Here is a 72,089-nt window from a genome sequence, read left to right on the forward strand (position 1 = left end):
ATATTTCATGGATTCATGTGAAAACATTATAAAACCACTGTTATAACATTTAAAATCTCATTGAGTCAAAGTTTGTCAGCCATACATCCAGGTTGGCCGAGACCACCCCAAAGGTCTTAAAGTGCTTGAACCCCGGTAATTGCTGCTTGCAGCTATATTTATATTTATATTTATATTATGATATTATTTTTATTTGTAAATTATATTACTTTTATATTAATTAAATTCATTTTTACCTATTTTGAACGAGGGACTCATTGGTCAGTGGCGTGCTGTGAAGTATGATGGAGATATTTATCCTGGCATCACACAGGATACTGATGTCTACAGTGGTGCTCTGGTTAAAACCATGAGCCGTGTTGGACTCAATCATTTTTTTTTTTTTGGCCTCTAAAGGATAACATATCTGGTACATGATCTGGTACCAAACCAAAAATATCATAAACCTTATCCATGAGCTTGTAGCAGTGACCAAACGTAACAAGGAAATTATTGTGTTTCTTTGGAAAGAAATCTGGGAAAAACTTAATTAGATTTGGCCTTGAATCACATCACACACACACACACACACACACACACACACACACACACACACACATACACACACACGGGCAAACGCTCTCTCTCTCACACACATGCAAAAATACATACACTCACACATTCAAGGTGCTCAGAATTTTCCACATTGCACATCTCTGTTTAAATGATACAGTTTCAGGTGTTCTTTACAGTTACTCTTTACAAAAGATGAGTGTTCATTTAAGAGACCAATGAGAACATTTCGGTATCAAACTCTCAAAATTATATAGCCTCATAATTATCTCCCAATGTTGAAATTTTGATGCATCATTTATTGCTTATATTTTTGCCTTGCCATCAGTTGTGTCAGTTATTTACAGTATGCACTGTAACCATTCTGTGAGACAAATCAGTTTTATACATCAAGCTCAGCACTACACTAAAAACAAGTGTGGTTATGTTTAATGACTTTGTGAATTGAGTTTAATGAGTGTGATGAGTTTAAGAATTTTTCTAATAAATATCTCTTTCTCTCTACATTCATGTTAATTCATTGTCATTTCCACCTCCACCCTGTCATTTCCATCACCACACACATTTTAAAAAAAATGTTTTAAAAGTTCTCATCACATATTAAAAATGTATCCACAATTTATGAGATCATGCTCAATATAAAAAAATCTAGTTATTTATTTTCTAAAAAGCTCTTACCCAAACCAATTTTCAGAGTGTGACAGATAGCAAGGTGACATTGGTTCAATGTTGAAATTCCATCAGAATCATCATTTTGGTTGAGGTTGAAAATTCAATGAAAAATAACATTGGATCAATGATGATAATTCAACGCCTTCAATGTTGAAAAGACAGATATTGAATCAATGTTGATTTTTGGTTTGTATTTCCCCCATGGTGGAAATTTCAATCCTTCACCCAAAACCAAAACTCAAATGCAAATAAAAATAAATCATTTACATCTATATCAAAATAAATAAACAAATAAAAATTTGCCTGCTGAGTGTGTGAAAAAAAAAAAAAATGTGAACCAGTGAGATGAACCAGCTGGATATTATTATTATTAGTAGTAATAGTGGTGGTGGTAGTAGTAGTAACAGTAGTAGCAGTAATGTTTTTAGTAATTAATGGTTTCATTAACTGTTTTCGGCTTGCTAGAGGAGCACATTCAGACAGAGACTCCACTGAATGTCACAGAATCCTTCTAATTCTTGTGGTCATCCAGTTATATCATTAACTTAAAATAAACATTTTTAAATTGTTTTATATATATATATATATATATATATATATATATATATATATATATATATATATATATAATACATGTTCATACACTTCATAGCGAGAATTCCAATCTCGAAAATTCAGGTTGCGCCTCAGTCCAGTCCATTAGGTGTACAGTAATGTACAAGCTGGCTGCCAACCGCCAATTAAATCAAAGCCGTAATAGATTTCAAATGAATGCAACAGACAAAGACGAGGCCTAAGGGCAGCGACGAAGTGGTTTTTAGAGGCCAGTAATAAAAGATTACTATAAAAAAGCGGAATAAAATATAACGCCTAGAAATAATAATAGTAATATAAAAATCTGTGTAACGTTACTTTCTTCACAGAGAGTTTCCTTTATTTGATGAGTTGACAGAAGCTAATTATTTTCGAGCCGAAGAACATTACGGATTCAGAGAAAAGAAGCACATCGATTGTATTTCATTTCACATGTATTTCATTATTCATTTTTCTTACAACTTGTGTTTTTCTGGACAAATCCGAGTGATCTGCCAAGCTAAGAGTCACATGAACGCGCGCTGCACAGACCAACGGCCAAGGTAAGGACTTTCCTTAAATATATTAAATTTCGGTTTGTTTTTCCTCCAAACCCTAACAGATATGATCGTGAGAGTGTAATGTTTGTATCTGAACACTGCGTGTGACAGCATGAGCATGCTGATCAGGATTTTGACTTTTTTTTTTCCTGAAAAAAAAAACATTGAAAATATTAATATGTAATAAATATTTGTACAAAAGTTATTTTTCGTGTTCCTACTTTGAGTTTGATAATAAAGGAAAACCTAGCATTGTTTGATTTTATGTAATTTTTATGTTATGTGTGACCAGTTTTATAGATTTGTTTTGTTTTACTTTATACTTTTGACACACACACACACACATATATATATATATATATATATATATATATATATATATATTTAACCAATGGCTATGTTTTTCACCCTTCATTTTTGCCTTTTCGTAGGCCCATCAGAGGGATATTTCGACAGGTGTTGCATACTCTTCATTTTTACTTTGTTTTTTAAAACTAGGTCAGAGGGTGGGTTTCACTTTCAAGACATTGTTTATTGTAAAATGACTGTAATACCGGCTGAACAAGTGTCCAAAGTGAAAGAACTCTGTCTGGAGATCTGGGGTTTCATACTCATTGCCTTTCACTCCCTCTAAAGGATTTGCCCGAGTTAGAAGAACCAAAGTGGATTCTTCACTTCGAAGATGCCAGACGTGTTATGTTCATTTAAATTTTAGGAGTTATTTATTTTTTTGTAATTTATTTATTTATTTTTGACATTTATTTGTAACCTATTCATGTTTTGTGCAAATATGTCCCTGACACTCTTTTAGGTCGGCCGTTTTGCTGTTGTGGGAGGAGCATCAGTTGAGGCACGTAGGATGCTGTCTAACCAATGAGCCGGCCTCTCAGATGAATTGGGCAGCAGGAGACTGAAAGATGAGGTTGAACAAAAAAAAAAACCTCAATTTAGAGGCACCAGGTGTGCATGTTTGGTAAGTCAGAGTCCACTTGGGTCCTTTGATCCTAAATTCAGTTTTATCAAATTTAAGTCCATAAAAAGTCATCTGTATCTTAAATAGAATGAGAAAAGCCTTAATTATCTATTCAAGAAGTCTTAAACTTTGGGGGTGGAAAAATAAAATGCAAAATGGCTTAATATGATTATTAAAGGGATAGTTCACCCAGAAATTAAAATGGTAATTTACTCACCTTATTCCAAATCTGTATTAGTTTCTTTCTTGTGTTGAACACAAAAGAAGATTTGTTAAAGAATGTTAGTAACCCAGCAGCTGACGGTAACCACTGACTTCTATAGTAGGAAAAAAAGAAATACTGTGGAAGTCATTGCTACTGTCAGCTGTCTGGTTACCAACATTCTTTAACATATCTTCTTTTGTGTTCAACAGAAGAAAGAAACTCATACAGATTTGGAACATTTGTATATTGAGCATATAGTCCATATCAAGTTTGTATATGTTGATATATAACTTATAAACAATATAGAATGAGCCATTTAAATCATTATACAGTAGTTTGATATTACAAGCACATCTGAAAAATAGAGGACACAGAGTGAGTGTTGGTGAGTTTCCATTTGCATTTACTTCTATTTCACAGATGCAGTTTGTGTTTGTTATATATCGTCAGTTTTACCAGATCTTCTCCTGGCATTTGCTTAAATTCAGAATTAATTATTCCATGTAATTAAGTCACTTTGTCATCCATTTTATCATATTATGTGCCTATGTTGTATTTTAAGTTCCGTCTCCTGGTTTCACAGACAAGGCTTAAGCCTAGTCCTTAAGCCTAGTTTCTTTTGTCTCAAGATGCACACAAGTAATGTGTTTTTCCTAAGGCATTTTTATAAAAAACTTTAAATATCCCAATTTTACTAAGGCCTCATCCTTTATTAAAAGCTAATCCCTGTCTGTGAATCAGGGCCTATATGTATTGAGGCTGGGCACCACAAAGTTTGTTTGTGTTTGTTTTTGTTTTGTTTTAAATAAAAGAATCACTTGTCTTACTTAAATGCATTGCTATTTTCCTGTTCAAATAGTTTGTTTAAATCGTGTGGGGGCAAAAATAAATATTTGCATGTAAACTGAAGGATGTAGTTTACATTGAGTGACCTTTTGATTCAAAACCATATTAATTTGCAGTCCTGAATGTTCTCTTATTGAAAGGAGTAAAAATCAAGATTGGTTTGATCATATTTCTATGTAGATTCAATGTTAAATAAGTGGTTTAGTTTAAGTTGAAGAAATGTTGATTTTTATATCTTGATCTATTTTTCATCTTCGAAATAACATTATTTGAGGATGAAAAAAATCAGTGTTAAACTTCAACATTGATTCAGTGATAATTTGGTTGATGCATTAACATACCGCGTAATTTTAGAATAGGTACCCTTTAGGTACAAAAAACTTACAGTATAAATACTTTATAATTTTTTTTTTAGGTTATTACCCCCTTATAGCCCAAACGTTGCATATTGTTCCCTTATAGCAACGAGTACAGTAGGTACTGTGGAGGTACTCCTTAGTTACAAATAGGTACTGTAAATTTTGTTTAATTACACGGTACATTGCAGGCTGTAATCTAAAGCGTTACCAAAAAATTTAATGTGGTTTATTGTTGTCAGTTTTCCCTGAGATCTTTAACAAACAGTTAGATTAGGTACCTAATCTACATTGGGTACACTTATAATAGGCAGATATGGCAAAATGTTGAATACGTCCTAAATAAATTGTCATTTAAAATGGTAATATTGCCCTCTAGCGGATGAACCCTGTAAATGCGACTCACAATAAAGAAGCCCATCACAGCAAAGCCATCTTGAACTTTTGCTGCGGTGCTGTCATTAAGATCACTTCGCTGGCTGACAATGTGCATCTCCATAGGAAAATATGACACCTTAGTCAAAATGCAAGCGACATTTTCAATGTCTGTCACAACTTGATCTTGCAGGCCTCATCTGTGTCCGTTCAGAGAGTACTCAGATCCCGGATGGTTCACCAGGTCCTTTCCACCCCAAGGTGCATTTGTGCTTCAGACCTCCTCCTCTAAGTCCCACTGCTCCTTCCTTCAGCTCACACTTAACTGCAGGGATAGCATGCAGGAGAACACCGATAATACGTGCAGGTGTGTTTACTTATGTGCATACTGTAGGCTGTATTCCTGATTCCACACCTGTGTGTCCGTTATTCTTCAGCATCTTCATGGTGTGAGGAAGACCGAAGTTAATCAGGTCAACAGATCCCAGCTCTTGGTTTTTAACGACTTTCTGGGAGTCAATGTTGATTGGAGACTGTTTACGCCCATTACATTTGGGATAGTGTTTGCCCCAATGTGGGAGCGAGTTTTCTTTAAATAAATAAATAAATAAAAATAAAAAGTATTTAGTCAGGAGAAGACAATTTATTTAGATTTCAAATTAACTATATAAACCTATAAAAAATAATAATGAAAATGATACAACAATTTGACCATAATCTTACTAAAATTAAAATTAAAACATCTATAAAAATGAAAACTAATCCTAAATATTAATAAAAACTATAATAGTATCTCAATAATATTAAAATATGGCAATATGACAGTTATATTACTTTTCTTGTATGTATTAAATACGAGTATTTAAATGTTTTTCTATGGAAGTATTATTTTATATACTATATTACAATAGACATATATTGTCTCTTCATTTTAACTGGACCATATGCAGTCATGCCTGACAACTTGACAGATGTTTTCTGAATTTTGGATTTATAAATATGAAGGTCGAGATCACAGATTTCTTTGGAAAGTGATAAGACTTAGGTTGTTTTAGCCTTTATTAAACTATAATACATTTTATGCATAGTTAATCAACAACAATTTACACAGTTTTTTTTTTTTTTTTTTTTTTTTTTGGCCTTTTTCAGTTTTTTTGAGATGTTAACAGATATATACCTGTTGCACATTGCTTAAAACAGTAATAGCTGTCATAAAAAAAAAAATGTTACAAAGGGGAAACTGGTCATTTTTGCGCTTTTTGGGACCATTTCGTTCATCCAGTTTAAAAAGTTACGTTCAAGGCATGTGTCATAAACCCGAGTCATTTGAGTGCTCATTGGCTGCTTGGCTGCACATTACGCATTTACGTCATTGGGTTGAGCTCCCATTATTCATGAGCAATGTAGCATTATACATGAAAAGGACTCATCTAATCCAATAACTGCACTGTGATTTGCATGAGCTATCCCAGTATATATGCTTTGGAAAGTAGCACTTGTGTCACTCATTGTTGTTTAGAATCATGGCTCGTGTTTGTGCCTTTGTGCAGTTCAACAACACAAAAGTGTTCACTTTTCGTTCAGACAAATCACAGTATCTATAATGAGAGGTGGGTTATTGAGTATGTATTATGTATTTTTTGATTTACTTACTACTGTTACTGTCAGGGTTCTCTGGGATAAAGGTCTCAAGTGCAGAAAGGCGACTCAAACTGATTTATTCAGTATCATCAGAAGATCAGAATCCTGGCCGAAATCAAGGTCCAGACAGGCAAACACACCACACAAAGCAGCTTGCACAAACAGGAACATACAGGTGTAGAAATCCAGACTAAAAATCGATTCTCACAAAGGACATTCCTCCAGAGCAGACACGATAAAGTTTCAGGTCAACAGTCTCTCCACACAGAGCTGACTCACCTGGTATGGAGTTTCTCACCTGGAGTTTACCAAATGCCTCCATGAACCACTTGTTGGAGATCAAGCAAGGCAGTGGCTAAGACCAAGTAAGAATATACAGGCTCAACAGATATACAGATATGTTTTTGCTTTGTGTATGCATAGCATTATGGTTTTAGTTAGATCAAATTTTAATGATTACATTTCAATTCTACTATTGTACATTTCTTGACCTGAAGCATCATTTGTTGACTGTTGACGCAAGTTGACTATTATTTTTTCACTAGGTACTGCTGCATGTGAGAAGCCCTGAGACATAATCCTGGCTCCAAGACTGCTTAGGGACCTAGAAAATCTAAGTGGCGACCACCAGACTTCCTCACTTGAGTCATTCCACAGTCTGCTCATTTGGTTTGTGCCAAAGAGTGTGGTATTTTCTTTTGTCAGGATGTTGTGCAGGTATGTTTTCATTTGCAAGTGAATTAATGCGTTACAATTGCATACAATTTCACCTTAGATCACAACTGGCAGCTATGCACTACAACGAAAACACTGCAAGAGAACAAGCTACAACTGCTACTGGACAGCTAAGATGGCACATGCAGTATCCTCGTCACAAAAAGGGAGAATGCACTGTGAGGCCACTAAAGACAAGGCCTACATATGGTATGCAATTTATTAGCATTGACTATATGTAATTACAACATAGTATTTGTTCTTAATAGCTTGTTCTTTTCATTCTGCAGGGTATGTAGATCAATTACTGGAGCTTCTTTTTGACAGTGTGTTAGAGGAGCTGAAGCAGTTCCAGGATGAGCTCAAGAAACTGCACATTCCAGAACACTTGTGTACCCAGTTCACACGACCTGAAAAATTTGAGACTGTAGCAATGCACGCTTCAAATCCTTGACAATGGAGTAGAAGAGCCACTTAGCCTATGCACTTAGCCTTTACGTAAACACATATTATGTGAAATAATAATAAAAATTTTAAGATTCTGCAAGATGTATGTAAACGTTTGATCTCAACTGTATATTTATATCTGCATATATCTTTTGTAAATAATACTTTTAATAAACATGTTTAATGACAAGAACATTGATGAATTTCTTGTTAGTGTGTTGAATTTTTCAACATTGCTTAAATACTTTTTACAATGTGACCATTAGAACATTGGTATTCTGGTTTTCTGAGAGCTATTCTCACATGATTCCCAAAGTCTCGGTGCTGGCAGGAGTTGTAGGTGGGAGGGAGTGAATGAACAGCGCTCTCTTCCACCCTCAATACCCATGGCTGAAGTGCCCTTGAGCAAGGCACTGAACCCCCAGTTGCTCCCCGGGCGCTGGATATATAGCTGCCCACTGCTCCAGGTGTGTGTTCACTTCTCACTGCTGTGTGTGTGCACTTGGATGGGTTAAATGCAAAGCACCAATTTCAAGTATGGGTTACCATACTTGACAAATGTCACGACTTTCACAAGTATAGGTACAAGTTTAGGAAGCAGAGAAACTACCATTTTGTAGCATATACATATTTTTATTTGTTGATTTGCTGGCAGGAGTTGTAGGTGGATACACAGTTGTAATACTGAACAGTGTATCAATATAGTGTTCACATTAAAGTCAGTACGTCAAATAATCTTTTTTTGATATAATTAAAAAAAACAGACCTGTTGAGGGAAGGGTTTCGAGTATCTCCAAACAACTGTCGATACGTGCCATAGACTGCTTGCAGAACATATGGGTTTAGAGCCACAGGCTCAAAACCTGGATGATCCGTTATACAGGCATCACCATTCACCTGTTCGCATCTGTGCATAACCCATTTGCAAGAAAATTGACTTCAGTACTTGCTGGTATTGGCTAGAAGTTTAGGCGATATTGCTTCAGAAACCATTCAGTGCATTAGTAGTATTACCTGTGTTTTGTCTTTGCAACATACATTCTCCCGGGGACCAAGTCTGGAGCAATTACCACACAAACACCTATTATAAGATTACAACGTGATGCACATGTATTACATTACTTTAATACGGGACATATAGTTACACATGTCTGCAAAACAAAAATTGTCTAGTTTACTTTTGCAGCATTCATATACAACATAAACTTCGAATTGTTAATTTACTAATATAAAACCGCTACCAGAATAAAACTTCTATCGGCGCTTCATCTGGTTCGTCTACACGTTCTAGTGTATTCACGTGAGGGTCCAAACTGATAAGGCAGTGGACCCGTCATCATTCTGATCAAAGTGTGGGGATTCTGGTGGGGAGAAGTCCTCCACTTCCACAGTGCTCTCAGAACCACTGTAGCTGCTGCTCTCGGCGTCGCTGTCCATCTTGTCAACGTGTGTGTGTTTGCTTTATCAGTGTGTAAATTAGCAGTATTTATTCACTTATTGTAACTCCCCTTTTATGCAATCTCCGCCTTTTCTCCACACTCTAGCCCCACACCGTACCCCCAGTAAACAACGCTCCTTTTCAGAAAGTTTTTCAAATCGGAGGTGTGAAAAAGCACCTCTGAAACAGGGGGGTTCCATGACCCTTTAATGTTAAAAAGACTTGTTTTTTCATATAAAGTAAAGAACTAATATAGGCCTAAGACCGTAGGCGAAAAAATTACCTGTTTACAGGGCTACAGTATATACAGGTGCATCTCAAATTAGAATGTTGTGGAAAAAGTTCAATTATTTTAGTAATTCAACTCAAATTGTGAAACTTGTGTATTAAGAGCCTTTAGTGCCTTCTTTAACAGAATCATGCAAAATAAAACTACAGTCACTGAATATGTAAACTAAATTAAGTTCAACTTCAGTTATACTAACCCACTGAAGCATCCGCACTGTTGACGGTCGGACACAGAAGAGCAGCAAAAATGACCAGCAAGACAATCATCTACATTAAGCCAAATAAATGAATAAAATAAATCATTAAAACCAGAAAACAATACTGTTAACAGAATTTTAATCATACAAGTAGGCATAATTAACTTAATTTGACATGAGAAATGCAATCACATAATGTAGACTCTGGTCTCACCTCTTGACTTGATTCACCTGTCTGCAAGCAGGAATATGATGAGTTATTGGCTTCATTCTTGCCTTTAGTACTCTTCATGTCACAACTGGTCAAGGAGGCAAACAGGCAGATTCAAGCTAGCAGGTAAATTTATTAAGACAACTGAGGAGAATCTTCCAACATAGGAGAATCAAACTGAGGTGATCAATGGAAGCAGAGAAAACGTAGTCTTATCTGAACCGAAACTTCTAGTCCTTCAACAGATAGCAGAGGATTCTAGGATCAACAGGCTGACAGGTAGAGCTGAGAAGCTTGTAACCTTGAGGCCAGCCTACGAGTGATTGAGGTGAGTGTGTTTTTGAATGGTGTTGTAAAAGGATGCAGGTGTCCATGATTAATATTTAGGTGATTGTGAAGGGGTGTAGGAGGCTTGTGAGGCTGGTGAGGCAGGTGATTCCGTGACACTTCACTGCTCACCTGTAATGGGTGTGTCACTTTCATCAGCTCATCTACTGACAAAAAAAGGACATTCCTATCGAACGCTCACATGTCACATTACTGCGTTGTTTATCTTTGGAGATTTCTTATGACTTCATAGCAGTCACTTTGATTTAATCTTATCGCGTTTTTACCTCTCAGCATCACATATCGGTCAGGCTCTCTAAAACTCTCGTGATGGAGGGTGAAGATGAAGTTCACTACACCACGCTTTCCCTTACTAGCCTTTAAAACGAGTCAAAATAACTTTATTGGCCGCTGACCTTCAAATATTTCCAAAATTAATTAAATAAACAGCACCAGTTTACGTTAATTTCTGGATGCTTTTAAAAACAAAGATCCATTAGTAGTGGAACAACCCAAAAATAACCAACCATTTAGTGATTTAGTAATTAGATTTAATTAGATATAGGCTAAATCTAAATTTAATTTCCAGTATCGTTCTAAAAACTTTATGATCTTTTGATGATGTCATTCCAGACACAATCGTTCTTCCGTAGCAAGCCGGAATAATATCTAAACAGAAACCATTAGCCTGTATTGTTACCGTCAACCATCCTCATTCTTCTTTAGAGTTTATTTTAAAGGGCATTAACAATATCAGACATGTTCAGATGGCATCAGTTGATTTATAGACTATCCTACTTGATTTTGTATCGTTTACTTACTTCTTACATTAAAAAAGTTCATTTTTATATTTTTTTATTTTAACTTATTGCAGTTGTTTTTGGCCCACCAAAAAAGTCACTATCCAACCCGATCGCATGAGAAAAAGGTCATTATTTAAGGAGGTGGAATGCGCTTTTTAGGGGGAAAATAAAATAAAAATACATAAGCATGAAGGCCCACTGAAATGTTAGTGGGACGCCAATAGATCGTACAAATTGATAAAAATCAGCTACCAATCCGTACAAAGATAGGCTACCTGAGAAGTAGACAGACATAGAGGGAGACTGATGGTATGTCAAAGCTATTTTAATTAAGTAAGGCTAATCAGTGTACTTTGGGTAGCTATACATTTGCATAAACTACATTAAGTAGTTACCACCTATGGCTTTTGTATGAGCTATGAGATATACAAAAACCTTCAACATAACATACGTAAGTAGACTATACAAAAAGAGGTTTCATTTCTCAGGGAAATAATATTAGCTGCTGTGTATACAATCCTTAACAGTCACTCATTTTAAGGATAGGCACACAATTCCACAACATAAACATTCCCCACCTCAGCCAGATTAGATACATGTTAATATAATTTCAATTCAATTCATGTTCAGGCTCATACTGGGATGTTCCTTGAAACTAACCTTCTGGAATGAATGATAACGCCATAAATAACAATCTCAGGCTCACCCATGGCATCCTGCCTCTGCAATTACTTAAAACACCATCTGATTCTAAAGAGCAATTAACACCCATTCAAAAGCTGTGTAGGCTGATGTGATGTGTTTTATTTTGTTTGTTTGTTTGTTTTTTTCATTCAATATATAAACCACAAGGACATCATTAAATTCTAGTAAACATTTATCATTGCCTGCCTGTCTCCTTTTAGAAGGCTCTTAAAATTGAAATTACATTATATGCTTAAACCAAATTTGAATGCATTTCTTTAAAATGCAAGGATGAAGAGGAGATAAAAGTTTCTTTATACAGGTGTAACACGTAAGTTCAGCTCTGAGTCACTCTATCTATATCAGTTTATCTGTTTTAGTATCTGGCTTATCGACTACAGATTCGTCTGGCGGCTGAAAACTATTTCAAAACTTACATAATACCTTTGTAAGCTGCCTGTCTGCTGCACTACCTCCACTTACCTGACTTTTAGGCTACCTGTACTTTATTTTTACCTCTCAGGTTTTTCTGGTTAGCATTATCCCATTAGCCCTTCTGGCAGATGCTGTGACTACCACCATCTGATTCTCTCTCTCTTTTTTTCTAAATCCCAGATATTTCATAATGTTATACAGATATTTTGAATGTGAAATGTACTTATATTTTCCTTGTCTGTTGCCTTTCACATCACAAAATAGTCTCTAGGGTTTGGTTCTGTTTGATTATTATTTTTTTTTCAAGGTCCATGTGCAAAGATGGCATTTTTTTTTTTTTTGCATATAAATGGATCTTGTGCCCATTGAGCAATTGCTACAATATGTTTATGCATGAACAATGCCTCCACACATTCACATCAAGCTCAAGGGAGACACAACTGATGCTTCCCTTTCAAACATTATCCAGTGGTGTTACTGTAAGTGTAAAGATTCATCAACATGGCTGGGATCCATTTGCAGTTTTATTGGAAACTTAATCAGACAAGCAGAGGTCAAGACACAGATCAGGCAGTAACTTAGGGCAGGCAGAATGGAGAACATAGACAGACCTGAGTTTAGATATCAATCAGCAACTGAGACAGGCTTAGGTCTGGGCAGGCAGTAATCCAATATCAATAGTCTAGTAAACAGAGCAAAAATCAGAGGGGCAGGCGGCGATTCAATAAGAGAGAGAGAGAGGGAGACAGGCAAGGTAATAACAAAAGGCAGTCAAATCAAACAGGAATAATGCTAAGAAATGTTCACCAAGGCAAAACAAGACTTCGCAAAGAGTCTTCTTCTTCTTCTTTAGCTGCTTAACGGCGAATGCGGACTAACTTAGCGCACTACCGCCACCCTCCATATAAATTGTGCCTGATCATCACTATGGCTTAAATCTTTGGAAATAATGTAGCCTGCAAGCTACCAAAAAATAAATAAATAAATAAATAAATAAATAAAAACCCACCCCTATATTCTATCAATGAGTCCGGTGTGCTTTAAAAATTCAAACATATATTTTATTACTCTATGATCAGAAGCCTTAGACAAAATATCTCTAAAGATAAAACTTTCCCCACTGTCCCCTATTTTCCTTTTAAATAAAACCCTTTCTCTATTAAATTGCCTACACATCATAAAGACATGTTCCACTGTTTCTGGCACATTACAAATCTCACAGTTTCCTGAATTATGTTTTCCTATCAGCTGTAATGTTTTTCACAAAGAGTCTGGGTGGAAGAGCTCCTTAAATAGTCAATTATCAGTGCCTGGTACGGGGCTGATGGGAAATGTAGTGCGAGGAAAAACTACGAGGAAAAACTAGTACTAGAGGGAAAACTAGTACTCTGGTGATGGAGCCCTCTGGTGGCCCGGAGAGGGAATCAGAGAAGCGCACTCTGTGACAAAGCCCCCTCCCTGCAAGCGGCTCCGGAAGCAAGGAGGTGGTAGACGCCGGAGTCTTTCACATGGTCTGGGGGCCAGTCTTTCCGGGTAGTTACTGTGGAACTCCTCCACAAGACTGGGATCTAGAATGTCATCCGCATTCACCCAGGACCTCTCCTCCAGGCCGTAACCCTCCCAGTTGACCAGATATTGGAGAGCTCTCCCCCAGCGTCTGGAGTCAAGCAGTTCTCGAACCTGATAGTTCTCCTCACCTTCCACCGTTATGGGAAGTGTACCCTGGTCTTCGAGCACCTCCTCTCCTCTCTCACTGGGCCAGCAGCAGGCTTCAACAAGGAGACATGAAATGTAGGAGAAACAAGGAAGTGATTAGGCAAAGCGGTGATGCCGATCCGCCTGAATCCATTGACGTCTTACAGCATGCTGTAAATGATGATGAGCCTGATTCCAAGTCTCCTCACTTCTCTGAATCCAGTCATTCACTGTAGGAACATTAGATGGTTCTCCTGACCATGGAAACAGGTGTGGTTGATATCCCAGAATACACTGAAATGGAGTTAATCCAGTAGAAGGTTTGCGGAGAGAGTTTTGAGCATATTTGGCCCACATGATGTAACGACTCCAGTCCTGTTAATTCTGATTACAATATGAACAAAGGAACAGGTCAGTTCCTGGTTGAGTCTCTTTACTTGACCATTGGATTGGGGATTGTAGCCAGAGATGAGGCTTACATTGATCTCCAGTGCCTTGAAGAAAGCTGACCATAGATGGGAGGTAAACTGAGGACCCCAGTCGGAAACGATGTCCTCCAGTAAACCATAGAAGCGGAAGACTAGATTACATAGTTGTTCCGCGGTCTTCAGGACGGTAGGTAACTTAGGCAGGGTAATGAGATGACAGGCCTTAGAGAAGCGGTCAATAGCCATAAGGATAGTGGTATGGCCATTAGAACTAGGTAGATCGGTGATGAAATCTATGGCGATATGTGACCAGGGACGTTGTGGGATGGGTAGCAGCTGAAGAAGTCCTGCTGGTAGTCAAGTCAAGTCAAGTCTGCTTTATTGTCAATTCTTCCACATGTACAGTACATACATACAGAGAATTGAAATTGCGTTACTCTCAGACCCATGGTGCATACAGATAACACTAACAATAGAGCCTAAAAATACAGATAGATGCAGATAAAATATAAAATATAAAATACAACTATACAAATAAGGGCATGTAAAAAAATTATAAAAATACAAATAAAGTTAAATAAAGATGCACATGGCAGATAGAGTGCAAACCAGTGAGGTGAACAAACATTGCAGATAAAATATTGTGGTGCAAAAAAAAGCTTATTCAGTCTGATTAAAGTGACAAAGGGCTCAGAGAGCAGTTCTTTTATTTAAACTGACTGAAGAGGAAGTAGAATGACATCAGTTTTATGCTGAATGACGTAGTGAGCAGACCAATGCTGCACAAAGTGACTGGTGCATGTCATCGTATGTTAGTGGGATGGGGGGAGTGGAAGGACCTGGGGATGTGGGACCTGGCGGGGAGGTTCATAGTTCAATGGTGCCTGGGGCAGAAGAGGGAAGGGGGGGCAAGCTCGGGAGTGAGTTCATCTTCCTGACAGCCTGTCCTTCAGTCTGCCGGTCCTGGCCTGGAGACTCCGTAGTAGTAAGTGGGATGGTTTCTGAGTATTACACACCCTGCAATCATGAATCAGGCTAATCGTATCCTTTCTTAGGGATGGCCACCAGAACCAGTTCTGAAGTAGTTGGATGGTGGCATTAACCCTCTGGAGTCGATTAACGCGTATACGCGTTTTGGGGTATTTTCTCCTGATAACCCCGAAAAGAACTTAAATTACACTTTCAGTTTTGATCGTACAGATAAGTGCAATACATCAATCGAATCTGTAAAGGGTCTACTTTTTTTGTATACAGACATAATAACAACAAAACTTTGTGCACTTATAAAATAAAGATAACAAACAAGGAGTGCTGTCTGCAGCCTTTGTCTGCGCTGATCTTCAGATACAAATGCGTCATTAAAATGAACTGTAACTCAGTGAATACTCAACGAAGAGACATGAGAGAGATATCTATAGAAAGCCTGACATGTCTACTTTTAAAACTAAACAAGTGCTGCTGAAAACAAATATTCTGTGATAAAGTAATCCATATGAAAACAACGCGATGTCCGTTTTTCACGTCTCACTTCATTAATCTTCTAATGCGACCACGCCCCCGCGCCGAGCGCGCTTTTGAGATTCAAATGTTTCACTGAAGCGCGCGGCTTTTGAATACGCCCACACAACAGAAGACAACGCAGCGAGACTGTTCTTCAAGTTTTTATTATTTTACTGTTTGCTTCGCGATGGGAGGAATAAGACATAATTCACCCCAAAAAGATGTGATGTGGTTGAGGATTTGAGATTTGGATTTCCTCAGAAAAAAGAATGAAGCACTTTATTCAGCAGAGATCATAAACATGAGTAAGTCTCTTTTTTATTGATTTATATACTTGTACTAGTTTTCACATAACGTGTAAACATTTTACTAGTTAGACTTGTTTCCAAAGACTTTTTCCAAACTATAATTCCTGACTAAATGTATAATCAAGTGAAATATTATGAAGTTTCAATAACAATATACACTACTATACCATTCAAAAGCTTGATGTAAATAATATAAATGTACCAATAAATGTAACTGTAACAAATGTAACAATCATTGCTGTTCTTTCAATTTATCCCCCCTAAAAAACCTAAAAAAAAATTCTCAGCTCTTTTCAACATTAATAATAATAATAATAATAATAATAATAATAATAATGATAATAATGATAATAATAACAATAAATGTTTTTTTGTAGAAAATAAGATTGTTAAAAGGATTTCTGAAGGATTGTGTGACTGGAGTAATGAGGCAAAAAATTCAGTTTGAAAGTCAGCTTTGATTTTTTCCTAATAAACTGTTTAACTGCACTCACAAGTGAATATTAAATTATGTTGTGGGATAATTAAATATATTCTAAATAAACTACAAACATAAAATTATATAGATTTATTTTGTCCTCACATTCTTTCTTGTAACTCATCCCTCTCAGTGACACAGCTGACTGAATGGCTCATTATGCAGCTCATTATGCAGGCCTTTGTCTTCTCAGGTGTGAATTCATGATAGTTGACGCCTACTCGCATATGACTTTTACCAACAAAAATTGTCTTAGAAAATTTTAAATCAATATATTGTTTTCTGTAAGTGAGTAAACAAGATGATTTTCACATCATTTAGAAAAAAAAAATTCTAGGCTACAAGCTCCAGTTCTCAAAATATCTGGGAACCAATTTTCTGTATGTGTTTTATTGCCTTATTCAAGTGATTTAACATTTTTTAGTTTTTCACTAACCACGCATAACATTTTTTTTTCTCAAAAACACAATCATGTACATACATGCTGCTCACATATTATTATAGCCTAGTTTTGTGCTGATTACAGTGAGATTAGACTTCAGCCATTTAGATATTTATAAGAAACTGAAAAAAGCACAAATGTCAGGGCATGACAAAACTTCTCCAGGCCCCAAAAATACCCTTAGACTCCAGAGGGTTAATACCTGGATGCCCTGAGCTGAGTGTAGCATGAACATGTGAGAGTTCTCTCTCGAAGAGCCTCAGTAACAAACAACTTATCCTGGGGGCATTCAGCCAGGGCATCTTGGTCGGTACTGGCCTGCTCAATCTCAGTAATAAAGTCCCACTGGATGGGTGACAAAATGAGAGCCAGGGCAATGACAATTTTTGGCTGATGGAGTCAGAATAACTCAAATTGCTGTGACAGAGCATCTGCCTTTGTGTTCTTCAAACCTGGTCGATAGGTGAGAGTGAAATCAAATCTAAAGAAAAACAGGGACCACCTAGCCTGTCATGGACTGAGTCTCTTGGCCGTTCTCAAGTATTCCAAGTAACGATGGTCAGTGAATGAATACCTTGCTTTCTTCAGCCAATGCCGCCATTCCTCTAGTGCAGCTTTAATGGCTAACAATTCCCTGTCACCAACATCATAATTTCAGTCTGCTGAGCTGAGTTTGCGTGAATAATAAGCACATGGAAACATCTTAGCGGGTGAGCCCCGACATTGAGATAGAACTGCCCCTATTCCAATTTTGGAAGCGTCAACCTCCACTATGAATGGTGAACTGGGGTCAGGATGGTGCAATATGGGTGCAGTGGTGAATCATTGCTTCAATTCCTGAAAAGCCTCTCAGGCAATGGATGACCAGTGAAGACAATTAGAACCCCTCTTCGTCATATTAGTGAGAGGAGCAGCTATGGAGCTGAAACCTTTGATGAAGTGACAGTAGAAGTAGGAGAATCCTAGGAAATGTTGCAGGTCCTTAATAGTAGAGGGTAGGGGCCATTTTTATCCATGGCCATGTCCTCTCAGCTAATCACGTAGCCCAGAAAAGAAAGGGATGTCAGATTAAACTCGCACTTCTCTGCTTTGGCATTAAGTTGGTTGCTGGATTAGGCATTTGTGAACAGCCCTGACATGTTGGATATGCTCCTTGAGGGATTCGGAATAGACCAGAATATCGTCAATGTATATGATGACATTCCTGTTGAGCATGTCCCTGAAAACGTCATTGATGAATGACTGGAAGATGGATGGACTGTTGACTAGGCTGAAGGGCATAACCCAATATTCATAGTGTCCAGTGGTCATGGAGAAGGCAGTTTTCCACTCATCACCCTCACGAATCCGAATGAGATAAGCACAGCGTAGATCCAGCTTGGTGAAGAATTTAGCAGTTCTCAATTGCTCCAGTGCAGAGGGTACTAAGGGTAGTGGATAACGAAATTTGACAGTCATTTCATTGAGGCCCTGGTAATCGATGCAAGGACGGAGACCGCCCTCCTCCTTCTTCACGAAGAAGAACCCTGTTGACGCTGGTGAGGTCGAGGGTTGGATGAAGCCTTTAGCCAGTTCCTCCTGAATGTAGTTGTTCATGGCTTCGGGTTCATGTTGAGATAGGGGAAATATGCGGCCCTTCAGAGGACTAGAGCCGGGCAGAAGGTCGATAGCACAGTATGAGGGTCTGTGAGGAGGCAGTTGTGAGGCCTTGGTTTTGCTGAATGCTTCATTTAAATCATGAAAAACACTAGGCAACCCCGGGTAGTCAGTCTCTAATGCCAACCGTTAGAAGATGAAGGGGAGTGATGCTGGGAATACAATTTGAAATAATGTACAATTGAATGGTCTCCTGATGAAGAATTCCCGTGGTCATACTAAGTTTCGCTGTCATGCAAGTTTTCTTTCCTGTGCCCAGGGGCCGCCTGTCGACCACCTGGGCACATGAAATGTCGAAATGTAGTGTGAGGGAAAACTAGTACTCTGGTGATGGAGCCCTCTGGTGGCCCAGAGAGGGAATCACAGAAGCGCTCTCCGTGATAGATTTGGCTTATACGGCTTATGCACCACTATACAAATGCTGAAATTTTATTATTTTATTATCATAAAAGCATTTTTGCTCCTAGATTAGACAAATGATTGTTTTGTGTAGAAAACGTGCAGACTGCCATCAGCTCTTGTTTGTTTTGTGACCCATTATGACTGATACTAAAGTTTGGGTTTATATTTTGAATGGGATGTAACTGCTTTCATGGACTGTTTTCTGCAATTAAATCCTTCACTTTGGTCCTCACAGAAGTCCTTCAGAAGGTATTTTAAGAAAACTTGCTTCCTCAGGAAAACAAACAAACAAACAAACAAACAAAAAACTTTCAAATATTATATATGGGTATAACGGAGTTCCTCATTCCTGGAACTTTAGTTCCAATTTGTGCATCTGGCTGTAAATTTTAAGTGAACTTATAGAAATTAATATGTGAATTGAGGTAATTCTACAAGAAAGTGTCCCTGGAACCACAGGAAAGAAGAAACCGTGTTCTTTCACAAACTTCTCGTTGTCATTAGAGTCATGGAAAAAAAAAAAGATATCTTTAAAACTGTCAATAAGTACAATTTGATGAACCAAATATTTCGTCTCACAAGATGCAGTGCATTTTCGTAGGGCTGTGACTTTTAATGATATGTGTCAACATTATAAGGGTTCCTTCTGTGAGCAAGATTTGTCATGGGGTCATGTTACATTTATATTTATTAATTAAAAAAAAACAAGAAGTTTGAAGAATAGATGGATGGATGAATGGATAATTAAATTATGCTGATTATATTAACTACATTTACATCAAATTTACATGATCCATTATTACATGATCCATTATGTTGTTATTTTTTTCTAGCTATTTCCATCACAGCCAAGTGTTTAAAAACAACAAACAGTTTTGTAAGATTTTATGTAAGCTGGCATTAAACTCACAGCTTTGCCTGGAAATCTTTTTTCCTTTGTCTCCTCTTTCATTCTTTTCATTTCACATGTATTTGCTCATACAAAAGGAGTAAGGTCACGTGGATTCAGTTTTTGATTTTCACACTGGATGGATACACAATTTTAAGTAAAATGTTCACGTGTGTGTGACCTGTCATTAAACTGTTGCTTATTTGACTTGTAGCATCCTCCACCACTGGCACCCTTGGTAAATAAGTGTAAAAAAAAAAAATGTGTTTGCTGTTCATCCTATTTGTCTTTCATTAAAGAAAATGTGCTCACCCTGAGGGCATCCAAGATGTAGCCCTTGAGTTTATTTCTTCATCTGAGCAGATTTAACATTACATCACTTGTTCACCAATGGATCCTCTGCAGTGAATGGGTTCCATCAGAATGAGAGTCCAAACAGCTGATAAAAAACATCCACAAGCTGCGTGTTTGTAATGAATGAAGCAATGCATCATGACATGACTTCATACCATTGCTTCCAGCTAAAATATGAGTCCTCTATAATATAATAAAATATTAATAATAAATAAATAAATCAACAAACAAATACATGTTTTAGTTCATCTATTAGTCTGTCTGAGCTGAATTAGTCAACTAGCTAAAAATCCCTCTAAAACATGCAATACACTTTTTAAGAAGGGTAAACATATTATATCCAATATCCATACAGCTACAGCAGATAGTCCTTCCTTTACTTTTCTTTAATCTTTTTTGTCCTGGAATATAATAAAAAACATCAATAATCTACCAATATTTGTATTCAGTTTTTTAAATTACATTGCTTTTTCTGACAGACAATGAGTAAAATAAAAGCTTTTGTATTTAAACTATGTGCATAATTTTCAGATTAGGGCCCCTGATTGGTCGGGTGATGTAGGATGTGCTCAGTTGTTCCTGTGTAACCTGAGGTAAATATGGAGAAAAAGACAGGTCTAGTTAATTATAGGTCTCTCATTCATGTTATTTATAGCTCACACGAGACTGCATACATTTCAAATGGACAATCACCTGCGGTGAGAGCAGTGGAAGCATACACCACACGATTGTTCAGTGGTTGCTGTGGCCGATACACGTTGCCAAAAGAAATTTTTGTTGGGAATCTAAGCAGCTGCAGGGAAAAAACAAGGCAAAAAAGTGTCACAAGGAGCTGAACTGGAAAATGATATGACAACATTTATCATTTTACTGATCGCGCTGATTTAGCAGAGGCACCCGTTTATGTGGTCACAAGCTCAGATCACAAGGGCGCTGCACCTGCTGCCAAAGGAATTTGGTTCAGGTGTGTAGGATTGTGTAAGAGATGAGTGTGATAAGAGGCAATGACAGAGGAAACAGAGGGTGAAAAGAGGGAGGGAGATGGGGGAGATGGAGGCTAGACAACATGACAGTAATATGAAAACAAGATAGTACAAATGATATAGGCTACACATCACCTGAGCAGAAAACACATATGGGCTTGTCAGTCAAGCAATGTTATGTAAGCAAATAGGAGATTATGAAACATACAGATTCCCTTTTGTAGGGTAGAGACTGGTGATGCATTTAAACAGTTATTAACACTGTAAGTCTTGCAAAGTTTTTTATATTTTCATAAAAAAAGTTCATTTGTAACAAGTATATATTTATAACACCAAATAAATTAAATTAAATAAACATAAATTAAATGACTAAAAAAAAAAAAAAAAAAAAAAAAAAATACCACACAGAATAATGCATCATCTATTTAAAAGAATTCTCTTAGAGCTTGGGCTATACTACTCCAATAAGTGACAGATTGTATTCTAGCCCCATTAATCCTTGCAGTGCTGCATTCTAAACAAACAATATAATGAAAAGACAGCAGCCAGAATCTTCTAAGATCCATTTCAGGTGTGAACCATTTTAGCAGCAGTGAAACCAGACATTAACAATCACAACGCACTGTATAGCTGGCCAATCAGCGTATACCTCGCATTTTCTTAGAATGATGAGCTTTGAAAAAATCAACGCGTTTCAGAAAGGCGGAGCATAGAGGGGCAAAAAAGATAAACATTATATGGAAAATAATGAGTTTTTGAACCTTAAACCTCATAAACACATGGCATTACACCAAATACACAAAATAATGTTCTTTTTAGCAACGTCATATGACTCCTTTAAATTAATGAATTTCTTTGAAAAAATTTGGGGGAGGAAAACAAGGGAGCATGAAAAATAAAAAGTTAACTCTGGGTAAAATTATCATTTTAACCATGCTAATTCTAGCTTGCATTGACATTTTTAAGTTGTCCCACCTCTGTATGTCCCGCTTAATTTTCTGAGCAATCCTAGACAACGAATCAGCAATTTTAATACCAAGAGAGGTGCACGAATTAGCAAAGACAAGGACACTAGGTAGAGAGGCTGCTTTAGTAATGCTATTAAGTGCCATTTAGGATGACTTATCCCGATTTATTTTATAACCAGACAATTCACACAGATTTATTTTATAACCAGACAACTCACACGGAACACACCACATCGATTTGATAATAGTGCCACCTATTGGTCAAACGTGATAAGCCAATAAATCACATTAAATCATTAAATCATAATAAATCATATTACTAGAGGTTGTATTTGATTTTTCAGTCGTTTTGACTAAAATCATCAAATGGCTTCAAGTAGTAATTTCTGCAGTTGTTCTGATGCTTGCTACTGTAGTGCTTGGGCCCATAATTGCTGCTTGCAGCTGTATTTTAAATTGTAATCATATTTCAATACACCCTGTTGAAAAAAAAAAAAAAAAAAACCATCATGTGCTGGTTTGGTATGTTTTGAAGCTGGAATGCCTTTTTGTTTTTGTGTTTTGTTTTTCAGTTTGGGCTTTGTAGATAATGATTCATAAAAGACCTTCGATCTCATAGAAAGTCATGGAATTATTTGGAATCAGAAATGAATTTGTCTGTACCAGATCTTTGCTGATCCTAATTGGGTCCTTAAAGATGGTCCAAACCACAGCTTCATCACAGGGAGGGGTGGTCAGTGAGCCATTGTACCGGTAGTACTTGCTGAGATCAACCCCCTTTAAGAGCTGATGCATAGAAAAGGGCTCCATAATTCTGACTTTGTCTCCTAGCAGTAAAATAACAATGAGACAACAAAATACAAATAATAGGCTATTTCAACAATACATTAGTAAAGGTGGGGTCTCATTAGCGAAATTTCAGCGAAATTTAAAGGACAAATAAGTTAATTGTCTATGAAATGCCGCACTTTCAAACCAAGCAGCTTTCTGTTCATCAATGCGGTAAATTCGCGTCCGCAAACTGAACCAGTTGCCAAATCTGCATGAGGAAATCTTTCGCAAAATTCTCGATTGAGTGGAATCCTAATGAAGTGACTGCATTTCACCCGCAACAAAATTTGCCAAACAACTGTAAATATATATATATATATATATAAGGGTTTGAATAAATCCAATCATTTATTTTCAATCTGTGGTGCATTTATAATGCAAATGTATAATGCAAAAATATACAGTTATTATATTATTATTAGGGCACAGTCGATTAAAATTTTTATCTAATTAATTACATTATGTGACAATTTATTAATCGAATTAGGCTCTATTCGGCTGACAGCTATTTTACCCTTTCTTGGTATTTTTTGGAGATAATCGGTAAAGCTTTCCCAGACTTGTGATGTCTCCTTTTGCTTTTCCTTTTCGTTGCTCTCCTGAAGGAAGAAAATAAATAACAATTGAGTGTAATTTATTGTTGTCAATTTTCCCTGATATCTTTAACAAACAGTTAGATTAGGTAACAACCAAATCTACATTGGGTACAGTTACAATAGGGATATATGGCAAAACGTTGAATACTTCCTCCATAAATTGTCATTTAAAATAGTAATACCCTCTAGTGGATGGACTCTGTAAATGCGACTCACAATAAAGAAGCCCATCACAGCAAAGCCATCTTGAACTTTTGCTGCGGTGCTGTCATTAAGATCACTTCTCCGGCTGACAATGTGCATCTGCATAGGAAAATATGACACCTGAGTGAAAATGCAAGCAACATTTTCAATGTCTGTCACAACTTGATCTTGCAGGCCTTATCTCTAACTTCTAGAGGCGATCTGTGTCCATTCAGAGAGTGCTCGGATCCCGGATGGTTCACCAGGTCCTTTCCACCCCAGTGGAAGTGGAACTGCAGGGCGGTGTATTTGTGCTTCAGACCTCCTCCTCTAACTCCCACTGCTCCTTCCTTCAACTCACACTCAACTGCAGGGATAGCATGCAGGAGAACACCGATAATACGTGCAGGTGTGTTTACTTATGTGCATAAAGTAGGCTTTATTCCTGATTCCACACCTGTGTGTCCGTTATTCTTCAGCATCTTCATGGTGTGAGGAAGACTGAAGTTAATCAGGTCAACAGATCCCAGCTCTTGGTTTTTAACGACTTTCTGGGTGTCAATGTTGATTGGAGACTGTTTACGCCCATTACATTTGGGATAGTGTTTGCCCCAATGTGGGAGCGAGTTTTCTTTAAATAAATAAATAAATAAAAATAAAAAGTACTTAATCAGGAGAAGACAATTTATTTACATTTCAAATTAACTATATAAACCCATAAAAATAATAATAATAATGAATATGACACAACAAAATGACCAAAATCTTACTAAAATTAAAATGAAAACAGATATATAAAAATGAAAACTAATCCAAATATTAAAAAAAACTATAAAAGTATCTAAATGATATTAAAATATGGCAATATGACACTTTTCTTTTATGTATTATGTTTTTCTATGGAAGTATTATTTTATATACTATATTACAATAGACATATATTGTCTCTTCATTTTAACTGGACCATATGCAGTCATGCCTGACAACTTGACAGATGTTTTCTGAATTTTGGATTCATAAATATGAAGGTAGAGATCACAAATTTATTTGGAAAGTGAATAGACTTATTTTGTTTTAGCCTTTATTAAACTATAATACATTTTATAGTTAATCAACTGAACAATTAAATTTTTTTTGGCCTTTTTAAAGCATTTAGCAGACAGGACAGTAGAGAATGACAGGAAAGCATGGGGTGGAGAGTTGGGATTCGAACTTGGGTCGCCGGAGGTGCAGTTGCACTATATGTCAGTGTGCTAACCATTAGGGCAGTGGATCCACATTTTCCCATGGTCATCAAGCCGCAACCCAATTTAACGTAAGACATTTTTTATTTTTTTAATCATCTCGCATTTCCATTGATATAAATGGCTGACATTTAATAAACTGCTGTTAGCACCAGGGCATCGGAAATTCTTTAAGGTTGCCATGTTTACTGTTTGGCATGAATACACTTGAAGACAGCAATATGTAGGCTACTACTATGAAAAGAAGAGGCAACTTTTCATTTTAACTGGACAGCAATAAATAGAGTCATTTCATGCAGCTTGACAATTGTTTTTAATATAATTTTGATATATTAAAATGAAGGTAACATTTAATGATCTTCAAGTGTTTTGGAGATCACATATTTCTTTGCAATCTGATAAAGTTTATTCATCCAAATGAAACTACAATGATTTTATTTGCATCTTGTTAAAGGGTTACTCCACTGCAAAATGAAAATTTTGTCATTAATCACTTACCCCCATGTCGTTCCAAACCCGTAAAGCTTTGTTCGTCTTCGGAACACAATTTAAGATATTTTGTATGAAAACCGGGAGGTTTGTGACTGTCTCATAGATTGCCAAGTAAGTAAAAGTGTCAAGGTCCAGAAAAGTATGAAAAGCATCCACATAACACTCCATATTCAAAAAATAACACAACCCCAACAATAAAAAATTACTATAAAAAGGTGGTCAAAATGGTGCTACACTGATTTGGAGAGACACAGAGGAGAGGAATTGTTGAATAAAGTTGTTCTTTTTGTTTTCTTCACATACAAAAAGTATTCTTGTTGCTTCATAACGTTACGGTTGAATCACTGATGACAGATGGACTATTCTGACAATACTCTTCATACTTTTCTGGACCTTGACAGTGTAATTTACTTGGCAGTCTATGGGACACTCTCAAGCCTCCCGATTTTCATCCAAAATATCTTGAATTGTGTTCTGAAGACGAACAAAGCTTTTACAGGTTCGGAACGACATGAGGGTAAGTAAATAATGACAAAATTTTCATTTTGGGATGGAGTATCCCTTTAACTACAAGTCATTATTCTGAACCATTTACACTGATTTCAATTTATGAGCATTCATGTGTCATTAAAACTGATATTAACAGTTGATCCCTGATAAATTGCTAAAAACCCTCAAAATAATCAGCTTACACTATATCAGTTATCTGATACCTTCTGTGAGTATTGTCTATGAAAGGAAGACAAGAAAATATTTAAGGATATGAAGCACAGGGTTTTCTGCTCTGTAAACATTTACTTCTGTAAAAAAAAAAAAATATATATATTTGTTATTCAAAGTGATGGAAACTGATAGACAAAAATAGAAAAAAAGAAAAATATTCTTATCCTGTTGTTGCCTTTTAGGACAATATTAGTACAGCGTGAAAGTCTGTCTGCCATTTTGAGTTGGCAAAAAATTCCATTTCGATCTCTTCTTAAACCACTTGACTGATTCACAGGAAATTTTGCATGTATCAACTATAGACACCAATGACAAAAGTTATCAAAGGAATTTTAATTAGTCAAATTGTTAGAAGATACAAGTCAATTCATTTTGTAGCCATGGCTCCATACACTTATTAAACTATATCTTCTAAATCATTTGATTGATCTTAATTCTTTTGATAACTTTTTATCTTGAGAGTTTCTAGATGACATATACAAAATTTGGCATTAATTGGACAAATGGTATAGGACCGGGATAGGTAACTGGTGGCCTGCTGGCCGTATAGTGCAGGCCTCTGGATCATATTATACTCAAGATGATCAATTTTAGAACATTTGAAAAGTAAGTCACGGAAAGATTGCTTTCGAGTATAATGATTGCTTCATGACCAGTTTGAAAGTTCTGGGCAACTGCCACTAGGAGGAGAAATGCGACAATCGTATCCAAATGTCGGAGACAGAGGAAAGGCGCTTCACTCTCTTCAAGATGATCAGTGAGCGCGGTGTGGAGCAGAGCAGATGTTTCAGAGCAGACCATGCACTTGTACAAATGCGACCACGTCAAATTTTAACATTCTCAAAAAATGGTCGCAGTCTAGGACCCTGTTAGGGTTTCTTAAAAAATCTTTAATAGTATCAAATTTAAGATCATAAAAACTCTTAAATGGTACAAACAAGTCTTGATTATGATTTCAAGATGTCTTAATTTTGGGCACGGAAAGACAAAAGTTGTGATATAACTTAATATGACGATTAAACTTCAAAAGGCTCTGATTTCACTGAATAAATATGAGCGCTGCACATTTCAAAGTCACGTGCTACGCTGCTTTGTTTACAGCCATTACCAGGGAAACTGCTATATTTCTGCCATTCCAAAAGTGCCTCCTGCTGGCAGATAATGAATTTGCATTTTCAATGAGATGCCAAACTCTGCGAGGTGAGAGAGTAATATCTTATGACAAACAGTATCGAAAGCTGAGCTGAGGTCAAGTAATAGAAAAATGTAAAAACTGCCCGAGTCACCAAAGAGTGAAAGATCATTGACAACCTTTAAAAGAGCAGTTTCAGTGCTGTGCTGTAAACGAAAACCAGACAGAAAAATATCAAAGAGATTGTTGTGGGCTAGAAATGACTGCAGCTGAGAGACAACAGCCCTTTGCATAATTTTTGATACAAATGGCAAGTTAAATATTGTATGGTAGTTAGGTTTCCAGGATCCAAATTAATTTTTTTGAGAAAAGGGGTAACAGCAGCAGTCTTGAGAGAAATCTAAACAGTGGAAGAAATAAAGGACATGTTGATGAGATGTGAGATAGGGGCAGAAATGACAGAGGTACAGTGTTTCAGGAGGAAAGCAGGTGCAGGGTCTAGTCGGCTTGAAGAGGAATTTGATATCTGGATTAAATCGGTAATAAGAGGTGGATTGTCAAGGAAAAAATAGTCAATGATTGGGTAGACTGAGTTTGCTCACAATTATAAATAATCAGTTCCTTATCAAAAGTCTCAAATAAAGCATCCAACCTTCCCTGAAAGTTTCATATTCTGAAATATTTAGATACATATTTTATTTAAGGGTAATGAAAATGTTATATTGCTCACCACAGCCAAAATAGCACCAATCTAAAATAAATTTGAAAGAAAAAGGAAAATAAGGTCAGCTCTATAAACTGCTTTAGACTCTTCTTCACACTCGGTTGGGTTGAAAGTGAGAGACATGCCAGAATTAACTGTTAAATCAACTAGTGTGTACATTTCGTCTGATACCTATGTTCTGGGATGTGTTGTTCTTAGAATAAAAAATAATATGCATGAATATATTTATAGTTCTATTCAGTGACAACCAAATTAAAGCTGATTCAACCAACACAACAAGAAAGTGACAGAAAATACTCACCTTTTGCAATGCTGAAGTCAGACAATAAAATAACAACCACACATGTCTTGAGAAGCATCTGCTTGTTAGAAATATGCATTTTAGCATATCTCCACATTAAATCAGAAGATATTTAATATTTTGTCCATAAAAATGTTTCCTGCGTTAGACTACATGTAATTCTAAAAACATTTTAGCTACTGAAAAAAGTAGAAAACATTTAGTGAAAAAATAAAAATTAATGGGGCAACTTACCATTGCACAAGCTACAGTGTCTTTATTTTAATTTTATTTTTTTTAACAGACCATAGTATACAGTAGCAATCAGTTGGGCTATTCAGGCTGTCATTGCCTCTGAATGTTTGTATGTACTAGGCCACAGAGTGAAAAAAAAAAAAAAAAAAGAATTTCCTGTAAAGGAAATGGGTTAAGGTTTATGAATTCACACATACAGTTCCACATATACAACATTTCACATTTAATTCAATGTGTTACTTGCCTTTTCTTTGTAATTGTTTGTGAAATATATTACCAATGATATGTTTTGTTAATTCTTCACATGCTTAGTCATAACAAACAGCTTATTTTAGTGCACTCTCTCTACATGACTTGTAGAGAAGGGAAGAACTTTTTCCACTCTCTAACCAAGTTTTCACACCTTAATGAGGTTTCTGCTTTGTAAGCAGAACAAAGTGCAGTTGTTAGTCATTTAGTTTTAATAATCTGAATGAACAGTGTGTTTAACAGACACAACTGCATTGGAAGCTAAAAACCAGACAGTGTATAAAAATATGTATGAATTAATATGCAGATGTTGAAGCTATTTCTTCATTACTTTCCTCCATTTGAAGATTACCAGTCGTACTACCAGACAGCAGTGCCTTTTGAAGTATAGCATGTGCAATGAACACTACTACAGTATTTTTGCATCTCATCAGAAGACTGTGATAGCTGTCATTTCTTGCATTTGTTCAATTTCCCAACATAAAATATGTCCCAAATTAAAGTGAGTTTACCCAAAAAATTGAATTATGTCATCATTTGCTCACCCTCAAGTTGTTCCAAACCTGTAGGAGAATATGGGTAACCAAACAGATAAATACTCACAAAAAACTACATAGTATGGAAGAAATACTACTATGGAAGTAAGTGGTGACTGTAAACTGTTTGGTTAGCCATATTCTTCAAAAATATCTTTCTTTGTGTTCAGCAGAAGAAAGAAATACATACATGTTTTGAACAACTTGAGGGTGTATCTGTTAATTCACACACTAATAAATTATATGTTTATTCAAATTGACATTGATTAATCTGAAACCAGAATTACATTTGATGATTTTAGCTGTACAGACAGAATTGACACATTCGTGTTGACCTGAACTTTTGCTATTACTGTTGTTATTCAAAGCAAATTACTCCATACATGTACAAAAGCTTGGGGTCAGTAAGATTTTATGTTTTTGAAAGAAAAGTCTTATGTTCACCAAGACTGCATTTATTTGATCAAAATACAGTCCAAAAAATAGTATTGTGAAATATTATATTTTACTAAATAAGATCATTGGCATGTAATCATATTTGTTACTCATTTATTGTAGCGTACAAAGTCACCTTTAAAGTGCCATTAAATTATAACAATTAAGGTCCTGACCATTCCTGTTATATTTAAGATAGGTTGTCCACAAAATCGCTGGCCTTAGAGTGAAAATCCCCAGATCTCGCCAGCCAAATAGACAGGCCTACAAGTGAATGATTTAAAAGGATACTTCACCCCAAAATGAAAATTTTGTCATAAATCACTTACCCCCATGTCGTTGCAAACCCGTAAAAGCTTTGTCCGTCCGGCATCTGAATGAACAGAAGATTTAACTGCTTTAATTGATTCAACGTGACTAATAAACACACGACTATGGCAATATATGGTTTATCTGAAAATCTGAGAATTGACATAGCCATTATCACTGCTTAGAATACAATGGAATATTTTGTGCCTTAATTATTCTGTTTAAGAAGCCACATCATAAGAAGAATCTCTTTCAATTTATACGCCAATAATATTTAATATTTATTAAATATTTATATGCTTTTCTGTGTCAGCTGCAACACAAACGTTTTCTATGTGTATTTATGCTTTGATTTGAATGAAAACAGCGCATCTGTGCAGCGCGGCTGACACAGAATAGCGTATAAAGTTTGTGTTCAGCGGATATTCTCCAAAATGGCGCTACGGTGATGCAGATAGACACAGAGGAGACAAATTGTTAAATAAAGTCGTTATTTTTGTTTTCTTCACATACAAAAAGTATTCTCGTCGCTTTATAACATTACGGTTGAACCACTGATGGCAGATGGGCTATTCTGACGATGTCTTTCATACTTTTCTGGACCTTCGACAGTGTAATTTACTTGGCAGTCAATGGGACAGTCACAAGCCTCCCGGTTTTCATCCAAAATATCTTAAATTGTGTTCTGAAGATGAACGAAGCTTTTACGGGTTTGGAATGACATGGGGGTAAGTGATTAATAACTAAATTTTCATTTTGGGGTGGAGTATCCCTTTAAACTATAGTCTGTAGTTCCTCTGTTCACCAAAAGATGATGCTGTGAAGAATGCTGAAAGTATTCAGAGCAACGTGTTTACCGTGCTGTAGGTTAAGTTGAGGACAAAAAATACACACAAATAAGGCTCAACATAAAACTATGCTGATAACAGGTATGAATACATTCATAATATGATTATTCTGCAAGTATTGTTTTGAACAGATGTCGCATCCTTACTGGTAGAGAGAACCACTCAGTACATCGAGAATTCCACCTAAAACAAACATTCCAAATATATAATCCAAATAGACTTAATACGTTTACACTTAATTACATAACACATATACTGCAAACAAATAGTGTTTGGATCTGCATAAGCTAATCATATACACTGTTTTTTTTTTTTTTTTTTTTTTTTTTAACTTTAATACTCTAGCAATAAATTAAGAGTGTGCATCCTATTAATATTAGCATCCTACCTGGCTGGCAGACTGTTTCACAGATCACAAGACAAATGTAACAGTAGGAACAATCCTGTGGAAGGAGAAGGTAAGAGGGTATAGGTGATGCATAACATGTTCATAGACCTTTTCTATAAACATTAAGATTTGAAGTTAAATTAGGTATAGTGCTTGGGTGTCCACATACTTTTGGCCTTTATTAATATGAGTTTTGATCATATTAAGAAAGACCTACGTCACAGTGATTGCAGTGTGCTGACATTTCTCCTTCCTCACAGGGACATTTGTCACAGGTACCGCAGTGCTGAGGAGAAAGAGAGAGGCGGACAGAGATAGAGTAGTAAGCTACACCTATAATGTTTAGGAAGGGATAGCACCAAATCTATACTTTAGTAAGTTCATGGTGAAATTACCTCATGCACTGATCATCATCATTATGTCATCAGGGTCAGAAATGAACTTGATTGATTTCCAAGCCTCTTTTTTTTATTTTGTAAGTGCATTTTCTAGGATTACTTTATTAAATCTATTAGTGTTGCCTTTTATGTCAAATACTTAACTATAACCAATTACTAAAATTTAATCAGAATATTATAGACTGTTTTACATTTACTTATAACATTTTATCAACATCAACAAAAGTCGTCTTTACACTGCAATGGTGGAACAGAAGCTGCATCTCACACAGCATGTTTATTTAATTCTGCTTAAAGGTGGCATGCATATATTTAGACAACAGGCAAATAATGTTGCATAACTTAAATAGCCTACTTAAAGTATATAAATTAAAGAATTAAAGTAATTAAACTGATGCAACATGAAGAGATATTAACATTATGCTGGAATCAGCATTTTTCATTCATTTTCTCAATTCATCATAATAGGTTTTGTTCAACAGTTTTTGCCCCCTTATCTTGAATTTGGGAGACATTTTTGTTCATTTTGGTGGCATTTTTGCCCCAAGTCCAAATAAAAAACTCTCTAATGTGTAAGGACTATGGCATGTGTGAGTCAGTAATGTAAGAGCAGTGTGGTAAAAGCATGGTTTACCTCACAGACTGAGCAAAGGGCACAGAAAGAGCCTGAGCTATACTGTACGGAGACCAACTCTGCCTCTACATTTTCTTCCTGGGCAGTTTCTACAGAGAGAGAAAGATTAGGGTTAACAAAGATCTTAATTAGTAATGGGTAGGGCACCAGTGCTACGTTCAGCAGCAAGTATAGTTAGACCTTGTTGTGGCTGGTTGGGACATTGCTAGGCTTCAAGTGTAAAGCAATTGGTGGACAAGTAGATTACAATTTGCAATTAGACGGATGTACTGTTACTTCCTCTACTGTCAAAAATCTGGGTGTTATATTAGACAGTAACTTGTCTTTTGAAAAACATATTTCCCATGTTACAAAAACAGCATTCTTCCATCTTAGAAACATTGCCAAGCTACGAAACATGTTACCTGTTCCTGATGCAGAAAAGCTAGTTCATGCGTTCATGACCTCTAGACTGGACTATTGTAATGCACTGCTAGGTGGTTGTCCTACATCTTCAAAAAAACAAGCTACAGGTAGTCCAAAATGCAGCGGCTAGAGTCCTTACCAGGTCAAGAAAATATGATCATAATACCCCAATTTTACAGTCTCTGCACTGGCTACCTATTAAGTTCCGTATCAGTTACAAAATATTATTACTTACTTATAAGGCCCTTAATGGCTTAGATCCTGCGTACCTAACTAGTCTTCTACCACGCTACAATCCATCACGCTCCCTAAGGTCACAAAACGCTGGACTTTTGATAGTACCTAGGATAGCAAAGTCCACTAAAGGAGGTAGAGCTTTTTCGCATTTGGCTCCCAAACTCTGGAATAGCCTTCCTGATAATGTTCGGGGTTCAGACACACTTCCTCTGTTTAAATCTAGATTAAAAAACACACCTCTTTGGCCAAGCATTCAAATAATGCATCTCATAATTTTGGACTGCAGTTATATCTGATCAAATGTGCATTATTATTCTTTAGCTTGGGTTAAACTAATTAATTTTACTTGGCTGGAACAGCAGCTACGCTAATTATGTCTCTATTTGTTTCTCTGCTTTGCCACGGGATTTACATCCCGTGGTAACTAGGATTTACACAAGCTCCAGTCTGGATCCAGAACACCTGAGAAGAGATGATGCCAACCCCTCAGAGGACCTCAGATGATGCTAACCCAGAGACAACATACAGAACTACCACATTTTGCTATAAGTTTGATTGCATAATTGCTGTTAATAGTGTTAATCGTCTAATTGTTTACGTCTTTTATTGATTTTTCTGAACATTTCTCCCATATGCACATGAACTAACAACAACCACAAGCTACTACTAAATATTGTAGAAACTTAATTTTCTGTAAATAAACTTTCTAATTAATTATATCTAAAAAAAAAATACACAAACAAACAAAAATTAAAAAAATTGAATTGAATTGAACAAGTACTTAATTAGTAGTTGATTCTGAAGAAGAAGTGGTAGCCCTGCTTGTGTAAAAACCTGCAAATCAGTTTCCATGGTTACACTGAGAAAAGACACCAACAATGCTGCACTGGAAGCCCCTGGCACACCTTAATACTCCATTATTTTCCAGCCATTCTTTTAATGGGTGCTTTTTTGTCAGGTTTTTACACAAGCAGGGCTACCACTTCTTTAGTTCCAAGATGGTGCCGATGATAATGGGGGCCGCCATGACGTGCTCTGCAGTTGTTTTTGTTAGTTTGTCCTGTCTTTAGTTATATTCCTGCAATCAGTTTCACCAGAGATGAATTGCTGGACATTCGGCACCACACATGACCCGATATATTACAGGTTTTCTACTATTCTGATGTTTTGGTGGACATAGTAATTGGCAGTGCAGCCACGCTGATCAAGCGCTTCAGGACGCGCAGACAGGGGAAGCGAACCGGTGCCCTCATGAAGCTCAGGCAGCACGGATTTTGAATGCCGTTGCCTAGCATCCATCTAGCGAACCTCCACTCTCTACCTAACCTCGCGGCGGGAAATGCTTTTACATCAACGAAAGGTGGTGTGCAGATGTAACAGTGTTAAAGAAGATGCGCTGTTCCGATCTAGAAGTGCTCTTTGTTAAATGCAAGCCGTTCTATTCACCACGGGAGTTTTGCTCGTTCATTCTCTTTAGTGTTTACATTCCTCCGCAAGTGCATGTGTGCTCAGCTTTACAGAAACTAGCTGATCAGATCACAGAGACAGAACAACAACATCCGGACTCTGTTTTAATCATTCTTGGGGATTTTATAAAGCAAATCCCACCCGTGAACTGCCAAAATACAGACAGCACATCACATGTCCCACCAGAGACAGTAATATATTGGATCACTGTTAGACAGCAATAAAGAATGCATATCACTCTGTTCCAGGGGCAGCTTTGGGGGCTCTCTGATCACTGTTTGGTTAATCTTATACCGACCTACAAGCAGAAACTGAAATCAGCTAAACCTGTTTTAAGGACTGTAAAAAGATGGACTAATGAAGCAGAGTAGGATTTAAAAGCTTGTTTTGACTTCACTGATTGGAATGTTTTTGAAGCTGCTGCCACTGATCTGGATGAGCTCACATAGACTGTAACATCTTATATCAGTTTCTGTGAAGACATGTACATTCCTGCCAGGACTAACTTACAACAACAACAAACCATGGTTCACCGCAAAACTCAGACAGCTCCGTCAGGCCAAAGAAGATGCTTACAGGAAGGGGGACAATGTCTTATAAACAGGCCAAATACACACTGCAAAAGGAGATCAGAGTGGCAAAGAGGAATTATTCTGAAAAACTAAGGACTCAGTTCACATCTAGCGACTCCGCATCATTGTGGAAAGGTCTGAAGGAGATCACCAAAAAAAATACACAAAACCACACAAACCTTCAGAAACAACAACATTCACAACACCTCCACACAACCATTCACACCTTCTGCAACCCCCCTCTCCCCCACACCTGCACCTCAAATCAGTGAAGACGAAGTGCGCCTGGTCTTCCGGGAGCAGAAAAGAAAAAAATCACCAGGCCCAGATGGTGTTACACCAGCCTGTCTGAAATCCTGTGCTGACCAGCTGGCCCCCATCTTCACACAGATCTTCAACAGATCACTGGAGCTGTGCAAAGTCCTTTCATGCTTCAAATGCTCCACCATCATCCCCATCCAAAAGAAATCCAAAATTAAAGGACTAAATGACTACAGGCCTGTGGCTCTTACATCTGTGGTCATGAAGTCATTTGAAAAACTGGTGCTGGCCCACCTGAAGGACATTACTGGATACTCTTCAGTTTGCCTACAGAGCAAACAGTTCTGTGGAGGATGCAGTCAATATGGGACTGCATTTTGCTCTGCAACATCTAGACAGACCATGGGCTTATGTGAGGATCCTGTGTGTGGATTTCAGCTTGGCTTTCAACACTATCGTCCCAAACCTCCTCCTGTCCAAACTAACTCAGCTCTCTGTGCCCATCTCCAGCTGTCAGTGGATCAACAGCTTCTTGACAGACAGTCAGCAGCTAATGAGGCTGGGAAAACTCACATGCACCCGTATAATCAGCACTAGAGCACCTCAGGGTTGTGTTCTCTCCCCACTGCTCTTCTCCCTGTACAACAATGACTGCACATCTAAAGACCCCTCTGTCAAGCTCCTGAAGTTTGCAGATGACACCAAACTTATCGGCCTCATTCAAGATGGTGACAAGTCTGCTTACAGACAGGAGGTTAAAGAGCTGGCTGTCTGGTGCAGTCTTAACATCCTGGAGCTCAACATACTCAAAACTGTGGAGATGATCGTGGACTTCAGGAGAAACCCCCTGCACTCCCCCCACTCACCCTCATGGACAGCACTGTGGCTGCAGTGAAGTCATTTAGGTTCCTGGGCACTACAATCTTTCAGGACCTGAAGTGGGACACTAACATTGAATCCATTGTTAAAAAGGCCTAGCAGAGGTTGCACTTCCTTCGCCAGCTGAGGAAGTTCAACCTGCCACAGGAGCTGAAACAGTTCTACTCAGATATCTGGTTCAGCTCAGCTACTAAATCTGACCTCAGAAGACTACAGAGGATAGTCCGGACTGCTGAGCGAATCACTGGTACAGCCCTGCCTTCTCTCCAAGAACTGTACTCATCAAGAGTGAGCAAAAGGGCTAGGAAATTCATTCTGGACCCCTCACATACAGCACAATCCCTCTTTGAACTGTTGCCATCTGGTTGACGCTACAGAGCACTGAGCACCAGAACAGCCAGACACAGGAACAGTTTCTTTCCCCAGGCAATCCATCTCATGAACACTTGACAGTAACTGTGGAACACACAACGCTATTTATACACTCATACACTTATTTATCGAACACACATACTTAGTCTACACTTCAAATTAGCACATAATACACCTGTACATACAAAACTGTCTATTGTAATATACCTGCACATACAATTGTCAATTTGTATATTGTTATTCCTTACTTATTTGATCTATTTTTATTCTTTTTATTATCTGTGTTTTTGTTCTGTCCCTGTCATTCTGTTGCACCGCGGAAGCTTCTGTCACGAAAACAAATTCCTCGTATGTGTAAACATACCTGGCAATAAAGCTCATTCTGATTCTGGTTTTAGTACCTCAGAGATTTTAGTCTGTTGGAACTTTCAGTTGGTGGTCAACAAAGCTGACTTCATCCCTGCGTTGGACAGTCATCAAACCTCTTAAAATGTTTTGTCTGACAGACATGGATCAGCACGGACAAAATGTCAACTCCATAAATCCTCTCCACCAACTTTTATCTCCAACTTTGGAAATCCACTCCTCTATCTTCTCTCTGCAAAAACACATCCTTAGAATATCAATTACTGCTACTACGACTTCATCATCCACCTGGACAAACCTCAAGCAGCTGACTTCCTAGAATTTCTGGCGTCATACTCTGCTGCAGCACACAATTCAAGCTCACCCAAAACTGTATCCTTAACAATAATCTTGTCACTTTCTTACATTTCTCTAAACACCTTTTTCACCAGTTGTCTTTCATTCTCTCTGAATCACCGCTGACTTGAGCAAGTATCAGTCTCTCATCTCCTTATTCTCCTTTAGTTGATTCTGCTGCCAAGGTCACTTACTACTGAAACAAGATCAGCAACACTTCAGACACCTACAGACTATTCACAGGATTTTGTACAAGAGATCTCTCCAACTCCACTCCATCACCTCAATGCATCTCCCACTACTGGCTAATTCCCACAATTTTTAATCAGGTTTGGATGACTAAAACAGTTGACAGTATACCTGACAGCACAACAGTTAACCCTACAGAAGTTGAAAGCTAAAGACTAGTCCTGTCAATTTTTCTGTCAAGATTTATGTTTAGTCAGGTCTGAGGTTTCCTGGAGAGAATATGTGTCCAAGTCACATTGGCTAATCATTGGGGTGCAGGTTTGGTGTTTGGTCCATTCTTATTCTTAATGTATACTTTCTGTTCTGTTCCTATATGCCAGGGAAACTTATTTAAACTAAATATTTGTTTATGCATTTAGCAGACGCGCGACTTACAGTGCATTCAGGCTAACATTTTTATTTTTTTTGACCTAACGTGTTCCCTGGGAATCAAAACCACAACCTTCGCAATGCTCTACCACTGAGCCACAGGAACACATAAAATGCATGCTGAAAATTAGTGTAATTACAACAACACACCTTGAATTATTCTGTTTACATTAACTCATTCTCCCACCATCTAATGCTAAAATGAATCACAAGGACTTGTCACCCTGGGGCACATGACCTTGAACCATACAATCACTTCTTTGAAGTGACCCTTCACTAATGAATTCATGGAAGCGCCCATTGTAAAGGCACTTAATTGTTCCCTTTTTTGTTTGGAACACCCCTACAAATGGTGCCCTTCAAGGGCACAAAAATGGAATTTGGTTATTCTTCTGACAGCAGTTAGTTAAGGCAAAGCTAGTTGACCTTTGTCACTGAGAAAGATATGGTTCCTTTGTCACTTTAGTGTTTGTGAACTTTAACTTGATAACAGACCCTAGCTTTCAGTGATGGCCATAAAGTCTAGTGATACCATGTAACATATATGCCATGTGTTAGGTTCAAGTCAACAACATTCAGCCAGAAAGGACTTAAAATGATTTTAATATTTCAGCTGCTTCTGATGTAGTGAGCTATTTTAGTGCCAATGTGTGACTTCATAGACTCACTGAGAGGCATTCACAGGACTTTGCAAAGCCAACAATGGCCCTGTTCCAAAACAGCATTTTAACCCTATAAGCTCACTGTATCATATTTGATACGCAAATTTCTAAGATCTCTAAATTATCAACATGATCAAAACTTGAAAAGCTGAAAAACCTGTCTGCTACAATCTATGCATGCCTTTTCTTGTCTGAATGACAGTTTATACAACTTTAGCAAATAAAAGGCTAAAGTTTGTAAAATTGTAAAAATGTCACCTTAAGGTTTTGGAACATGTGTCTTTTGCAGTGAAATGAATTATCAGTATTAATGATTGACAAATTTTAGTAATATTAAAATATGTAAACGTTAATCAGGAATTTAAATAAGGTAGGGTTAACCCTAACCCTAAAGGTAGAGCTAGAGTCACGAGATGAAATTTTTTTTCTAATCTTTTTTCAAGTAAATATACTATATATATATATTAAGCATAAGAAAAAACAATTAACATTGAAACTGATTATCTGTAAAGGCTATAGGATAACTAATTCAGTAGTTACCTTCAACATTATCTTCAGCTTTGGTCTCTTCATCTCCAGCCTCCTCATTATCTTCATTAGCAGCTACCTTTTCCCCATCTGCCTCTTCCTCTTCCTCACCTGGTGCTCCCTCATCCTCTGCTGCTGTTTTTTCTTCCTCTGTTGTCTGTTGTGCTGATTCCTCTTCTTCTGCTATTTCTTCTTCTACATCTACCTCCATCTGCTCATCCTCCTCTTCTGCTTCTTCTACCTCTTCCTCTGCTGCTTGCTCTTCATCTTCTACTCCTTCTGCCTCATCATCTTCCTCTGCTACTTCCTCTTCATCTGCTCCTTCTTCGGCCTCCTCCTCTTCCTCCTCCTCAGCATCTTCCACTTCAAGCTCAGCTGCTTCTTCCTCCTTAGTTATCTCCTCTTCTGGTGTCATCTCTTCCTCAGAAGCTTCCTTTCCATCGTCCTCGTCTTCAGCTTCCTCTGTTTCCCCATCTCCTCCCGCATCTTCATCAGCTTCGTCAGATATATTTCCACCCTCCTCCTCATCAGCCACCTCCTCTTTCTCACCTCCAGTAAGGTTTAGACCCCTCAGCACCTCGACTTCCTCACTTTGCAGTCTTTCTTCAGCCTGCACAGAATCCCTGAACGATCCAGTGCAAAGCAGAGCTACGATAAGCCCCAACAGCCAGCTACGTGAAGCTACCATCTTGCAGTCACTCCCTCACACACACAGACACACACACACACACACACAAAACAGTTTATAAAAAATGTGTTTGTATCCACCCAAGAGGAGCAGTTCTTATGGGGTTCAAACATCCAAGATCTTTGGATCTTTGGACCAAGTACTTGGAAATGCAGTCACTGGATCCACCATTGGGAATTAGAGAGAGAGTTGAGTGACAGAGAAGGTGCTGGTCTCGGTTATATGGTCACATGTACATTTGCACCATTCAGAGAATGGTGTAGAACAGAGGAACATACTGAGATGATTGACAGGGCCACATGCACAAGACACGCTCCTAATGCCCTTTATTATTACTTTGCCTATGTGAGAGAAAATAAGATAAATAGAAGTGCTCATGAGTAATAGAAGATTATTGGAAGGCACAAATCAACTTTAATACCAACATAACACAAACACAGACACAACAGAGTAAATCCAGTCCCATTTGGACCCTCCCTGGGTCTGGTGGGTGGGAAGCTATACAAAGAGGCTCTCAATAGCAACAGTACACTGCATGATCTGACCTTCAATAGATCACTCAGCTGCTGAAACTCCATCCATCCGTCCCTCCCTCCCTCGCTCTCGCTTTCCCTTTCCCTATATCAGGTACTTTTCTAAAGGTCACCTCTACACATCTTAATCACAGCATACCCTTTAATCTACTGCTGTCTGCACCTGCTACCATTTACATCACTGGACGGTGAAAATGAAATAGATTTGTATTCACTTTCTGAAAGATTTTCACATCTAAACACCAACCAGTGGAGTTCTCCACAGGCTCCTCTAGCAGAAGTCTTTCCTGACTCATACCGGAAAACTAAAGAACTTTTTGTCCACAGAATGAAAAGAACACTTATAGTATATACCACCTTTGGGGAGTATTTTAACTTAAGCACTGCAAGCCATGCTTGATTTCTCTCATCAGTCTTTGACAGAATTCAATGCATACTGGACATGGACATTCTTTTTGGGTTTGCTGGTGCTCAAAACAAGCCATTTCCAAAAATTCCTTTATTGCTATTGCTGTGGGAGCCCTTTTTTATTCTCAGTAGTATTCAAAAGTGTTTTTGTTTAATTAATTAGTTATTTTTACCAAATATTAACAATATATAAATAATTGTGTCATAGTTACTCTCCTATTGGCCTAATTAGCCAAACCCACAAAACAAGCTCTACAAATTTATAAACGAACACATATTATATACAGACACTTCATATTTGAGTTTTTTTAATTGAGATGATTATTATATATTTAATAGATTACATTTTCAAGAAGAGCATTTGCAAAAAAGTTTGTGTTGCATTTACAGCATTCTGACCATCAGGTGTGTCGCCTGTGTGTGCGTTTGGAGCGGTTTAAAATAGTGAACCATTCTGTGAAGCAATTGAAAAGCTCAGTTTCTACCATGGCTGTCACATAACTAAAATCTATTGCCACTTGTCCAGCCCAAACTTCCTGTTTAAATGGATAATACATTAACATAGAAAAGAAAACATAGTGGGGTCTACAGGTCCGGATAGTCCATTGGGATAGCTTTAGTTTTGGAACGGTTTGGGGTCAGGGAAGAGAAAACATGCTGAAGGACCTGTTGCTCTTGTCAATTCAGAAACATTCCTTTAATCTTCTAAACAATGTTGTTCATCCTTTTTCTTCATTTGTAAATTCTATGGGTCTGGCTTCCAGTCTCATTCACGTCTAGCTATTTTTAGCTGTACAGAACGCTCGTTTTGCTGCTTGATATTGAAAATTGTTGTGTCTTACCATATTATTTGAATGTGTTGTCTTAATTACGAACACACTGGTTTATAATGCACAGTTTTACCATTTACTGCACATTGTTATTCCTCTCGTTATTTCCCTATAGCGTCTAATGAACCGGGAGTCTTCCCCATAGGCTTGCTTCCACGTGGATAGCTCTTTATAAATTGGTTAGTTCCATTCCTTGATTCTGATTGGTCAGCAGCTGTGTTTTATTCACGATACAGCACAGCTATGACCGCTTCACCCAATGGTTCTGTGTATCACTCAACAACACCCGTAGCAACATAAACAATCAATAATATAGCATCAAAACTGTTTCATTTCTTATGTATTTCGGAAGAATTACCTGTTTGTTATTTATTTAATGACGTATGAGTGAACCCTGCTGGCGTTATGTTGCATCTTTCATCTTTAATTTTGAGACCCCACCCTTCTAACAAACACTTCTCATGTGGAGATATGTTGATGTGTGCGCGTCTGTGTGGAAGCCTACAGTTTCCGAAGTAAGGAGGGAATATTACTGTATTTATTAGTTTTCTGTTTCAGGTATGATTCTGTATGTTCATCAGTTTACACTGTAATGACGCTTGCAAACTCCCGTTGCACCGCGAATCGGTCCGTTTTAAAACTAAAAGACGTTTTCTCATGCTGAGAGATAAACAGATGTATGTGTTTGAGAAAATAGCATATATGGTGTATATACTCCGTATATAATATCATATTTAGGCTACTCCGCTTCGTGTCATGCCTAACAACGCCCTTCAGCCTTGATTTATTCACGATATAGCACAGCCTCTCATACTTTATTGCTTACATAAAAATCAGATACTATGAAGACAGTTACCCTGACCTTATAGTTAAACCTAACAATTAAAGTAATCAATGAATGTAACATGACATAACTGACCTTGCGGTGTATTGTAAGTTCAAGGACATTCTGTGCCCTGTTCTCTTCCCACAATCACATGCAATATGAAGAGAGGTCATTTGGGAGCACTAAACTTGTAAGAGCAGGATGAACAGTGAAAAGGCCAGGGTGACAAGTTTAAAAATGGAAACCAGAACAATACGGGTAGTTTTTTGACACGTCATTTCCCCTCCTTTCACTGACTCTCTCCAGCTTCTTGGTTCACGTGTCCATGAGATTGAGATACAGAAGACGAATACAGGAAAGAAGGCTCTTTTTCATTTCTCAATGGAGGCTGAAATGAGGAGCTGAAAAAGATGAACCATGAATCAGTTTAGGATGGAAATGAAAATATCTTCTTATTGTCAGGCAATGGCAAATACACCTACTTAAAGCTGTGATAATATAAAATATCTGACATCAACAATGTGCTTCATTTTAAAAGTTGGCAAAATATATATATTTTTTTCTATCCTAACTATGCATAATTATACCCTTAGTTGTATTTTACACACTGCATAATTTCCAGATAGGAGTTTACAGCATTTCACAAGTATTCTGCCAAAATAAAAAATGTTTAAAATTTAAGGTTTAAAATGTTTGAAAATTAAGAATTTAAGACATAAATATTTAAGTTTGTTTGAAATAAAATATTATAATAATTATTATAATGTTTTCACATATCCTTTTTACAGTACAACTGTAATTTACAACAGTAGTATATTTCTCTTATTCATTTTTTTTACAATTAGAGTTAAAACTAATAATAATAACAACATCAGTTCAAATTTCTATATGACAAAATCGCAATTACAATAACAAAAAAATTTTTTATCTGTTTACTTGCATATCAAGTGACTATTAACTACCATCAGAGAACTGTGATCTTGCAATTATGTTTTTAAATTATAGAAATATTAACTTAACCCATTTTATTCACTTGTTATTCTTACTTATTATTTTTACACACTATCCTTTATTTTATTTTTTTGTCACCCAGCAGTTGAAAATCACTGTGCTAAAATATATGTAAGTATTGTGACACAAGCAGATGTACCTTTGCGAGTCGGGTGTGCTTTAGTGCTCTTCACTGTACTGCTCTGAGACAGAGCTTCCATTATCCACTGAAGAGAAGATGTGCAGTACTCCATCTGCATACAGACGAGCACTCATCAATGATAAAGTCTAATATACAGTGTAATGCAGATATCATATCATGTGCCCTTACATCTGATTCTAGTGCTCACAGTCAACATCTCTGATCTCACCAACCTGTTTGATGACACTCTCCATTCTGAAACACACATCATATCAACATTCTGCATTAATCTAAGGTTTTGATCACATTTTGAAACAATTTTGTTAACTCTGATTAATAGTTTATACTTTTTAGCAAGCAAAAGGCCTTTTAGTATAATTTAGTATAATTGTAAAAATGTCCTTCAGGCCATCTTTTTGCTTTGAAATCTTTACAGATTTTTAGAAAGTAAACATAACATTTACTGTATATTGTTAATAATACAGTATTTCAAGATGAACACTTACAGGGCCAAAGCAACTTGGGTTTACTTGATTATCCATAATTTTTTATTATAAATATAAATATATCACAGGAATGTTGTTACAGTATGTCTAAGTTAGACAATAAATTCTTATTTCAGAAGGAAAATGTGATTTTTCATCAAAGTCTGACTCACTTAGCAGTTATGCGTTTTAGTCTGTCCCTCTTTGTTTTTTTGTTCTCGAGAGCCAGAATGTTCTCCTTCTGCAAGGTCTCCCATTTCACCAGCTTGTTAGCATCTCTACCCTTCAACTGCACCGCTATTATAAAAGGCAAATGCACTGTAATAATTTTCTAACTTAACCAAATCGGTGGATTTTGGTGGATGGCACTTTGCGTAAGTTTCTTTGGATTAAGAGGTTGATGTGGGATAAGATGATAAAGGGTAGAGCAAGAGTTGGACGTGAATGATACTCCACTATCAGATTGTACTGCTGAAACTTCCAGTATGTGTCGCTGCACTCTTGAACCTTAGAGAAGGTATAGCTGCAGAAACAGAGGCAACAAGAAGAGAAATACATAGATGGGTGAATAATTTGATGAATATATACAGCAGATGGATGAATAGATAAACAAATACCTGAATGTGGCGATGAGCAGGTTGACTAGTAGGATGTTGGTAACTAGTAAGAAGATGACCAGCAAAATGACCACAAGCCAGTTGTGGCTAGTGTCTCTACATGGCTCTTTCCCTTCATTAATCAGTGTCAGATTATCTGTGCAGTCTATATCCCAGTACTTCCCAGCTTAACACACACAGACACAATAGAGTTAATGTGTGATAACAAAAAGTTGTAAAATATTATTAGTGTTCAAGTTACGGTTCACCCAAAAATGAATATTTGCTGAAAATGTACACAACCTCAGGCCATCCAAGATGTAGATGAGTGTTTCATCATTGAAAAAGATTTGGAGAAACTTTGCATTGCACCACTTGCTCACCAATGGATCCTCTGCAGTGAATGGGTGCCATCAGAATGAGAGTCTAAACAGCTGATAAAAACATCACAATAATCCACACCACTCCAGTCCAGTCCATAAATTAATGACGTTTGAAGTGAAAAGCTGTGAGTTTATTATAAATAAATCCATCATTAAGATGTTTTAACTTCAGACCTTTGCCCCTGTTCAAAAAAATCTATAATATTGCTTTCTCCAATGAAAAAATTGTCCTGTCCGAATCAGGAGAGAAATATGAACAAATCAAGCATTGTTTATAAGCAAAAACAGTCCAAAACAGTTCAAATATGTCAGTGGATTTTGATGTGAGAGGACAAAAGGGGTGGACTTTTTCACTTGAAGAAGCGTTAATATGGACTATGATTTAAAGGTAAAACACCCTAATGATGGATTTGTTTCTTTCAAACATGCAGCTTTTTGCTTTACAAGACATTCATTGATTGACTGGAGTGGATTACATGTGGATTACTGTGATGTTTTTATCAGCTGTTTGGACTCTCATTCTGACGGCACCCATTCACTGCAGAGGATCCACTGGTGAGCAAGTGATGGAATGCTAAATTTATTCTGATAAAGAAACAAGCTCATCTATCATTTGGATGGCATGAGGGTGAGAAAATTTTCAGCAAAATTTAATTTTTAGGTGAGCTATTTCTTTTATGTGTAAATCATATTGTACATACTGTCTATTTCTTCCACATCTGTCCAAATACATGCAAATATGGTCTGTACAAGACTCGTCGAAATGCTCTATCAAGGGCTTGAGTCGTATTGGTATAGTAGAGCTTGATTGGCCACCCCATACGCACTCAGCCACACCACCAGGAAGAATAAGAAGAATGCATCCTTTATCTGTGGTTCATTCATATGAAACAGAAAGAGAAGTGAGACGTGAAAGGTCTCCAGCTGCTTGTCAAATATTGATGAAATCCTAAAATGTTGCGAAATGTGTCGTGAAATCCTAAAATGTTATAATTTAATTGTATGTCTTTTTTTATATCTGTAAAATGGTTGACACACAACAGGCTTTTAGTGGTTTACAAGTATTTTAGGCTTGAAGTGCTTTTAAAAGCATGAGATGAATCTGTTTTTTTAGGATGGTTGCTTGGAAGGTTGCTTGGTTTTATAGCAGTGCATTGCGTGAATACTGATTTCTGGATGCCCTCTTCTCTCACCATTTTGCCAAGTATGATTATTTTGGGACCCAGCTGTCTGTGAATTGCGAAAATGTGAATGAGTCGCAGCGTGAAGACCATGTAGTCCATACACAGTATACCATGTCCCATGTTGAAAGACCAACTGAACATCCTGAGACACAAAAGTACACACACACACATACACACACACAGATGATTACACAAAAATATAGTAGAATGCACACCACTAAGGTATGATGACTATTTAGTAAATGTGACAACTCAGCCTGTTATTAGAACCTGTTTTTAGTTTTTTTTAAAGTCTCTTACACTCACCAAGGCTACATTTATTTAATGAATCTAATATTCTGAAATAATATTAGAATTTAAAGAAACTGTTTTCTATCAAAATATATTTTAAAATTTTCCTGTGATGTAAAGCTGAATTTTCAGCATCATTACTATTAATATGCTGATTTGCTACTCAAAAAAAAAAAACATTTCTTATCATTATCAATGTTGAAAACAGTTGCTAAATATTTTTGTGGAAACATACAGGGGTGTCAAGCATTACCTGCAGCACAAACCAGTGATGAAGAGGGAGATGGAAAGAACATCAAAATTATTCCACACATCTTGAACATATAGCATCAACCTCTGAGAAAACATCTTACTGCCCACAATGAAGGTCTGGGTGTGAAAGAGAACAGAGAGTGGAATAAATGGATGGATTATTCATTATACTTGACTGAAAAAATATTATTTCTTTGTATCACTTGATTTATTGTACAAGCAAAGAAATGCAGCACCTACCTCTCGAATCTCCTTGCACACGATCGTGAACACCCAGAAATACAGCACATACTCAGAAACGGCAGGGCCTTCAGGGGGAGGCGGCTTGAAGTCGACCAATAGCACATAGGTGTACAGACATATAAATATCAATTCAAATTTATATGTGTAACACTTTTGATAAAAATGAATTGTTTCAAAGCAGCTTTATAGAAAATCATATGATGTTAATGGTTATAATATCCTAACATCTTCATGCTTTATAATTGTATTTAACCGATTAAAGCTGGGTGATTATATAGATATATTTTGCGATGATACAAGCAGTTGAGATTTGCTATATAATATATATAACTTGATATACAATTTAAGTTTACTGTATATATGCAGATGAAGGTGTACATGCATATGTACCCAACCTTTTTATAACAATCTGTCCGATAGAAGTTTCATTTTAAAACCATTTTAAAAAAATCAAGCAGTTGAGATTTGTTATACAGCACATATTGATTTACAAACCAGATTCCAAAAACGTTGGGACACTGTACAAATTGTGAATAAAAACAGAATGCAATGATGTTGAAGTTTCAAATTTCAATATTTTATTCAGAATACATAATAGATGACATATTAAATGTTTAAACTGAGAAAATGTATAATTTTAAGGGAAAAATAAGTTGATTTTAAATTTCATGGCATCAACACATCTCAAAAAAGTTGGGACAAGGCCATGTTTACCACTGTGTGGCATCCCCTCTTCTTTTTATAACAGTCTGCAAACGTCTGGGGACTGAGGAGACAAGTTGCTCAAGTTTAGGAATACGAATGTGGTCCCATTCTTGTCTAATACAGGCTTTTAGTTGCTCAACTGTCTTAGGTCTTCTTTGTCGTATCTTCCTCTTTATGATGCGCCAAATGTTTTCTATGGGTGAAAGATCTGGACTGCAGGCTGGCCATTTCAGTACCCAGATCCTTCTTCTACGCAGCCATGATGTTGTAATTGATGCAGTATGTGGTCTGGCATTGTCATGTTGGAAAATGCAAGGTCTTCCATGAAAGAGACGATGTCTGGATGGGAGCATATGTTGTTCTAGAATTTGGATATACCTTTCAGCATTGATGGTGCCTTTCCAGATGTGTAAGCTGCCCATGCCACACCCACTCATGCAACCCCATACCATCAGAGATGCAGGCTTCTGAACTGAGCGCTGATAACAACTTGGGATGTCCTTGTCCTCTTTACTCCGTATGACATGGCGTGCCAGTTTTCCAAAAAGAGCTTCAAATTTTGATTCGTCTGACCACAGAACAGTTTTCCACTTTGCCACAGTCCATTTTAAATAAGCCTTGACCCAGAGAAAACACCTGCGCTTCTGGATCATATTTAGATATGGCTTCTTTTTTGACCTATAGTGTTTTAGCCGGCAACGGCAAAGGCACGGTGGATTGTGTTCACCGACAATGTTTTCTGGAAGTATTCCTGAGCCCATGTTGTGATTTCCATTACAGTAGCATTTCTGTATGTGATGCAGTGCCGTCTAAGGGCCCGAAGATCACGGGCATCCAGTATGGTTTTCCAGCCTTGACCCTTACGCACAGAGATTGTTCCAGATTCTCTGAATCTTTGGATGATATTATGCACTGTAGATGATGATAACTTCAAACTCTTTGCATTTTTTCTCTGAGAAACTCCTTTCTGATATTGCTCCACTATTTTTCCCCACAGCATTTGGGGAATTGGTGATCCACTGCCCATCTTGACTTCTGAGAGACACTGCCACTCTGAGAGGCTCTTTTTATACCCAATCATGTTGCCAGTTGACCTAATAAGTTGCAAAATGGTCCTCCAGCTATTCCTTATATGTACATTTAACTTTTCCGGCCTCTTATTGCTACCTGTCCCAACTTTTTTGGAATGTGTAGCTCTCATGAAATCCAAAATGAGCCAATATTTGGCATGACATTTCAAAATGTCTCACTTTCAACATTTGATATGTTATCTATATTCTATTGTGAATAAAATATAAGTTTATGAGATTTGCATTCCATTCCATTTGCAACTATTCCATTCCTTTCTTACTCACAATTTGTACAGTGTCCCAACTTTTTTGGAATCGGGTTTCTATGTGAATGTCATTTCAGTTTTGCCACTTACATTTATGCATTTGGCAGATGCTTTTATCCAAAGCGACTCTTCATTCAGTGTATACATTTAATAAATTCATGCATTTCCTGGGAATCAATCCCAAGACCTTGGCTTTTTTATTGGCATGCACTGCTCTTCAAACTACAGTAACACTCAACAACTTGCCCTAGTTAAAAAGCTAATATTTTTTACAATTCTCTACTGTAACTTCCGGTCAATGTTTCCATTGAAGAGTTCACTCTTGGCAATGTCCACTCTGTTCCAGGTTATAGCCAGCTTCAACTCATCAACATAGGGATTAGTAGACACTGAAACCCACCGTTAACTCGCGAACACACAGCAAAAATTATATACATTAAAAGATATGACATGTATAAACACCAAAGTGCACTGTAGACAGGAGTTAAGAAGTGGAAGTGAGGTACAAACACTGCAATAACCAGTTTAAGTTTACCTTGCACTTTAAGCATCACAGTGTCAAAATCATCCACTCCTTCTGTGTGATAAATGGAGATGAGGTCTTTTTTTCTGATAGATGCCTAAAACCTTTCAGGAAACAGCCTATCAACAAGAAAAAAGTCAACAGAGATCAAAAAAGTGTCTGTGATATAAACTGACTAATTTGGAGCCAAATTACAGAAGGATTAAAATGACTTTAGATAGATAGGAAGGCCTACAAGTAAAATCTGTTGACTTTAGCAGTCCTTGTTGCATTATATGCCAACGGTGACAATGAAACAATTGGAAAAGTATGTTAAGTGTTTTCCCCCCCAAAGTTTGTGTAACTGTAACACAAAAAGTATTTATGATATCTCAATATTCTTTTAGATTTCGGTTCTTAACAACTGTTTCTTTTGGTTATCTTCATTTTAAGGCCTGTATGTGGTTGAGTCCTAGAAACATAGGGATCTCAATGTGGCTCAATGAGTACATTGTTAAATTGTTTACATTTTCAGCAAACAAAAATCAAATGTTGGTCACTTTGAATACAGATGTTACTTTTTTTTTTTAAGAGCAATGTGTTACAGTACAGAAGGGACGGAGACAGAAGATAACAGGTAAGGTGGTATTTATTGACAAAAGCAGAGTAAATATGGTAGCGAGTGTTCTTGAGGTGAGGGATGAGAGAGAGTGAATACTGTCCTTGAGATGATATATGATGAAGGTCCTAGAAGAATCCAAGTAGAAGAGACGTTGCGGGAAGGAGACACACACACACTCACGGTTGACACAGGAGGTAACTTGAGAACGAGGAAGACAGGTAAGTATCCAGTGGAAGTCCTTTAGGTCAGCAGGTAGGTAATCCTAAGTGCGAACGAGACCAGACAGTGACTGTGTGCGTGAGAGTGTCTTTTAAGTGCTGGTTGATTGGGTGCTGACGAGGGGCAGGTGTGTGTGATCAGTACTCAGGTGAGGGAGTGCGCTGTGATTGGACGGGGTTGGAGCCTGGCATGTCTGTGACAGTACCCCCACCCATCCCCCCCCCCCCCCCCCCCCACGGCCCGCTCCTGACAGGATTTAGAGAATCTATCCACTACCACGAATATACAGGTGCAGTTACCTGACATGGGAAGGTCGGTTACAAAGTCCAGTCCTAGGTGTGACCATGGTCGGTTGGGAACGGGCAGAGGTAGGAGCTTGCCAGATGGTAGATGACGGGGGCTCTTCGAGATGGCGCATTCCTTACATCCTTGCAAGTACCTTCTGACCTCGGATGCCATGTTGGGCCACCAGAAGCGTTCTTTTAGCAACGAGAGGGTTTCATTGACCCCCGGGTGGCCAGTGCCTAGTGAGGTGTGAGCAGGGTGGATGAGTGGAGTGCGCCGTGTCCTGGTGATGTACTGTCGGTCAGGAGGGCAACCCGGCGGAGTATTGGCTGAGCCATTGGAGGAGGGTATGGTCTCAGCGGACCAGGTAATAGGGCTGACCAACTGTCCCTCTGGAAGTATGGGTTCCGGTTCCTCAGAGATTGTTTCAGGGGCATGACAACGGGAGAGAGCGTCTGCCTTGACATTTTTGGATCCAGGTCGGTAGGAAATGGTAAAGTGGAAACGGGTAAAGAATAAAGCCCACTGGGCTTGTCGGGGATTGAGTCTCTTGGCCATTTTCAGGTATTCCAGGTTCTTGTGGTCCGTGATGACCTGGAATGGGTGCCTTGCTCCCTCCAACAAATGCCTCCATTCCTCTAATGCTAGCTTAATAGCCAGGAGTTCACGGTTGCCGATTACATAATTTACCTCCGCCCGGTTGAGCTTGCGAGAGAAGAAGGCACATGGATGGAGTCTGCTGGGATTCCCCTGCTGCTGAGATAGGACCGCTTCTACTCCGGTGGTGGATGCGTCCACTTCCACGGTGAAGGGTTTGTCGGGATCAGGGTGTACCAGGAGAGGAGCGGTAGTGAAGGCTTCCTTGAGGGTGGCTAATGCCTCCGTGGCAGAAGGGGTCCAGGACAGAGACTTGGGCTTTTTACCGAGCAGGCTTGTAAGTGAACTGGTGATGGAGCTATAATCTTGTATGAAGCGGTGGTAGAAGTTGGAGAATCCGAGGAATCTTTGGAGTTCTTTGATGGTTGTAGGGGTTGGCCAGTTCCTAATGGCATCCACCTTCCCCTCGTCCATCCGGATGCCACTGCTATCGATGTTATAACCAAGGAACTGCACTGAGGGCTGATGGAAGGAGCACTTCTCCGCTTTCAGGTAGAGCTGGTACTCCCTCAGGCGTTTCAGGACCTCCGCAACATTGTGACGGTGTTCGGTCAGGCTCCGGGAGTAAATCAGGATATCATCGATGTAGACCAGGACGAACTTATGGAGAAACTCCCGGAGCACCTCATGTATGAAGTCCTGGAATACGGAGGTGGCGTTGACTAGTCCATACGGCATCACGAGGTACTCGTAGTGTCCAGTGGGTGTGATGAAGGCTGTCTTCCACTCATCCCCCTTGCGTATCCGGATGAGGTTATACGCGCTGCGGAGGTCCAACTTGGTGAAGACAGTGGCACCACGGAGGTGTTCCAGGGTTGCTGGGATGAGAGGAAGGGGATATCTGAACTTGACAGTAATCTGGTTGAGGTTTCGGTAGTCAATGCAGGGCCGCAAGCCTCCGTCCTTTTTCTCCACGAAGAAGAAGCTCGAAGTGCGAACGAGACCGGACAGTGACTGTGTGCGTGAGGGTGTCTTTTAAGTGCTGGTTGTTTGGGTGCTGACGAGGGGCAGGTGTGTGTGATCAGTACTCAGGTGAGGGAGTGTGCTGTGATTGGACGGGGTTGGAGCCTGGCGTGTCTGTGACACAATGTCTGAAGGAAAGAAAATGTTGAATGTTGTAACATTTTGTTAACTATTATCATTGGCATTTAATGCAACAAAAATTGGTAAAGTCAGTTTTTACTAGTAGACCTACCCCTTTAATGTGGCTCTAAATATCAGGTGAAAATTGTCATTTTGACACCCCTTTACAAAATAGTGGAATACTCTAAATCATGACATTATATATTCTGGCTTTCATCATTATTTATGTTTGTCTTTCTTCAGAAAAATGCTTTAAAAAATCCAAAATTTGAGCTGGGGAGGTTTCTTAAGTTCTGACACAAAATAGCCCACTTTGATGGTGTTACATGATTAAGTAAAGAGTGTGACGTTCACCTTGTCAACAAGCTTGTCCATGTCTCGCTCTGAAGGAAAGTATTTTTTTACTTTCATGGCTATTCGTTCTCTAAGCTCCACATTGGGAGTGGCTTCCTTCTTCTCTGCTCCAAGTACAGGCACCGAAGCAGACTGCACGTTGTCCACAATGTCACTCACAAGATTGGCAAGCCCACCCGAACCAGCCAGGACTAATCAGGGCATTGAATTCATCAGAGATGTATCTAATGCCTGAGATGAAGAAACACTGTAAAGGGCCATTCACACAGAACACATCTTTGCGTCTAAAACATGAAATGCTGCACGCAGGAATGGTGAAACAAAATAAATAAATAAATAAAATAAAAAATACAGCGCAGTGCAAAATGCCATGTTGCAGTCAATTAAAACAGTTGCCATGTCAATTTGTTACTGTAAACAAAAGCTCACAATGCGATTGGTGCTGTGTGTAAAAGTTGAAATTCTTTTAACTTGACACGGTCTTAAAACCCAGCACTCATGTGCGAGATGTCTGCAAAAGACGTGAGCACAATGGTCATACATGTCCATCTAGCACCTGTTTACGTAGAAAAACAATAGTAGTGCATTGGAATAGAAAAACGTGTTCTGCGTGAATGGCTCCTTAGAGAAATATTAAAGGGATAGTTCACGCAAAAATAAAAATTTGCTGTTAATTTACTCACTGAGATGTGGGTGACTTTTCTTCAGTAGAAAAGTAAAGAAGAATAGTCAGTGGCTACCAGCACTTGAGAGCCAAAAGAGCATATACAGGCAAGACAAAATGAATACCTGTGACTCCTGACAATATATTTAGGTCTTATGAAGTGAAACAATTGGTCTGTACAAGAAACTTAACATTTACAGCATCATTACCTGTAATCCAGAGTCTGAGGCATCTAGGGAATTTTTTTCATCAGATAGTTTGTTTCAATGAACTGGTTCAAATAACTGATTTACCAGTTTGTTTACGTAATCATATCACGTATACGCAATTATATTAACCCTCTGGAGTCGATTAACGCGTATACGCGTTTTGGGGTATTTTCTCCTGATAACCCCGAAAAGAACTTAAATTACACTTTCAGTTTTGATCGTACAGATAAGTGCAATACATCAATCGAATCTGTAAAGGGTCTACTTTTTTTTGTATACAGACATAATAACAACAAAACTTTGTGCACTTATAAAATAAAGATAACAAACAAGGAGTGCTGTCTTCAGCCTTTGTCTGCGCTGATCTTCAGATACAAATGCGTCATTAAAATGAACTGTAACTCAGTGAATACTCAACGAAGAGACATGAGAGAGATATCTATAGAAAGCCTGACATGTCTACTTTTAAACTAAACAAGTGCTCTGCTGAAAACAAATATTCTGTGATAAAGTAATCCATATGAAAACAACGCGATGTCCGTTTTTTCACATCCCCCTTCATTATCTTCTAATGCGACCACGCCCCCGCGCCGAGCGCGCTTTTGAGATTCAAATGTTTCACTGAAGCGCGCGGCTTTTGAATACGCCCACACAACAGAAGACAACGCAGCGAGATTGTTCTTCAAGTTTTTTTTATTTTACTGTTTGCTTCGCGATGAGAGGAATAAGACATAATTCACCCCCAAAAAGATGTGATGTGGTTGAGGATTTGAGATTTGGATTTCCTCAGAAAAAAGAATGAAGCACTTTATTCAGCAGAGTTCATAAACATGAGTAAGTCTCTTTTTATTTATTTATATACTTGTACTAGTTTTCACATAACGTGTAAACATTTTACTAGTTAGACTTTTTCCAGAGACTTTTTCCAAACTATAATTCCTGACTAAATGTATAATCAAGTGAAATATTATGAAGTTTCAATAACAATATACACCACTATACCATTCAAAAGCTTGATGTAAATAATATAAATGTAACAATAAATGTAACTGTAACAAATGTAACAATCATTGCTGTTCTTTCAATTTATCCCCCCTAAAAAACCTAAAAAAAATATTCTCAGCTCTTTACAACATTAATAATAATAATAATAATAATAATGATGATGATGATGATGATAATAATAACAATAAATGTTTTTTTGTAAAAAAATAAGATTGTTAAAAGGATTTCTGAAGGACTGTGTGACTGGAGTAATTATGCAAAAAATTCAGTTTGAAAGTCAGCTTTGATTTTTCCTAATAAACTGTTTAACTGCACTCACAAGTGAATATTAAATTATGTTGTGGGATAATTAAATGTATTCTAAATAAACTACAAACATAAAATTATATAGATTTATTTTGTCCTCACATTCTTTCTTGTAACTCACCCCCTCTCAGTGACACAGCTGACTGAATGGCTCATTATGCAGCTCATTATGCAGGTCTTTTGTCTTCTCAGGTGTGAATTCATGATAGTTGACGCCTACTCGCATATGACTTTTACCAACAAAAACTGTCTTAGAAAATTTAAATCAATATATTGTTTTCTGTAAGTGAGTTAAACAAGATGATTTTCACATCATTTAGAAAAAAAAAATTCTAGGCTACAAGCTCCAGTTCTCAAAATTCCTGGGAACCAATTTTCTGTATGTGTTTTATTGCCTTTTTCAAGTGATTTAACATTTTTAGTTTTTCACTAACCACGCATAACATATTTTTCTCAAAAACACAATCATGTACATACATGCTGCTCACATATTATTATAGCCTAGTTTGTGCTGATTACAGTGAGATTAGACTTTAGCCAAATACACATATACAACAAACTGAAAAAACAACAAAATTCAGGGCATGAAAAAACTTCACAAGGCCCCAAAAATACCCTTAGACTCCAGAGGGTTAAAGCACTGTGATGTGAAACGATAATGTTTTTTATGTGAAACGAATGTTTTAAAGTTTTTGTTCCTGTTTTATTTATGTTGATGTCACAGCTTGCAGACGATCACTACGCAAAAGCTTTGCAGGCTTGTGACTCTTAAGCTCCGCCCGCAGCACGCACCCAGGAGCTTGACTGTTTTCAGAGAGAAGTGGTACAGCTGTATCTCTCTTTTATAAATCTGATAAAACTAAAGACTCTTTGGAGATATGAAGGATACAATACTACTGTATAGGTACTCAAGATTAACATGAGATTGGCAGAAACTGTGTGTGCTATGTCCCTTTTAACTTGTAGATCTATGCTGGTCAAGCCAAGAAATGTTTCAGATGATTCATTCTGATTTAAAAAGAACATTAAAAAGAACAAGTTTAAAAGAATAATTCATTTGCAAACTGCGTATCACTCTGGAACGTGTGCCTGTGGCTCTAGATTACAGGTAATAATGTTGTAAATAATGTTCAGTTTGTTGCACAGACCTAACCTTTAGCTTCATAAAACATCAATATATTAATCAGGAGTCACGGTATTAATTTTATCTTTCCTGTATATGCTTTTTTTACTCTCAAGTGCTGGTAACCACTGACTTGCTTTTTATAAATTACCAAGGACCATGGTTTCTGCTAAAATTCTTCTTTACTGTTCTACTGAAGGAAAAAAAAAGTCACTTACATCTAAATTACAGAGGAAGTTTTTTGTTTAATGAAACTAATCTCCTCACCTCCACCATGGAAGTTGAAATGCTTGCACTGCCTGCATATAAGATGATGCAGTTAAACAATTTCTATATCAGTCAGTATAAAATCCTTGTTGCTATATAATGAAACAGATCTTACAATAAAATACATAAAATATTATATTAAACACAGAATATGTTTAAACATTAAACATTATAATGAATTCATTTTTATTGATATTGTTAATATAATTTCAGTTAATATAACGTTAACGTTTCAGTAATATACTCATATTAGTGTCAAATTCTATCATCTCATTCCCTTCTGTGGATAGTGCCTTTATACTAAAATCTACATTAAAAAAAGTCTTTATAGTAAAAGATTTGTCCTCTCTTGCAATAGCTCAAAATGACCATTAGGTGGCAAAAATCTCTCACTTGTCCAAATCAAGGTACAGAAGACACTGCAGTGGCCTGATCTCTCACAGCCTCTCCTACACACTTGCCGATGCCTTCCCTCAGTCCTGCGGTTATGATCCACTCCTATACATCCAAATCCAAATCCAAAATCAACTTTTTTTAGAGAACCCACATCACACCCCTCCTAATGTCACTCCACTGGCTCCCAGTTGTAGCCAGAACAAAATTTAAAGACCCCCTGTGGTGAAAATCTAATTTTTAATGTTGTTTACATATCTGTCTGGTGCTTCTGATATGCTTAAAGACAAACACTGTGCAAATTCATCAGTTGGTACAAAGCTAGTCTCAAAAACGCAGTTTGAAAACGCCTACCATCACAAACATATGACCAGTCCCATCAACTTGTGGGATGGGGTTTTTCCATTTCATTAGCAAAGTGTTTCTACATAAGGATGTTGATTTTTAGAAGGCAGCAGTCTGAGATGGTGAATGGTACCATGGTTTATGTTACATTAGCAAAACATTAGCTGTCTGACCAAGTCAATTCAAAAGCTGATGATCTGTTACCGTTATATTAGTTAACCAAACTAATGTGGCGCTAATGTGGAGCAGGTCTGGGCTGGTGTGATTGAGTGGAGGTGGGGACTACTTTGCATATTCATGAATCCATATATACTTAATGAGGGTTGTAGAGTTATATTCAAGCCAATTTTACACATGACAAAATTATTTTCACAGGAAAAAAAAAAAACCTTTTAAATACTGTAATTTTAATTATTAAAGATGAGTTTTAAGGGATATAATTAGTGAATGCAGGGGGACTTAATAGGTCAATGAATGAGCAATGCCTTGTTATTAGTGCTGTCAAACGATTAATCACATCCAAAATAAAAGTTTTTTGTTTAAATAATATGTGTGTACTGTGTATATTTGTTATGTATATATAAATACACAAACATACATGTATATATTTTAAAAATACTTACGTGTGTGTGTGTGTATGTGTGTGTGTGTATATATATATATATATATATATAAATATATATAATTTTTTATATATATTAATACTTTAAATATATAGAGAACATATTTTTCTTAAATATATACATGCATGTGTATGTATTTATATATATACATAATAAATACACACAATACACACACATATTATGTAACTTTTATTTTGGATGCGACACATATATAACCTTGTTTAACCAACCATATATAACCACTACAAATATAACCTTGTATACAGCCTCACCTTGTATAAAGAGGAATGTATGATTCATATAATTGCTTGTAAATACCTGTCAAAGAATAAATTCACTGTGGAGTAGTGAAAATACGCCGGCATATGACAAAATGATTGATGAGTTTGACCTTTGACCTAATAATTTTGTCCATATGTGACCTTTGACATGACAATAATTTCCATACTGAAGAAACTTGTTTCCAAGCTAAAATTTGAATTACAAAATGAAGATGGTTTTGAAACCACGTAATCTTTTTTTCTTATAGTTTTGAGTGTTTTGTTTCCTCTCATACTTTTTTTTATGAGTGTGTTTTTGGGTGGGTTCTTTAAACTTGAATGGTGGCCAAGATTTGCATAAAATAGCTTTTTGAGCTCATTAAGCAAAAAAACATTGATGTAATGTATGTTCAGGAAACTCACAGTGATTGTTTTAATGAAAGTGTCTGGAAAAGGAGTGGGAGGGTGAAGTGGTGTTTGCTCACATGAGTTCTACAAGAGGGGGGTGGCGATCCTATTTGCTAAAAAGGCTTTGCCTTTTTCTTGTGAGGTTAAACATGTGATACCTGGCAGACTTTTATTTATAAGGGTTCAGTTTGAAAATTTCAAGGCTGTTTTTGTTAATGTTTATGCTCCTACAAGTGGCAGTGAAAGAGTATTGTTACTCAGAGATGTTAATGTAAAACTGCAGAATTGTTGTTCTGATGAAGTTTTATTTTTGGGTGGGGATTTTAATTGTACAGAGAATTACAGACTGGATAGGAATCATTTGGAGCCTCATGCTCCCTCAAGTCTTGCTTTAAAGGAGTTGATTAAAACACATTGTTTATGTGATGTGTGGAGGGATTTAAATAATGATGTAAGACAATATACATGGGCACATAATAGGGGGAATTTTATTTCCTTCGCCAGATTGGATAGGTTTTATTGTTTTCGACATCACTGTAATATTGTGAAAGGTTGTTTTATTACCCAAACTGGTTTTTCTGATCATTGTCTTGTCACATGTAATGTGTTTATAGCCAATGTGAAGCCAAAGAGTGCATACTGGCATCTTAATACTTATTTGTTCAGTGATGTGAATTTTAGAGATGTCTTTGTTTTTTTTCTGGAAAAATTTTTGATTAAAAAAGCAATGTTTTAAAAATTTACACCAGTGGTGGGACTGTGGAAAAGTTGAAGTGAAATTACTTTGTCAGCAGTATACTTTCAGTGTCTCTCGGGACATCACTAGATTAATGAAAAAACTTGAATCTGAAATAATGAAGGAACAAGGGTTAGTGGAGGCTACTGGGGAGGAAGGACACATTGAGACATTTAAAACTAAGACATTGCTTCTTGCGGACTTGCTTGGTATTAAAGCACAAGGGGCTCTGGTACGATCTCGTTTTCAGAATCTAACGCAAATGGATGCCCCATCTAAGTTTTTCTTTAGTCTAGAAAAAAAGAATGGTCAGAGTCACTATATTCACTCCTTACGATCTGAAAATGGGCAAGAATTATCAAAGACATCTGATATTAGAAAATGTGCTGTACAGTTTTATGACAAATTGTATAGGAGTGAATATAGAAAGGATGAGGTGTTATCTGCTGGTTTCTATTAAGGTCTGCCAAATGTCTTGGAGGACTCTAAGGCAGAGCTGGAGAGACCACTTTCTGAGGAGGAACTTCTGAATGCTCTGAGGGGCATGGAGAGTGGAAAAACTCCTGGGATAGATGGACTCCCTGTTGAGTTTTATAAAGAATTTTGGGCTGTGCTGAACGAGGATTTGCTGGCAGTCCTAAATGAAAGTTTGGTTGATGGCTCCTTGCCTCTGAGTTGCAGGAGAGCAGTGATCACACTACTACCTAAAAAAGGTGACCTGCAGGAGATAAAGAACTGGAGACCTGTGAGTCTGCTATGTTCAGACTTTAAGATCCTTTCTAAGACTCTGGCCAATAGACTGAGAAAGGTGATGGGGCAGGTCATTCATCTTGACCAGACGTATTGTGTGCCGGGCAGGTCAATTACACATAATGTCTGTCTCATACAGGATGTTTTAAGTGTCTCTAGTCTTTTAGGGGTAAATTTGGGGCTTATTTCTATAGATCAAGAAAAAGCATTTAATAGAGTTGAGCATCAGTACCTGTGGGATACCTTAGAGGCCTTTAATTTTAGGCCTGGTTTTATTAATATGATAAAAGTGTTGTACCAGGACACTGAGAGTTTACTGAAAATCAATGGTGGTTTGAGTGCCCCTTTTAAAGTTAGCAGAGGGATCAGACAAGGCTGTGCGCTGTCTGGCATGCTTTACTCCCTATCTATTGAACCTTTGCTGAATAATTTAAGATCTAGGATTAAGGGTTTATTATTGCAACATGGTATAGAGCATCAAATTTCAGCTTATGCTGATGATGTAGTGGTTATGATAAATGGGCAACAAGATATTAACCAGCTGGTTTTTATTGTTAATGATTTTAGGAAAATTTCATCTGCAAAGGTTAATTGGGAGAAAAGTGAAGCACTGGCTGTTGGAAAATGGGAGAAGGGGCTTCCAAATTTGCCTGGTGGGATGATTTGGAGGAAGGAAGGTTTTAAATATCTAGGAGTATATCTTGGGGATTCAAATATCCAACAAAAGAATTGGGAAGGGGTGATTGACAAAGTAGAAGGAAAATTAAAGAAATGGAAATGGATTCACCTTCCAAGTAGACATGCAACCTTTCGTTTGCAATTTATTCAGAGATTCCTCACTGGTCCTTTGGATCTTGTGTGGAGAAAGATGGCAGAAGCAATTTTACATACAGTGGATGGACTTGGACTGGATGCGGGACTGTTCTTAATGGATGTTAAACAACTACGTTTGGCTGGACTGCCTCAATTTTATTGTGGACTTTTTAAAGTGTGGGGACTTTTCAATGTTTGCAGGTTGGAGGGGATACAATCCTTGCACTGGTTACTGGAGGAGCCCCTCATCAAAGGAGCACGGATGGATATAGCTGGTGGGAGTTTTCCAGGACTGATGCAGATCCTGTGTTCCTCAAAGTTGGTGACACTGAAGCATCTAGTTGATGTGGCCGGACCCGAGCTAAGCGATATAAATGCAGTTGCTGCTTTCTTGGGTCAGAAGTCAGCTCGTCACACGACTCATGTTGACTATGTGGAAAACTAGGTTGACAAATGAGGAATTGTCATTATTAAAGGGTTTCAAGATTGGAGATATAACTTTGGATATAGCGGATCCTTTTCCGAGACTGGGGATTACACCAGATTTGAAAGGAATGTCAGGTCCTTTGTTGGATCTCAGTGAATTGGACAATAGAGTTGGGTGAGGTGAAAGGGAAAAAGATGTATAAATGTTTTTTGAAGATCTTTAATAAAGGGACTTTAAATGGGAGGGCTGATACAGTATGGAGGGATAAACTTGGGTTGAATGAGGAAATGAAGCCAGTTTGGAGAGTGCTGTACAAACCACCATTGATAAAGCGATCTGGTGACTTACAATGGAGAATATTACATGGGGCTGTGGCTGTTAATGCATTTGTTTCAGTCATTAATCCTATTGTTAATGATAAATGTGGATCTAGAGCAGGGGTGTCAAACTCAATTCCTGGAGGGCCGGAGCCCTACAGAGTTTTGTTCCAACACTGCTTCAACACATATACCATGTAGCTTTCAAATAATTAGTTACTTAATTAGTTGGATCAGGTGTGTTTAATTAGGGTTGAATATAAACTATGCAGGCCTCCGGCCCTCCAGGAATTGAGTTTGACACCCCTGATCTAGAGAAACTATTTTTCACTGTTTTTTAGAATGTGCAAGGCTTCAAGTGCTTTTTAACTTGTTGGATTTGTTATGTGGTAAATGTGGGGAACAGTTTACACCGGTTGGTTTTATTTTGGGGGTGGGGTATAATCAGAAACAAAAGGTGAAACGGCAGTTGCTCAATTTTTTTGGGGGGCAGGCAAAAAATCTCTCTCTCTCTCTCGGTGCATGCTGGGAGTGTTGGGGTGCGTGTGTGAGAGTGTTCACGAGGAGAGGATGAATGAAAGTCGCTTTATTTTTCTTTTATTGTTTTTTTCATTCTTACTTCTAACTTGGGGGTTGTTTAAAGGTGAAAACTTAGGAAGTAAATTGTGTTTAGAGCGTTGTGGGGAGGAGTGTTGACAGAGTTGAGATGGCATCTCTGCAAGAGGGTGGAGAACAGCTATTATAACTCTGTCACGGCGTCAGGAGTGAGGTTGAATCAAGTGTGGTGGTGGAGGAAGTTTTATTATAAATTGGACAAGTTGGATAATGAGAATATCTCTTCCGCATCAAAAATGAATAAAGCTGTGGTGGTTTTCTTAAAGGAGGAGATTTTGGTGAACCGTCTAGTAAGCAGCGGGGTCTCAGTAAGTGGACTTTTTGTTGGTGTTTCACCGCTAGTTAATTCAACCTGTAAAGTAATAATCTCAAATGTGCCCCCGTTCATCCCTGATGATGAAATTGAGCATGCACTTTTATATTACGGAAAGTTTTTCTAGTCCGTTAAGAATGATTCCACTCGGATGCAAAAACACAGCGTTAAAACATGTATTGTCGTTTAGGAGACAGGTGACAATGTTTCTGAAACAACCTGATTTGGATGTGTCTTTCAGAATCCCGTATGAGGCAAAGACATATATGGTTTATGCTAGCACAGGTAATCTAAAGTGATTTGAATGCAGGGATGTGGGACATAAACGTCTAGATGTCCACATAAGGCTGGTAGTAGTGGTGTTAATAGTACACTGAATTCCACCATCGACTCGATGGCCTATGAATCAATTGGAGGGCAAACGACTCCTAAGGTGAATATTATTGCTGTTTCAGAACCCAGAGGTGAATCTTGTGGAGGGCAAACAACTCATGATGTGAATTGTACTGTTGACTTAGTGGCCAATGAATCTAATGAAGGGCAAATGATTCCTAATGTGAATAATATTGCTGATTCAGAGGCCAGAAGTGAATTTAATGTAGAGCAAACAACGCTTAATGAAAAAAAGGAAAGTGATGGAAATGATATTGCATCGTGTAGTAGGGTACCCTTACCAAATAGTAGTATACTTCAAGTTTACTTTATTAAGTATACTTAAGTAAAGTTCAAGTATATTTTTAAGTATACTTTATGTAGCAAGTATACAAATATCAGTGTTCTAGTATTATACTTGTAAGTGTAATGTTTCAATACTCCTAAATTGGCCCACTCTCTAGTATAAAAGTATACTTTTCAGTATACTTTAAGTATAACAGTAGCAATCTTTGAGTACACAACTAGTTTACCTCTATGTTTGTAATTTGTTCTGCAATTATACTAAAAGTGAACTTTAAAAGTGAATAGGTATACTGAGTTTACTAATTAAATACTTTGTACACTTTAAGTCTCAGTAAACTACCTGTACTAGTTTAGTAGTTTTATACCGCAAATATACTCATAAGTTTTCTTTAAGTGAACTTTACATTATACTTTAAGTATACTACTATGTCCCTATTTAGGTTTTAATTTGTATATATTTTATTATATGAATATCTGAACATACAAAACATCCAAAGAAAGAACAGGGTATATGCTTGTAAACAAAAACATTTTATTATAGCTTCATGCATTCTTTTTTAAACACTTTAATGTGGGTAAGTTTCATAAAAAAAATAACGAAATAACATTTTGAACAAAAAGCTGAAAAAAAGACTATGAATTAGATTCAGAATGATAATCAAAACGTAGATGGAGTCGATCAACACCCCAAAGCTTGACTGTAATTATTAACTCTTCATCCGTCAACATTTTTTTTTTTTATTCTGTACAGAAGATGTGTACTAGCGCCCTCTACCGTATAACAATGAAAACATGGATTCTAGGAGCACAAGTATAGCTCAAATATATTTAGACTTTGTAAGTATCTCAAGTATACTTTAAATGTCATTTTAAGTATATTTCTGAGGAATACATAAAGCCCATTTCTGAGAAGTACATAAAAAGTAAACTAAAAGCATACTTTTCTATTTTTAGTTTAAAAGAAGTATACTAATAGCACACTTGAATAAACTTCTTTTTCGTAAGGGTAGGACAAGGAAAAAATATTTCTGATAAGCCTGTAGAAATAGGGGAAAGTCTTTGATCAGAAAAATGCAAGGATAGTGAGAACGTTCAGATGAATGAAGTAATTAATGTGGAGATGAATAAGATGTTGAGTTCTACTGAGATGGTTAGAGAGGAAGAAATAAGGGATGACGATATGCTTTTGGATATCTCTGAGATTGGGTCTAAAAATATGGAGGAGATGTATTCTCTGGATGAGATTAATGATTTTCTGGATACAAGCTTCGGTAAAGTAGTGGAGGTGAAAGATTTCTTCCCAGATGTGGAAAAGTTTATCATTTCAGTAAAAGCACTGCAGTGTTATGATGTATTGAGCAAACAGAAGAGGTTTAGATTAAAGAAATTTGTTACAAAGCTGAGGAAAAATAAAGGGCCATTTCCTTTTAAGAAGTGATGCTTAAAATCCACTGGGTGACTCTCAAGACTCTCATCAAAAAGCTTGGAGAGAAAGTTGAATGAATCTGGGGACTGGATTAATGAGGAACCTTTATTTAATAATCCACTGATTCGGACCAGATTTTTGTTGTCAGTAAGCATTCGGAGAACTCTTATAAAAAATTGTGTCACTAAACTTGGGCATTTACTGGATAATGGTGGATGGAGTTCAGCGGAAACTTTTAAAGACTTGTCTGGTTTATACTCAACAAGAATTGCTTCAAAACTGAGAGATGAAATTTTTGCTGTTCTGCCAAGCAGTTACAGTAACCTTGTTGCTGGAGCGAAGGCAGAGCAGCTGAAAGAAAATTTCCCAAGGTTTAAAATAAGACCTGCTGTCAGTAGAGAACAGGAAGAAGGACTTGATGGATCTATACTGTTTTTTTAAAACTCTGCGACTGGAAAAGTTTGACATGGCGTCGAAAAAAGCATTGTACTATGTTACAGTAAAAGTTATTAATATGAACTCACTCAGCAGACACAGTTTTCCAAAGTGGATTGAGACTATGGAGCCAGACTCTCTAGTGAGGGATAGGTGGCGAGCCCTGTATAAGCCTCCAATTGAGAAGCAGACAGCTGATCTGCAGTGGAGGATTATTCACAGGTCCATAGCTACAAACAGACATGTAGCACATCTGAATCAAGCAGTTGGGGGGGGAGTGTAGGTTTTGTGGGGTTGAAGAAACTGTAGAACACTTGTTTTTTAAGATGTTTGAGACTTGGAAATCTTTTAAGGTTGCTTAATGCTTGGTTTCAGGGTTTTGGTGAGGAGATTTCCAATAAGGGTTTTATTGGGGGACTCAAATACAAAGTGGTAGATAGAGGAAAAGTGTGTTTATTAAATTATTTAATTGGTACAGCAAAGCTTGCAATGTGGAAATAGATAAAAAATTAAAAATCAAATAATAAATTAAATAATAATTATGAATTTTTTTAATAAATTGTAAAAGGATGGATAAAAATTTAATTTTCATATTATAAATTAATTAATAATGTTGAGGTTTTTTAGGAATTTGGGGTATTAATGAGGCTTTATGTGTTATTGATGATGGAGTTTTATTTTTTACTTTTTAAACATTCTAATAGTTGTTAAGAAAATAACGATGATGTTATGATGTTGTTGTAAATTCTGGATTTAATGTTATAATAAAGCTTTGTTCAACTGCTCTCTCTTTCTCTCTCTCTCTCTCTCTCTCTCTCTCTCTGCCTGTGTAAATAAACAGACTCCCTTTACAGCTGGGGTGTATTCCAGAAAGCAGGGTTAACTTACCGTGAACTAAACCCTGAACTCTCGATTGATTAACCCCAAACCTTGCTTACTCGAGGTATGTGGTTCCAAAAACGCGTCCGGGAGTAAGTTCATTCAACTCAGAGTATTAAGACTCAAGACATTCTCAACAGAGCGACGAATTGACGAGTCACTATGGAAACGGACGCTAAGAAAAAGCGTGCCAAGCTGTTCCTTTCTTCTTCTTTTGTTCATTAGTTGTTTACATGCTTAGTGCATATCGCCACCTAATTGATGGCTGTGTAATCATTTTTATTTTTTTACATTTAATCTTTAATCCCTGAGAAGAATGTGAATTATATTGTTTGTTTTATGCTAATTATATATTAAGTCATATCAGATATGTATTTTGATTTAGAATTTAGACAATATAGAAAATGCCGCTCCATGTGTGAGATAATATAACATGTAATAAATAAAATAAATATATAACTTAAACATTACCTTGTCATAGTGTTTTATAATGTATACAGATAACTCTTATATATGCCAATAAAATAAATAATCATATTAGAATAATATATTACCTTATTTATTACTTATATTAGCGCTTCCTCATTAACATATCAAATATAGGCCTATTTAATAGGCTATATTACATATTGTAATATTATATAATGTTGTGCGCTATCTGTCATGCCCACTGAAGGCTCGCTGAAGTGAACTAACCCTGCAACATAACCTGCTCCGGAGCAGGTTAAGTTCAGAGAGTGAGTTGCTATGACTACTAACATACCCTGAAAGTTACCTCCGTTTTTGGAACCGAAAGTTGAGGTTATCCGCTTACTTACTCTTAAACATACCCGGGTATGTCACATAACCTGCTTTCTGGAATACCCCCCTGTTGTCCGGCGTTTCTTGTTTATATTTTAACTAAGTTTCTTATTTTAATCATGGTATTCTTACATGATCTAGAATGTGGAGCAATAGTTTGCCCCCTATTTAAAACGTTTATTCAACTGGATACGGAGAGACAGTCATTTTGACAACTAATTCCTTTAAGATGTTTATGTAAATACTTTGCTATTCTGTGACGATGAAAAATATTGTCTTCTGTCACGTTTGTGGTGGGAATTCCTAAACTATTCTCACAGACTTCAGGCTTTGTTTGTAAACGGAATGCTGTTTACCCATGTGGATGTAATCACATTGAAACTTTTACGATGTCTCATACAAACCTTTTACAAATAAAAATGTTTACCATCACACTGTGTAGCTCTAAAAGATGATGAAAAGCAGTATGATTATTAAAAATAAGAATAAGTATGCAAACAATGACATAACTTTTGTTTTAACAAATAAGTAAAATTTTGTAGATTTTTTTCAAACCTTTTAGTTTTGAATATCAATTAGATATTTATATCATCGCAAGCCGTCAGACAAATCAGGTGGGGGTGATAAGTTGAACTTATCGATTATTTGATTATTTCTTAGCAATTATTTGATCAAAGCTTAGTAATATAAAACTGTATAGACCCTCTTGTTTTTATTTTAATACAATAAAACATAATAGTGTGAAAATAAATATGGTGCATTTAAACATCATGGTTAATGATACCACTTTTAGTGAGAAAGAAAGTGTGATCTGTTGTAAAGATTCTGTGAGACATTCGTAGCACCTTTCTAAAAGTTATTTTGCTGCAAACAAACTTATGACAACTGATTTTCAGTCTAGGTCCAGTTCATAAAGAAAACGTCTCGGTTACGTACGTAACCCTCGTTCCCTGATGGAGGAAACGGAGACGTTATGTTGAACGACATATGGGGTCTCACTTGGGATGCCAATCATCTCTGAGTTTAAGAGAAAACGCCAATGAAAATTGGCTAGTGGATTTAACATACCTGAGCCACTCCCCATGCCCACGGGTATAAATAGGCGGCAGGTGCATCCACTCACTAGGTTTTATGCTGAGGAGCCGAGAACGTGTCCCGGCAACAGTGAATGGTTCAAGGTTGTGGCATGGGGACATAACGTCTCTGTCCCTCCATCAGGGAATTAGGGTTACGTACGTAACCGAGACGTTCCCTATCTGTCAGTCACTACGAGTTATGTCGAACGACATATGGGGTCCTATGGAAAACGCCACAACACAGAACACCGTCACAACCCTGTGGCGCTGCAATTGTCGACAAGCCACAGCGTGTCACAAAAGCTACGCTTAAGGTCGTGACCTTCCCAAAGCCCCAGCGCAAATTCACTGACCTTGGTACCGAAGGGGACCAAAAGGGTGAGTACATCGCTGCTAGAGAAGGCCATGCTGCTGTTCCGCCCACAAAAAGTTTTTGGAAGGGATTTCAACCTTCAGTGAAAGATTGCTTCAAATCTTTGCTATTTGTTCTTTCAGGTTGGCAGAACGATGGGGAAGCGAGCCTTAGGGAAAACGAGAGACCACAGAGACCAGAGACCACATCCTACCCGTAGGGAGGTGACATGTGGAGATACTGATATGGACTGACCCAGGGGGCAGTACTACATATGGAATGGGTCTCTGAGGCAGGTCCTACCATGGAGTAGGGATGGAACAGCTGCCAGAAGAGACTGACAGAGCGGGTCTGTCAAGGGAAGACACGGGTTTACCAAGAGGGAAAACTTATCGTGGAAGAATACACATATGGGATTACCCGTAGGGAATCAAGCCATATGGACACCTAGCCCAGTACAGGGGCTGACCAGAACTCCAGGCATGCTAACACCAGTACTGGGCCTGGCGCCAGACTGCTCCGCCAAGTCTGACCGCCGAGGGTGCTGGAGAATGCTCGACCAGGAAACGCCAACCGGGGAACTCTACTGGGAGAAGAAAGGCGCTCGCATCCCCGTGTTAGGGGGAATGGCGCAGCAAGCGTGACACCGAGCCAGTCCTTCCCACCAATTACCTGTTACCCAACACACGGGAAGAAACTGGCTCTACACAAAGGTTGTAAAACCTCGCGAAGGTGTTAGGTGTCACCCAACCCGCAGCTCGACAGATGGCGCTCTGGGTGCGGTCCACGTATATGTGAAGCGCTCTTATGGGACACAGCAACGCCAAGGCTGGATCTGCCTCCTCCAGGGGCAGCACTTGCAGGTTCACCACCTGGTCTCGGAAGGGAGTGGTGGGAACCTTGGGCACGTATCCAGGCCAGGGTCTCAGGACAGCGTGAGAGTAGGCTGGCCCGAACACATGGCACTCTTCACTTACCGAAAATGCTTGGAGGTCCCCGACCCTCTTGATGGAAGTGAGCGCGACCAGGAGCGCTGTCTTGAGAGACAGGAACTTAAGCTCGACTGAATACAGCAGCTCAAAGGGACCCCTCTGAAGTCCAGCCAGAACAATAGAGAGGTCCCAGGAGGGAATCAGGTGTGTCCTTGGAGGATTTAACCTTCTGGCACCCCTCAGGAACCTAACAATCAGGTCATGCCTCCCCAGGGACCGGCCGTCCACTGCATCGTGATGGGCTGCAATGGCAGCCACATACACTTACAAGGTGGGGGGTGACAGCCTACGCTCCAACCTTTCTTGCAGGAAAGAAAGCATGACTCAGACTGAGCATCTCCGGGGGTCTTCTCGGTGAGAAGAACACCAATTCGTGAACAGACTCCACTTCAGAGCATAGGCCTGCCTTGTAGAGGGGGCTCTAGCCTGAGTGATAGTGTCTACCACTGCCGGTGGCAGATCACTTAGGTCTGCCGCGTCCCATCCAGAAGCCACACTTTGAGGTTCCAGAGATCTGGACGTGGGTGCCAAATGGTGCCCAGCCCGAGAGAGGAGGTCCCTCCTCAGGGGGATGTGCCAGGGAGGGGCTGTCACGAGGAGCATGAGTTCCGAAAACCAGGTCCGGGTGGGCCAGTAAGGAGCAACCAACAGGACCTGTTCCTCGTCCTCCCTGACCTTGCACAGTGTCTGTGTGAGCAGTCTCACTGGGGGAAACGCATACTTGCATAGAGCCCGAGGCCAGCTGTGTGCCAGTGCATCCGTGCCCAGGGGGGCCTGGGACAGGGAAAAGTACAGCTGGCAGTGGGAGGACTCGTGGGGAGCAAACAGGTCTACCTGGGCTTCCCCGAATCGACTCCAGATCAGCTGGACCGTCTGGGGATGGAGTCGCCATTCCCAGGGGAAAGTGAGCTGTCGTGAGAGCACATCGGCTGCACGATTGAGCTCCCCCGGGATGTGGATAGCGCGCAGCGACCTGAGTCGCGTCTGACTCCAGAGGAGGAGATGGCGGGCGAGTTGAGACATGCGACGTGATCGTAGACCGCCCTGTCAGTTGATGTATGAACAGCCGCAGTGTTGTCCGTGCGGACCAACACATGCTTGTCTAGCGACAGCGGCCGAAACCGCCGTAAAGCTAGATGCACTGCCAGCAACTCCAGACAATTGATGTGCCAAAGCAGTCGAGGTCCTGTCTAGGACCCTGAAGCTGCCTGCCCGTTGCATGTCACGCCCCAGCCCGTGTTGGAGGCATCTGTTGTGACAACAACATGCCGGGACACTTGTTCTAAGGGCACGCCAGCCCGTAGAAAGGCAAGGTCCGACCAGGGGCTGAATAGGCTGTGACACATCAGTGTGATGGTGACACGATGTGTACCGTGGCGCCATGCCCATCTCGGAACTTGGGAGTGCAACCAGTGCTGAAGTGGCCTCATATGAAGCAACCCGAGCGGCGTGACTGCGGCTGCGGATGCCATATGCCCCAGGAGCCTCTGAAAGTGTTTCAGTGGTACCACTGTCCTGCATCTGAAGGAACTCAGGCAGTTCAGCACTGACTGGGCACGCTCGCTGGTGAGACGAGCAGTCATACTCACCGAGTCTAACTCCATCCCGAGATAAGAGATTCTCTGCGCAGGGGAGAGCTTGCTCTTTTCTCGGTTGACCTGAAGCCCCAACTGACTGAGGTGCCGAAGCACCAGGTCCCTGTGACCGCACAACTCCTCTCGGGTCGAGATAGTTGAGGCTCCTGATGCCCAATTCCCAGAGTGGGGCAAGGGCACCCACTGCGACCTTCGTGAAGACACGGGAGACAGGGAGAGCCCGAGGGGGAGGACTTTGTACTGCCATGCCCGACCCTTGAGCGCAAACTGCAGAACTGGTCTGTGGTAAGGGAGGATCGAAACATGAAAGAATGCGTCCTTCAGGTCGATCGCTGCAAACCAATCCTGGGTTTGGACGCATTTGATAATACGTTTCTGCGTCAACATCTTGAACGGGAGCTTGTACAGGGCCCGATTCAAGACTCGCAGACCCAGGATAGGTCGAAGGCCACAGCTTTTCTTGGGTATGATGAAGTAAGGGTTGTAAACCCGCTCCTCATCTCGGCTGGAGGGACCGGCTTGATTGCATCCTTCGCCAGCAGGACAGCAATCTCCTCGCGCAAGACAGAGGCGTCCCGGACTGCCACCGAAGAGTCGAGAACTCCCGAACCTGGGAGGGTGCTGGACGAACTGAATCGCGTAACCGAGTCGAACCATCTGAATGAGCCAGCATGAGGGGTTGGGCAGTGCAAGCCATGCCCCCAAACTCCGTACAAGTGGCACCAAAGGGACAGTCGACATACCCGCAGTGGTGCAGCGATGGGGAGTTGTGTCAGATGGCCCAGAAAGCATCGCGTTCTGAGTCATCACAGCAAAACTCCCGTGTTCCCGGAGGAACTGGCCAGAGACGCGTGGAGAGGCGTTGCGTCTCCGACCCGCAACCTCTTGACCACTGGCAAAAGGGGGCGTCGTGGGTGAGAATGAGTAGGCAGTGCGTCGCTCATTGTCAACCCACGAGCCTTGCAACTCGGAGGAAAGGGAAATTGCTCTTTTATTGAAAATGTGGGTGCCGCCGGCCGTTGGACCAGCGGCGGAACAGAAAGAAACGTAAACTGAAGATTCTCCACCTGGCCCTCCTCCGGGGGAAGGAGTGGCGTTGTCTCTGCCAGCTCCTGAAGAGCAGTCTCCCACATCTCCGAGCTGCCCGTGTCAGGGCCGCTTAGTCATCTTCCTCGAGGACTTCGTAGCCGGAAGTGACACAGGGGGCGCCGCTCTCCTGCGCGGGGCTCGACGCGCCGGCCTCGAAGAACTCTCAGCACGGGGCGTAGCTGGTGCGGAGGATGCGGGGGGGCACCCACGGCAACAAG

General features: G+C 38.3%; 2 protein-coding genes, 1 long non-coding RNA gene and 1 pseudogene across 4 annotated transcripts; 1 reads left to right on the plus strand and 3 right to left on the minus strand.

The window, feature by feature from the left end:
• The first annotated feature begins 2,777 nt into the window (after window positions 1-2,777).
• LOC109075895 lies at window positions 2,778-8,104 on the plus strand. Its single transcript, XR_006161291.1, has 6 exons — window positions 2,778-3,330; window positions 5,306-5,479; window positions 6,798-7,118; window positions 7,299-7,422; window positions 7,529-7,677; window positions 7,758-8,104. It is a non-coding gene; the product is annotated as an uncharacterized LOC109075895 (long non-coding RNA).
• Window positions 8,105-20,762: 12,658 nt separating this feature from the next.
• si:ch211-173d10.4 (carbonic anhydrase 14) lies at window positions 20,763-29,680 on the minus strand. 2 transcript variants are annotated; one of them, XM_042767155.1, is made up of 10 exons: window positions 28,861-29,680; window positions 28,627-28,684; window positions 28,332-28,352; window positions 24,468-24,641; window positions 24,220-24,377; window positions 24,044-24,130; window positions 23,746-23,830; window positions 23,064-23,227; window positions 21,143-21,242; window positions 20,763-21,037 (listed from the first exon to the last, which is right to left on the minus strand). In XM_042767155.1, the coding sequence occupies exons 1-10, from the start codon at window positions 28,861-28,863 to the stop codon at window positions 20,982-20,984; spliced, it is 906 nt and encodes a 301-aa protein (XP_042623089.1). In that variant the 5' UTR covers window positions 28,864-29,680; the 3' UTR covers window positions 20,763-20,981. The 2 variants fall into 2 exon arrangements, with proteins under 2 accessions (XP_042623089.1, XP_042623088.1); XM_042767154.1 differs by having other exon boundaries at window positions 28,627-29,680.
• Window positions 29,681-31,143: 1,463 nt separating this feature from the next.
• LOC109075893 (sarcoplasmic reticulum histidine-rich calcium-binding protein) lies at window positions 31,144-44,590 on the minus strand. The gene is made up of 9 exons (XM_042767156.1): window positions 44,436-44,590; window positions 43,967-44,032; window positions 43,796-43,889; window positions 42,739-43,046; window positions 39,373-40,389; window positions 32,658-32,746; window positions 31,843-31,911; window positions 31,626-31,680; window positions 31,144-31,420 (listed from the first exon to the last, which is right to left on the minus strand). The coding sequence occupies exons 5-9, from the start codon at window positions 40,046-40,048 to the stop codon at window positions 31,380-31,382; spliced, it is 930 nt and encodes a 309-aa protein (XP_042623090.1). The 5' UTR covers window positions 40,049-40,389; window positions 42,739-43,046; window positions 43,796-43,889; window positions 43,967-44,032; window positions 44,436-44,590; the 3' UTR covers window positions 31,144-31,379.
• A 1,355-nt stretch (window positions 44,591-45,945) lies between these two features.
• Window positions 45,946-48,442, minus strand: LOC122147123 (annotated as a pseudogene).
• Window positions 48,443-72,089: the final 23,647 nt, after the last annotated feature.

This window comes from Cyprinus carpio, chromosome A12 (assembly GCF_018340385.1).
Source record: "Cyprinus carpio isolate SPL01 chromosome A12, ASM1834038v1, whole genome shotgun sequence".
Taxonomy (NCBI): Eukaryota; Metazoa; Chordata; class Actinopteri; order Cypriniformes; family Cyprinidae; genus Cyprinus; species Cyprinus carpio.

Excerpts from the sequence above, each read along its gene's own strand:
- si:ch211-173d10.4 (XM_042767154.1), bottom strand. The coding sequence starts at position 28,723 with ATGTGGAGATATGCTAAAATGCATATTTCTAACAAGCAGATGCTTCTC. Across the intron at positions 23,228-23,745 it reads CCAAAAAATACCAAGAAAGG|GAGACAAAGTCAGAATTATG; the intron begins GTAAAATAGCTG and ends TTTTACTGCTAG. Across the intron at positions 21,038-21,142 it reads TTCCACTGCTCTCACCGCAG|GTTACACAGGAACAACTGAG; the intron begins GTGATTGTCCAT and ends TATTTACCTCAG.
- LOC109075893 (XM_042767156.1), bottom strand. The coding sequence starts at position 40,048 with ATGGTAGCTTCACGTAGCTGGCTGTTGGGGCTTATCGTAGCTCTGCTT. Across the intron at positions 31,681-31,842 it reads CACACTGCAATCACTGTGAC|GATTGTTCCTACTGTTACAT; the intron begins GTAGGTCTTTCT and ends CTCCTTCCACAG. Across the intron at positions 31,421-31,625 it reads TGAAACAGTCTGCCAGCCAG|GTGGAATTCTCGATGTACTG; the intron begins GTAGGATGCTAA and ends TGTTTGTTTTAG.